At 37.4% G+C, this 72,089-nt stretch overlaps 1 protein-coding gene and 1 pseudogene across 1 annotated transcript; one reads left to right on the top strand and one right to left on the bottom strand.

Moving 5' to 3' along the window:
• Positions 1-34,322: 34,322 nt before the first annotated feature.
• Positions 34,323-35,279, bottom strand: LOC145089583 (uncharacterized). Its single transcript, XM_079028005.1, has one exon. The coding sequence runs from the start codon at positions 35,277-35,279 to the stop codon at positions 34,323-34,325; it is 957 nt and encodes a 318-aa protein (XP_078884131.1).
• Positions 35,280-50,163: 14,884 nt separating this feature from the next.
• Positions 50,164-50,281, top strand: LOC145091026 (5S ribosomal RNA; annotated as a pseudogene).
• Positions 50,282-72,089: the final 21,808 nt, after the last annotated feature.

The raw sequence follows: 72,089 nt of genomic DNA, 5'->3' as shown, positions 1-72,089 counted from the left end.
CAACACCACAACCCACATAATACCTCCCACACTTGGACATACAACTATCTCTCAAGCCATCAAAGACCTACTTTGGAGTCAAGCTATGGATGTCGAGTACAATGCCCTTTTACACAACCAAACATGGGAACTTGTTCCCCCTTCTTCACACAAACCTATTGGATGCAAATGGGTCTTACGAGTCAAAAGAAAAACCGATGGGTCTGTAGATAAGTACAAAGCCCGTCTAGTCGCAAAGGGATTTCATCAACAATCGGGCAAAGATTACTTTGAAACCTTTAGCCTGGTGACCAAACCAGTTACTATCCGCTTGATGCTATCACTTGCTCTTGCTCAAAATTGGCCACTTCGACAACTCGATGTAAATAATGCTTTTCTACAACCACTGGGGTATAAGAACCAACAACTTCCAAATCATATTTGCAAACTCCGAAAGTCATTATACGGTCTCAAACAAGCACCACGTGCGTGGTACATCGAGCTTCCAACTTCCTGCTAGCTTCTGGTTTCAAAAAATCTCAATCAGACACCTCATTATTTATCTATCATCATAATGGTACAACCATATATTTCTTGGTGTATGTGGATGACATTGTTTTAACAGGAAATTGCATAACGACCTTGAATCGCTTTATCGACACCCTCTCCAAAAGATTTTCAATTAAAGACATGGGAACTCTTCATCAGTTTCTGGGAATAGAAGTCATCTCCACACCCAAAGGCTTGTTTCTCTCGCAACATCACCGCATCACCGATATCCTCACAAAATTCCACATGGAAGGAGAAAAAGAGGTTGCCACTCCTCTAAGTTCAACTGAACCTCTTGTAGCAAATGATGGCTCTACACACGTTGATCCCACTAAATATCGAAAGGTGTTAGGATCTCTACCGTGACAACCCGAAAGATTTTGATCAAGCAAAGTCTAGATCATAACCCCATACAAGTGAAGTCACCATGTAACCTTGTTGCAATAAGCTCTTGAGAGCCATAAAAGCATTGTTTTATAAGTCAAAAGGATTTCACAAATTAAACATCTCCTTATGACTTATGGCCTAGAACCCCACTAAGGCTAAAAATCCCTTTGTAGGGGAGAGTAAAACCGAAATCACCCAAGACCATAAGCCTAAGGATCTAAATCATTAAGCTAGAGCAACCCTTGACCGAAAACCCACATTATTAAGCCATCTTAGAACCGAAAACCCTAAGGAAGGGTGTTTTCAGCCACCCTAAAACAAAAAACTCCCATGAAAATGCCATAAGGGCCGAAAACCTTATGGATTTCAGTTGGGAGTAGACAAAAAAAAAAGAAAAGAAATGCTAGAAGGTGGTGACACCTCATCTTTACCCCACAAACATCAATACAGTTAACCATCATGTATCTATGCATATGTCCTAATGACCACCATATTTCTATGCTAATTATCCACCATGTCTCTAAGCTAATTACCCACCAAATAACAACGAAAGCAACCAACCCCCTAATTTAAGGAGTTTTCGGCTGCAAACACCCTCACACACACTCAAAAGCTTTCCTAATCACTTTACTCGCAATAATTTCTCTCATCTTCCACTCAACATTTCGAGTGCCATCTTCAAGGAGGGTGTTTTGCTTCAAGAAAACCCTATTCATTTGGTAAGTAACTCATGTGTCTCTTGTATTTCTAAACATCCTTATACTACAAACTCCTTGCTTACACACCATTTTCATGTGCTAGAGTCCATGGAACACTAGCCATTTTCAGGTGTTCCTTAAGTTGTGCAAGGCTAAGCTCGAAATCTCCTTCACTTTTCCTCTATTCAACTCACGAAATCATCAAGGTGAGTTTATACCCCCATATTTTCAAGCTTTTTCCATGTTTTTAGGGGTGGGGGGAATACAACTAAAAACTTTGTTTATCCCACATATAATTACATGTTTTCATCTTTATGTTAAAGATAAAATATTTGCATAAGTTATGGTTCATACTAGTTTTTGGTATAAATATTTGTGATATACATAATGTTAAAACAAACACAACCTAGGTTATAAAATCATAACAAAAGTTATGATTATGAAACCACATGGTTTTTGGAAACTTTTACTAAAAGATAGTTTTTCTAGCAAAAGTGGTTACATTATAGTTACTTACTAATTTAGTGGGTTTTAACTAAAAAATATTATGTTTTGATTTCACATTTAAATACTAGACAAAAATACACTTTCATATTTTTATAAAGATTATATAAATAGTTTCAAAGAGATACTTATTACATTTTACAAGAAAAAGGGGTCATAGTTCACATAAATATGTTAATGCTCTTGTGATAACGTTCCTTCACCGTACCTACCTAGTGTACACCTTAAGTCCTGCATTATAACCAGATTCTCCATGAGGGAGAGCGAGACCGTTGTGTATAGATCTATATGGGATTGACAACCCCACACCTCAGGTGCTCGCTATAGTTACACCGACAAGTCTAGGGTGACAAAAGTCTACAAATTCCGACACCTGAAGAACGTTGTTCAGGCATTACAATCATGTCAAGCATGGTTGACACTTTTCATACAAAATGCTTATGAACTCACTAACTTTATAGTTGACAATTTTCAAAATCACTTTTATTCTCAGGAAACCAGTAGATAGGTATTCAACCCTTCTTGAGGGTCGGCGCCGTCATTTCATGTTTTCCACTTTTCAGTTATTTGTATTTAACTTTTGAATAAACAAAGTGTTGTAAGCAATGTAAACTTTTATTTTCAATGTATGAATGTTTGGGTAGCTATGTTTCATTACTATTCAATTGTTATGATACTGTACATAAATTCACTCCATCTGCTCCCAAACGTTTCCGCCGTTCTGGTTTGGGGGTGTGACATCTACAATATCTATCATTCACAAGACCAGATGTGTGCTTCGCGGTAAATAAATTATCGCAATATATGCATGCCCCTACAACAAAACACATGCAAGCTCTCAAACACGTGATGCAGTATCTAAAAGGAACTGTACACTATGGCTTATTTCTAAACTGTGGAACCAGTCTGGAACTTAATGAGTTTGCAGACTCTGATTGGGGAGGGGATGCCAATGATGGGGTCGTTTCACTTCAGCTTACCTATTATACCTTGGCTTAAACATAATATCCTGAAAGTCTACACGCCAAACGACGGTATCTCGATCCTCCACGGAAGCTGAATACAAAGCACTTGCAAATGCTGCTGCATAAGTTGCCTGGGTAGAAAACTTGTTACATGAATTACATGTTCAAATTCCTACCACACCACGCTTATATTGTGATAACACATGAGCAACCTATCTATGTGCAAACCTGGTATACCATTCGCGTATGAAACATGTGGCACTTGATTATCATTTTGTTCGGGAAAAAGTTGAAGTTGGTCTCATACGGGTCTATCACATTAGCACTAAAGATCAACCGGCTGACACACACACGAAGCCACTATCTCGAGGCCCATTCCAAAAATTTTGAACCAAGATCGGAGTCTCCAACGGAGCCTGGATCTTGCGGGGGCGTATTACGGATCATCCTCCATGATTACAAATCATGGACTCAATCATATCTTCAAAACTCAATCTTCTCCATAATTATGTTACCTAAATTAGTTGTCTGTGTGTAATATTCCCACGTTAGTAGCTCCTAGATTTCCTCTTGTAAATTGTTATATATTTAGCACATATTCCCTGTAATTAATTATTCAAAAATTCATACATTAATAATTCATCACCTATTACGAGCAATACTAGGAGGAGAAATCTTGATCTCGAATCATAGTGTTTTTCTTGTTTTCTGCACCCGATTATGTTCCCCCTTCGAGTAGAGTTTCTTTTCTGGATCGAACGATAGACACTTCAGTGGAGGATTTAGATGAGTATCAGGTTGAGAGGATGGAGTGGTTAAAGGTAGAGAGACGAGGATTCATGGGAAATTCTGCATGGATAGAGTTTCAGACTTTCAGTCTTTCGAATGAAAAAGAAATTAATCAAAAGGATGAAGGTTAGAGTACGTGTCAAGGAGTTTAGCCGGTGACATAATATAGAAACAATAAAGATGGGTCTATTCAATTTTTACTTTCCCCGTGAAAGGTCACAAAGTAATTCAGTTTCCAGAACTATATTTTATCTCATGATTTATTATTCTTATGTTTATTTTTTTTATAAGAGGCTTCTACTTTTGATTTTGTATTATTTTTGGATATTGAAAGGTTTTTTAAATTAATTTTTTATCAAGGTTAATTTGGTGATTTAATATTATGACCATGTTTGTTCTAGTTTTGTCAAACGTCAATTCCAATAATTTGTTTTATCCACTTTAGTCATCTTCAATCCAGTTTAGTCATTATATCAAACGCCACCTTAGAGATTTTAATATAGGTTCACTAAGGTTCTTCAATAATTCTTCCAATCGCTTAATTTGCGATAAAAATTGGATACTAACACACCCCTAGCTTCCCATCGTTTGAAGTGATTGCAATCTATGTCCAAAATATAGTTAAAGAAGTTAATTAAAAGTCATTACTTAATTTGCATAATTAACAAGATTAGCCCTTCAACGTTCTAATTTTGATTAACTCCATGATGGTTTCCTAGTTAACATATCTAGTCTCGAATCTTTTAATTCAATATTAGGTGTTTAAATTCTTACAAATCAAATCCATATTCTACTTAAATAAACCCACTTACATGTCACATGTCTTTCCTTAAGTCATAGTTTCAAAGTTTTTGACTTTTAACTACCACCTAACATTTAATTTAACTATTGAAATTAAGCAAATTTGAAATCTTAAATAATTTATTTTTATTTTACTTAATATTATTAGTTATCAATTTTATAGAATTTTTTTCTTAAGGTTAACTTCTATCCTATGTTGCGGGTGGTACAAGTCTTAGAATGGACATTCATCAAACAAAATATAGGAAATCAAAAGTGCCATTATTAACACCTTTTACCATTGTGGCATCGAGGCTTGTGAGAGTTGAGAATTTGCAGTTACTCTAGATTCATAAAACAATGTAATTCATTCTTCTTGTGAACCTAGATTCAAACAAAATTCAACATCAATTTCTTATCACTTCCATAAAAAAATTCAAAATATAAATCACAAATAAAACCAAGATGATGAATATGAGGTTGGAGTTGAGGTAGTATCATTGGCAGTCTAGAGGAAGAATCAATGTGGGGAAATGCAGATGGAATGGGGAAGAGGGGGGTAGGGGTCCCTTGACTTTTTATTTAACTACAAACGTTATAAAAAAGATTTAAAAAATGTTAATAAATGTAAAAATTAAATCAAAGGGGTAAATTAGGCTTTTCAAATTGACATGGACCAAATTAGCTAAAGGGACGAAAATTATAACTTGAAATGTAAGTGTACTCCAAAGAACACACCAAATTGTAAGGACCATTTTTGAAGATTTACTTTTTTAACTACAGTAAATATGAGTATCAATGACTATTGAAGAGAGATATTATCAGAAACCGATTAATAACAAAAAGTCTATGAAAAATGTCAGCGAAGTTTTAGTATTAGATTAACGACAAAACTCAACACTGTTTCTTTGGGTTTAGCGATGAATCAATGATAAAAAAATTTCCTGATCATAACACAATTTGTAACTAATCCAAGATTTTTTGGTATTGTTTCTACAAATCCTTCTATTAAATTAAATGATGACATATGTAACATTTAATACTTATTTAATGAAATTCAATGATATTTTAATATAGTAATACGACACAGTTATATTTTAAATGGGTAGAAGGATTGGTCGGAAGAAAAATTTAGAAAAATATTCCCAAAACTAATTTAAATAGGTAAAAGAATTGGTAGGAAAAAAAAAGTGAAGTTTAAAGTTTCTTTTACCCTTAATTCTAGCCTCAAATGCTCCATTTATTTTTTTTATCTTTTCCAAAAGTAATACTTTTTCTCCCAAGCTTTCTTCTTTATATATTCCTTCACCTCTTTCCATTTCTACATGAACATTCTCTATTGATGTCTAGCTCCCGGTCACCACGATGGGTGCCACACAACACAAGATGTGTTTTGCATATTTTAAATTATCATAACATCTAATCTAGTTCATGTGAAATTGATATGAAGATTTTTTTTTTCTGTTTTTGACTTGACCATATTTAAAGAACATTTGTAATGTAACATCCATATATGAATGAAATTAATAACTTAAAGACGATAATTTCATATATTAAGGGTGTGCTTTAAAGAGTTGTACATAGATCATGGAAGGAAGTACAAGGCAATGTTAGAACTCAAAAGTTATTCTAAATTATATTAGTAATGTTTTGGAATGAGTTTGGACCTTATTGAAGTGTGATTATGCAGTAGTATTTTTATTTGATTTCAAATACGGGGTATGATGTGTAAATGAGTGGAAAGGTAAGCATTATATGATGGAGAAGGACAAACCATGATGAAGAAATATGTTTGATTGATGGGTGAAGCTTCAATAATATGAGGTTGTTTGATTAAGCTTAAAAAAGAGTTTTCTAACTTATTACCAAGTTTTACAACGGTATTAAATAAAATGAATGTATGGATAGATTGTTTTTCTTAAAAACAGTGTATAGCTATGTGAAACCAGAGATAAATCATTTTTGATAAGTTACTAACCTCTAACTTATCAAAACTCCTTATAACTTATAGTTGTCCAACGTCTTTAGAAAACCATTTTGCCAAACACAAAAAATGACTTATCAACTTATAGTGTTTTGACACTGGATAAGTTAGTCCAAACACTTATTTTAAAAACTTTGTTTTTACACCGTTATATGTTAATAAACTATAAAAAGTTATAAGCATTTTTAAATAAGCTAAGCCAAACACCCTTATAGTGTATTTCACCGTACATGTAAATTATGTTGCATAAACTAGATGACTTAGTGAATGAAGTAAATGAATTGACAAAGGTAGCTATAATCTTCAAAACATTAGAAATAAAGGTTATAAGGTGTGCATATGAAGGTAATGTCTTGAAAATATAACGATATAGTACTTTACGTATTCATATGTATACATGATGTTTGTGAGTGTTGTATGTGAGAATGTTTGGTAGCAGTTGATTCGTTGCTAGGAAGTAAACTTCAATTAGAATCAAATAAAACTTAGTTTTTCAACCTATGTTAAGCATATGGTATAACCACTCATACTATATATATTAACAATTTAGATTATGAAGAGCCTTTTATATGTCACTTGTAGTAGGGGGTGTGTTTGTGATTATACTGTGACATCCCCAAAATCTCGGCCAGAAAAGACCGATTTCATTTATGCTTTTTTAAAATAATTTTCAGAGTAAATCCTTTTAATTTTAAAAGAGATGCGGAATTTGTTTCCAAAAACAAAACATGATAAAATAGATATTTATCAAAACATTTCATAAAGAAATATGATTTCATTTCATAATCAAAAGTCGGGATGTCATGTTCCGATACAGATCATAAAGCATAAACGATAGCATTACAAGTCTTTCAACAAATATATACATATACAGACTTGTAAACAAAACAACTTGATGTTCGCCCATCTTAAGCTCTTACGCCACTTCCTGTAAAATAAATCAACTGAGTGGGTCAGGCTTGGGAGCCTGGTGAGCATATAGGGTTTTCAACCCACAATAAATAATTTAATTAATTATTATCAACCAACAATAACCCAGTTACCCATTCCCGTTATTCTCACTTTATGTCCCTAAAATAACTAACACAAGGGGCCTAGTCAAAGACTATTTCATCGGGGCGACTACACATGCTTCGGGGGTTCCTCAGCAATATAAGTCAAATAAGGCAACCATGGGGGGGATGGAATACAGCGAATGAACACCCAAGTTCATTAACACCTACAGGTTATGAGCCTGCTAGCGTTCCACTGGACTGTCTAGAAAAGTCCGTGGTCGTCATCTAAATTCCGCTAGATGACTGGATCAAAACAACATCGAGGCCTCTCATCTGTTTATTACACACCAACTATCTACCCATATTCTACCCAACATATTAGTAGATAAAATATACATTTTTATACGTAGTTTCAAAACATGTATAGCATGCTCAATCAAAACATTTTTCACATAACAGATGAGGCACACACACATAACACGTATTTCATTGAGAAATAATCAGATCTATAAGATAGAAGAGAGTGGGTATACATTCACATATACAACAACAAAATATATACACATAGCACGTATTTTATATAAAATACTTCATAATATTGTGTTGGAATGAAAGTAACTAGACACTCACATCCCGTATTCTTAAATACGTTTAACGATTACTTGTATAATATCGCGTATTGAAAAGGGACTATACACTCACTTGATCAGAAGATGATCGGGCAGCACTACGGCTTGCAGAAGAGGTGTTTCTCCGTAGATCTGGAAGATCTTCACAAAACCGGGCTCCTCGCGGGCAGCGTCTTGGCTCGAGAATAACGCTCTTCGGGATTCTCGGGGCTTCGGATCTTGCTTCGGGGCTCGGGAATATTACCGGGGCTTCGGGGTATAAACAGCACGCAAAACGAGGCAAAACTTAGAGAGAGAGAAGAGTTTGAACAAGAGAAAATGGCTGAATTCGAGTTCTATTTATAGGCTGAGGGTCTGGGATTACGCGGGGCGTAATCTTAAATTACGCAGGGCGTACTCAGTACGCGGGGCGTACTCGGTTACGCGGGGCGTACTTTGACGTCACTGCATGCGTCGACTGGTGGCACTCGAGTATTGGTCAGACAAGTTGCATCCGACTGAGTACGCGGGGTGTACTCAATTACGCGGGGCGTAATTGACTCGTCGAACTTCTAAATTGCGTAACTTTCGCATACGAGCTCCGTTTTCGACGTTCTTTATATCCACGCGAAGGTCAGACCATACTCTACAACTTTCATTTAGACTCCGTCGGCTAATTTTGACTTTTATTTTTATTATTTATTTTTAGAAGGCCGGGACAGAAAAACTTCGTTATAAATTCATAACTTCTTCGTCTGACGTCCGTTCTCGCCTAAATTTTCATCGTTTCGCTACTAACAACGAGATCTTCGATTCTCATTTAGATTGTTTCGGCTAAAAGCTGCTCGATCTCAAATCGAGTATTTGGGCTGCATACTGCTAAGTCAAAACTTAGAAAAATCATAACTTCCTCATACGAAGTCAGATTTGGGCGTTCCTTTTATGCACGTTCTCGGTTTAACGAAATCTACGACTTTCGTTTAGATCGCTAAGGCTAAATATCGCTCTATCTTAAATTCATATTTTACGTCGCTCGGCGTCGTACCGGTTCTGTCTCGAAACTTCGACAGGTCATAACTTCTTCGTTATAACTCGGATTTTGGCATTCCTTATATCTCCGGAATCCTTGTTTCAACCACTACAACTTTATGCAAAGATATCGGGCGTATCTCACACTTTAATTTTGACGCTTATTTCATTCTTAATTCATTAAATTATAAAAATCAAGAAAATAAACACATAAATCACATAATTCACAAATAATACATTCTTATTATTTCAAGTTGAGTTACAAAGGTTAACCTAGACTATTACATTGCTAAAAATGGTAAGCCTAGAAACACGGGCGTTACAATTCTCTCCACCTTAGAATGATTCCGTCCCCGGAATCACACACCAGCAAACAAATGCGGATATCGACTCATCATGTCACTCTCCGTCTCCCAAGTGAGATTCGGCCCATTCGTGTGTTTCCATTGGACAAGCACTAACTCAACCATCTTACGTCGCAATTTCTTAGTCTTTCGGTCAACGATTGCCTCTGGTTCTTCAATCAACCTTTTGTTCTCATCAATTCTCAACTTCGAAAGTGGAATCATGTCGGGAACTTCTCCCGTGAACTTCCTCAAATAACACACATGGAAAGTGTTATGAATTCCATTCAGTTCTTCTGGTAGTTCGAGCTTGTAAGCTTGGTTCCCAATCCTCTGAAGAACTTTAAACGGTCCAATAAACCTTGGACTTAATTTTCCCCTTTTACCAAATCTTATAAGTCCCTTCCACGGCGAGACTTTAAGTAAAACCGAATCTCCAACTTCAAAAGTCATCGGTCTTTGCTTTTTGTCAGCATAACTCTTTTGACGGTCTTGAGCTGCTAACATTCTTTCCCTAATTATTTTCAACTTTTCAGCAGTCTGATGAACGATCTCCGGTCCCATAAACTGCTTTTCCCCAGCCTCAAGCCAACAAGACGGCGTACGACACTTCTGTCCATACAATGCTTGATAAGGTGCCATCTTTATGCTCGAGTGAAAACTATTATTATAGGAAAATTCTACCAAAGGCAAATGTTCATCCCAATTACCTAGGAATTCCAAGGTACACGCTCTCAGCATATCCTCAAGTGTTTGTATCGTTCTTTCACTCTGACCATCAGTCTGCGGATGGTAAGCTGTACTTAAACACAACTTGGTACCCAATTCCTCTTGTAGACTTTTCCAAAATCGTGAGGTGAAACGACTGTCACGATCCGACACAATCGTTAACGGAACACCGTGAAGCCTCACAATTTACTTCACGTAAGAATTCGCAAGCTTTTCCATAGACCATTTCTCGTTGGCTGCTATGAAATGCGCACTCTTAGTGAATCGATCAACGACCACCCAAATCATATCGTGACCATTCTTTGTTCTGGGCAGTTTAGTGACAAAATCCATGGCAATGTCTTCCCACTTACCCATAGGCACAGGTAAAGGTTCTAAACTCCCGTACGGTTTCTGATGTTGTGTCTTGACTCTCGCACAAGTCACACACTCGGCCACATACTTTGCAACATCAAGCTTCATCGTCGGCCACCAGTAGTAGGGTTTCAGGTCCCTATACATTTTAGTGCTACCGGGATGAATCGAATACATGGTCTTGTGAGCTTCTTCCATCAGAAGATCTCTAATTCCTCCTGACTTAGGTACCCAAATACGATCTTGGAATACCTTCAGTCCATGACCGTTCGTACCAAACACCAACGTTTTACCCAAACGTTCCTCCTTTCGGTCATTTTTCTCAGAAGCTTCCTCTTGAGCTTTCTTTATACTTTCCACAATAGTCGAGACAACTTCAATTCTCAACGCTCTTGGCCTCTTCCTTTCAAGATTGACCTTCCGACTGAGAGCATCAGCAACAACATTAGCTTTACCGGGGTGGTAAAGTATCTCGCAGTCGTAGTCCTTGAGTAATTCCAGCCAACGTCGTTGCCTCATATTCAATTCCTTCTGATTAAAGAGATATTGGAGACTCTTATGATCAGTGAAAAGTTTGCACTTCGTGCCATAGAGGTAATGCCTCCATATTTTCAGAGCGAAAACTACCGCTGCCAACTCCAAATCATGAGTAGGGTAATTCTTTTCATGCTCTTTCAGCTGTCGAGACGCATATGCTATCACCTTTTCTCTTTGGGTCAAAACACAACCCAATCCAACACCAGACGCATCGCTATAAACAGCGAAGTCTTCAACTCCATCGGGTAGAGAAAGTATCGGTGCCTCGCATAGTTTCTTCTTTAGCTTCTCGAATGCTTCTTTATGCTTCTCACTCCAAGCATAAGCAGCTCCTTTGTGGGTCAAAGCTGTCAATGGAGTAGCAATCGAAGAAAAACCTTGGATAAACCTTCGGTAATATCCGGCTAATCCCAAAAAGCTTCGAATCTCCGTGGGACTTTTCGGTTGTTCCCACTTCGTCACAGCTTCGATCTTCGCTGGATCAACCATTATCCCTTCTTGGTTGACCACGTGACCCAAGAATTGGACTTCACGAATCCAAAAATCACATTTGGAGAACTTAGCATACAACTTCTCCTTCTTCAAAACTTCTAACACTTCTCGCAAGTGTTTGCCATGCTCCTCCTGGCTTTTTGAGTAAATCAGAATGTCGTCGATGAACACTATCACGAATTTATCAAGGAACGGATTACAAACCCTATTCATTAAATCCATGAATGCTGCCGGAGCATTGGTTAGTCCAAACGACATAACCAAGAACTCGTAGTGTCCATATCTAGTTCTGAACGCAGTCTTCTCTATATCCTGCTCCCTTACTTTCAGCTGATGATATCCTGAGCTCAGGTCGATCTTTGAAAAATAACTTGAACCTTGTAGTTGATCGAATAGGTCATCAATCCTTGGCAACGGATATCTATTCTTTATTGTTGCCTTATTCAGCTCTCGGTAATCAATGCACATCCTCATGCTTCCATCTTTTTTCTTCACGAATAACACTGGAGCTCCCCAGGGCGATGAACTAGGTCTAATGAAACCTTTGTCCAACAACTCTTGAAGTTGCATCATCAACTCCTTCATCTCCGTCGGTGCTAATCGATAAGGTGCTTTTGCAATTGGCGTGGTTCCTGGTAACAAGTCTATTCTGAACTCCACTTGTCTATCAGGTGGTAATCCAGGAAGATCTTCGGGAAATACTTCCGGATAATCACACACCACTGGAATGCTCTGCATCACCTTCTTTTCTTTCTTAGCATCAATCACAAATGCTAAATATGATGTACATCCCTTGGTCAAACATTTTCTGGCTTTCATTAGAGAAATGATCCCAGAATTCACTCGCCGTTTGTCCCCATACACCATAAACGAATCTTTTCCAGGCGGGTTTACTTTCACTATCTTTTTCTTGCATAAAATTTCGGCATCATTGGCGCTAAGCCAATCCATTCCCAAGACGATGTCGAAACCGTTAAGTTCGATAGGCAATAATTCCTCGCAGAACTTATTCCCATTCAAGTCAATTAAAATGTTTTTCATTCGATGGCTAACAGGTACAAACTTGTCACTAGCAACTTCGACTAATAAAGCATTATCTAGTCTATTAATAGGCAAAGCTAGTTTTCTACCAAATTCATGCGATATAAAGGAGTAGTTGGCTCCAGAATCAAATAAAATTTGGGCAGGCAAATTGTTAACGAGAAAGGTACCTGAAGCAACATCAGCTTCATCCTTAGCAGCTTCTAGTGTCATCTGGAATGCTCTCGCCTTCGGCTTTGCTGGAATGTTGGGCTTAGCTGCCTCCTTCTTCTTCGGACAGTCTTTCAAAATATGCCCCTCTTCATTACAACCAAAACACATCCTTTTGTTGTTCGGACATTCATTGGCAAAATGTCCAACCTTTCCACACTTGTAGCAAGTTACATCCTCGCTACATTTCCCGAAATGCTTTTTCTTACACTTTTCACACCACTTCGCTTCCCCTCCTTTACCCCCACCAAACCTTTTCGAATCAGATTTCGAAAATTTTCTTTTCTTACCGGAACCAGATGTTCCCTCAAACTTCCTCTTCTCACCAACCTCAACCTTGTTGGTGGTTCTCCCCTTTATCATGTTCTCAACAGACTTGGCAGCCCAGATAGCTGCCTCTAAAGTATGTGCCTGACGTACTGGCACCTCATACTCCCATGGGAGTCCCTTCACATACCGGTCCACCTTCGTCAGCTCGTCTGGAACGATACGCAAGGCAAACTCCATCTTATCGGTGAAGTTATTGGTGTATTCATCAACTGACATACTGCCCTTAGTCAATGTCAGGAACTTGTTCTCCAATTCCAACAGATTTTGAGCTGAGCAGAACTTGCGCTTAAACTGCACCAAGAACTCTGCCCATGACAATTGCAGTGGCTCATTAGGGCTCAAAGTCTTCCCTAGAGTGTTCCACCAACGAACGGCTCCACCTCGGAATTGACGCACGGCATAGATGGTTTGCAACTTACCTCTGCAGCCACACGTCATGAAGGCTAGCTCCATTTCGGAGATCCAATCCATAACCCCAATCGGATCCTCCTTTCCATTGAAGGTCGATGGTTTGCAAGTCAAAAAGTCCTTGTACTTGCATCCCATTCCATCATTCCTTCCATCGCGGTTATCTTGCCTAACTATCGGTGGGTTGGCTTGACCAACTGATCCACTGAAGTTTCCACCTTCCGAGTGCCCTTCATTTAATTCAGGCTCTTCCACACGAATCGACAGTTCTTCACGGTTTTGTTGAAGCAACCGTCTAGTTTCCTCCATCTGACGATCCAACATCGTCTGAATCATCAATTGCACACCAGCCATGGTTATTGGCTCAGGTGCTGCTGCTACAATAGGTCTTTGTTCAATCACTGGTGGTTGATTCCTGTTTTCATCAGCATTTCCAACTCCACTTCTTGTTCTCACCATTTTTGATCTACACACCGAATAAGGTGAAATTCGATCCTTATTCACGATAGATATTGAAATCATCCTTATCACTCCGAAACGTTTACATGCTAGTTCTAATATCGTAGACGTACGCTTAGAATCCTACACACATAAAGTTTCTAGATCCGGTCGGCAACAGACCATAGATCCGAACAAATAATATCATATATGGCAACACACAACATTTAGCACATAAAGCATTTTAGGTAATATTCCTAAAATAAACTAGTGCCCGTGTCTAAAACATAACAGACACACATCTCAAAATTCCACTTAGCATTCTAAGTTTAAGTCTAGAAATCCTAAAAATTCCTAGTTCGCTTAAACTAATGCTCTGATACCAACCGTGACATCCCCAAAATCTCGGCCAGAAAAGACCGATTTCATTTATGCTTTTTAAAATAATTTTCAGAGTAAATCCTTTTAATTTTAAAAGAGATGCGGAATTTGTTCCCAAAAACAAAACATGATAAAATAGATATTTATCAAAACATTTCATAAAGAAATATGATTTCATTTCATAATCAAAAGTCGGGATGTCATGTTCCGATACAGATCATAAAGCATAAACGATAGCATTACAAGTCTTTCAACAAATATATACATATACAGACTTGTAAACAAAACAACTTGATGTTCGCCCATCTTAAGCTCTTGCGCCACTTCCTGTAAAATAAATCAACTGAGTGGGTCAGGCTTGGGAGCCTGGTGAGCATATAGGGTTTTCAACCCACAATAAATAATTTAATTAATTATTATCAACCAACAATAACCCAGTTACCCATTCCCGTTATTCTCACTTTATGTCCCTAAAATAACTAACACAAGGGGCCTAGTCAAAGACTATTTCATCGGGGCGACTACACATGCTTCGGGGGTTCCTCAGCAATATAAGTCAAATAAGGCAACCATGGGGGGGATGGAATACAGCGAATGAACACCCAAGTTCATTAACACCTACAGGTTATGAGCCTGCTAGCGTTCCACTAGACTGTCTAGAAAAGTCCGTGGTCGTCATCTAAATTCCGCTAGATGACTGGATCAAAACAACATCGAGGCCTCTCATCTGTTTATTACACACCAACTATCTACCCATATTCTACCCAACATATTAGTAGATAAAATATACATTTTTATACGTAGTTTCAAAACCTGTATAGCATGCTCAATCAAAACATTTTTCACATAACAGATGAGGCACACACACATAACACGTATTTCATTGAGAAATAATCAGATCTATAAGATAGAAGAGAGTGGGTATACATTCACATATACAACAACAAAATATATACACATAGCACGTATTTTATATAAAATACTTCATAATATTGTGTTGGAATGAAAGTAACTAGACACTCACATCCCGTATTCTTAAATACGTTTAACGATTACTTGTATAATATCGCGTATTGAAAAGGGACTATACACTCACTTGATCAGAAGATGATCGGGCAGCACTACGGCTTGCAGAAGAGGTGTTTCTCCGTAGATCTGGAAGATCTTCACAAAACCGGGCTCCTCGCGGGCAGCGTCTCGGCTCGAGAATAACGCTCTTCGGGATTCTCGGGGCTTCGGATCTTGCTTCGGGGCTCGGGAATATTACCGGGGCTTCGGGGTATAAACGGCACGCAAAACGAGGCAAAACTTAGAGAGAGAGAGAGAGAAGAGTTTGAACAAGAGAAAATGGCTGAATTCGAGTTCTATTTATAGGCTGAGGGTCTGGGATTACGCGGGGCGTAATCTTAAATTACGCAGGGCGTACTCAGTACGCGGGGCGTACTCGGTTACGCGGGGCGTACTTTGACGTCACTGCATGCGTCGACTGGTGGCACTCGAGTATTGGTCAGACAAGTTGCATCCGACTGAGTACGCGGGGCGTACTCAATTACGCGGGGCGTAATTGACTCGTCGAACTTCTAAATTGCATAACTTTCGCATACGAGCTCCGTTTTCGACGTTCTTTATATCCACGCGAAGGTCAGACCATACTCTACAACTTTTATTTAGACTCTGTCGGCTAATTTTGACTTTTATTTTTATTATTTATTTTTAGAAGGCCGGGACAGAAAAACTTCGTTATAAATTCATAACTTCTTCGTCTGACGTCCGTTCTCGCCTAAATTTTCATCGTTTCGCTACTAACAACGAGATCTTCGATTCTCATTTAGATTGTTTCGGCTAAAAGCTGCTCGATCTCAAATCGAGTATTTGGGCTGCATACTGCTAAGTCAAAACTTAGAAAAATCATAACTTCCTCATACGAAGTCAGATTTGGGCGTTCCTTTTATGCACGCTCTCGGTTTAACGAAATCTACGACTTTCGTTTAGATCGCTAAGGCTAAATATCGCTCTATCTTAAATTCATATTTTACGTCGCTCGGCGTCGTACCGGTTCTGTCTCGAAACTTCGACAGGTCATAACTTCTTCGTTATAACTCGGATTTTGGCATTCCTTACATCTCCGGAATCCTTGTTTCAACCACTACAACTTTATGCAAAGATATCGGGCGTATCTCACACTTTAATTTTGACGCTTATTTCATTCTTAATTCATTAAATTATAAAAATCAAGAAAATAAACACATAAATCACATAATTCACAAATAATACATTCTTATTATTTCAAGTTGAGTTACAAAGGTTAACCTAGACTATTACATTGCTAAAAATGGTAAGCCTAGAAACACGGGCGTTACATATACACATGAACATATTATGGTAAGGAGTTTAGTAAGTAGTTATAATTGTTTTCGTAAAATTGAGATTAATCAAGAGAATGACATCTAGATTATCAATGGTGAGGAAGTGTTGTGATTTTATTTCATCTAAGTCCAAGTGTGAATGATAATGATACAAGTTTTCTTGATGCACTTATTTTATTGGGTTAGTCCGTTTGTTTTTATTAGCCCAAGTTTAGTTGAGTCCAGTTCGAATAAGGCCCAAGCCATGAGTCGTTGATTTGGTAACCTGTTTTACCTGGTCATCCCCGCTCTTTTTCGTGAAATTAAAGAACGTTAGTCAATTCTGTTTAGCTCTCAGTTTTTCCCGTTTATTTTCCATTGTTAATTTGTACTGGCTATAAAAAGTCCCTTCACTCTCAATAATAATTATCAGAAACTGTGAGTCAATTCATACTTTTTATCACTTGTTTTAACAAGTGGTATCAGATCATAATTCCATTCACGAGAGGTTCTGAGAGGAGTAAGAAATCGCTGTTATGGGGGAGGAAACAGGACAGTTTCATGGCCCTAGTATACCCAAATTTGACAGAGACTACGACCATTGGAGTATGGTGATGGAGAATCTTCTCCGATGAAAAGAGTATTGGCGAGTGGTGGATGAAGGGTATCACACAGTCAAACCAGGAGAGGTATCAACAACGACACAGCAAAAAAATTATGAAGAACATAAGCTCAAAGATATGAAAGCTTGCAACTATCTATTCCAATCGATAGACAAATCGATTCTAAAGACGATCAAGCAAAAGGATACGACAAAGCAAATTTGGGACGCGATGAAATTGAAATACAGAGGAAATGCCAGAGTGAAGCGGGCTCAACTACAATGACTTCATAGGGATTTCGAGACGCTAGAGATGAAATCTGGAGAAACAGTCACCGATTATCTTGGGCGGGTCATGGTGATTGCAAATGATATGCAGAATGCAGGGGAAGACATGAGTGAAGTGAAAATGATAGAGAAGGTGCTAAGAACCATGACAAAAGAATTCAATTTTGTGGTCTGTACAATCGAAGAGTCAAAAGACATCAACAACATGACAGTAGATGAACTCCAGAGTTCCCTGTTGATTCACAAACAAAAAATTAGAAGAAAAGTGAATGACGAGCACGTGCTGAAGGTGGAACACGACCACAACTCTGGACGAGGAAGGGGTCGAGGCAGAGGAAACACTGCTAAAGGAAGAGGGCGTGGATGAGGAAGATCACAAAGCGAAAAAGAGGTTCAATTTGATAAGTATGAAATTGAATGCTATAGATGTCATCAGTTTGGACATTTTCAATATGAATGTCCGAATGATGCTCGATAAGTAAACTATGTCGAATTTGAAGATAATGAAGAACTATTATTGATGGAGGCGGTTGACATTGAAGCATATGAGAAAGAAATTGAGATGATGATGACCATAGTAAAAGAAGATAAACCCAATAAGAAAGGGCTCTGGTTTCTTGATTCAGCTTGTTCAAATCACATGACAGGTACTAAAGAATGGTTTATCCACGTTGATGAGACGTATCAACACAAGGTCAGACTGGGAAACGATCACAAGTTAGAGGTGAAGGGAAAAGGGAATATTTGAATTATTGTGGGCAATATAACACAGGGGATTACTAAAGTTTACTATGTGTCATCTCTAACATCAAATCTCATGAGCGTTGGGCAGCTCCAAGAGAAGTATCTAACTTTTGTCATTCAAGGAAACGTATGTATAGTTTTCCACCCAACAAGAGGTTTGATCATCTCATCAAATATGACAAATAACAGGATGTTTCCTGTCTATGTCATACCCCAGTCGCACCAAGCTGAATGTATGCAAGTGAGTGTTGACTCTAACACTCAACTTTGGCACAAAAGATTTGGGCATGTCAACCACAAAGCCATAAAAACCATGTTGTACAAACAAATGGTGACAGGGCTACCATCAATTGCAGAGAAGCATGGTGTATGTGAAACTTGTGCTATTGGAAAGCAACACAGAGATCCAATTCCAAAGAAGAGCAGCTGGCGGGCAACAGAGAAGTTGCAGCTAATACACACAGATTTGTGTGATCCTATCACTCCAGTCTCTACTAGTGGAAAAAGGTACATACTTGTGTTTATAGATGATTACACTAGAAAGTGTTGGGTTTATTTCCTGTCACAAAAGGGTGAAAGCTTTGAAGTGTTTAAGAGTTTTAAAAGATTGGTGGAAATCGAAACTAGCATGAAGATTAAATGTCAGAGAAGTGATAGGGGTGGAGAGTTCACTTCAAATGCATTTAATGATTATTGTGAAGAACAAGGAATTAAGTGACAACTTACAACATCATACACTCCACAGCAAAATAGGGTCACGGAGAGAAGAAACAGGACCTTGTTAAACATGGTCCGATGCTTGCTAGCTGAAAAGTCTGTACCCACAATCTTCTGGCCGGAAGCAACCAGATGGGAAAGCCATGTGATAAACAGATGTGCAAGTAGGAGTCTGGATGAAAAAGTACCAGAAGAGCTTTGGACATGGTTAAAGCCAAGTGTCGAGCATTTCAGAATATTTGGCTTTATAGGCCACGTTCATGTACCTGCTCAATTGCAAAATAAGCTGAATGCTAGGAGTCATAAGTGTGTGTTTTTGGGGGTCAGTCAAGAATCAAAAGCTTACAAATTATATGATCCAACAACACAAAGGGTTGTGATCAGTATATATGTTATTTTTGATGAAGATGCATCGTGGTACTGGTCTAAAGAGTACCAACAACAACAAGAATTAATAGTTGAAGATGATGAATAAATTATAAAAGGGCAACAAGAAGGTGAAGATAGAGATGACCCTCAAAATCCCTCAAAGACATCCCCAACTCAAAATTCTGAAGAACTTAGTCCATCGAATCAAACTCCCTCACAGACATTCCCAACTCAAAATTCTGAAGAACTTAGTCTATCGAATCAAAGTATGTCCCAACCTGAAGAAACAAGAGAAGAATTAAGAAGTCCCATTTCAGCAAGTTCCAGAAACTCATCTACTCAAAGTACACCAACTTCTCAAAATAGCTCATCTGTGCGAAATCGAAGACCACCTACATGGACAAAAGACTACTACATGAGTGAAGAAATGTTCAACGAAGATGAAGCTGGATTCGCCATGTATAGTGTTATGGATGATCCAACAACCTATGAAGAAGCTTGTAGAGAAGAAAATTGGGAGTAAGCTATAAATTCTAAGATGACGGCTATAGAAAAAAAACACACGTGGGACTTGATTGATCTACCTGCTGGTACCAAACCCATAGGGGTAAAATGGGTATACAAGACAAAGGTAAACGAGCTTGGCAAGGTGGATAAGTACAAAGCGAGACTGGTGGTAAAGGGGTATGATCAACGTGAAGGAGTAGATTACAATGAGGTTTTCGCACCAGTTTCTCGATGGGACACAATACATACTCTTTTATCAGTGGATGCACAAAAAAATTGGACAGTCTATCAGCTAGATGTCAAAAGCGCATTCTTGAATGATGAACTCAAGGAAGTAGTACATGTTACTCAACCAAAAGGTTACATAAGAAAAGGTGAAGAGACCAAGGTGTACAGGTTGAGGCGCGCACTATATGGATTAAAGCAAACCCCTCGAGCTTGGTTTAATTGAATTGAAGGGTATTTCATGCGTGAAGGTTTCAAGAAAAGTAGCCAAGATCATACTCTGTTTATTAAGAGGATGAAGGAAAAGATAATCTTTGTAAGTCTGTATGTGGATGATCTGATCTATGCTCGAAACGACACTGAAATATGTAGATTATTTAAACAATCCATGCAAAAGGAATTTGAGATGACAGATTTGGGAAAAATGAAGTTTTTCCTTGGTGTAGAAGTGAATCAAAGCCCAAAAGGAATTACCTTTTGTTAATATCAATATGCAAAGGAAGTTCTAAAACGGTTCAGTATGAGTGAAGCAAATGGTGTGAAAAACCCAATTGTCCCAGGTACCAAACTCGTGAAGCTTGAAGCAGGGTAGGATGTTGATACTACTGTGTACATTAGTCTCATAGGGAGTCTCATGTATCTAACGGTAACACATACTGATCTTATGTATATAGTTAGTTTGCTAGCTAGATTCATGGCAAAACCAAAGGAGGAGCATATTGCAGTGGAAAAAAGAGTTCTAAGGTATGGAAAAGGTACTTTGAATTATGGGCTACACTATGGGAAGGATCAGAGTCAAAAGTTAAGGGTGTACACTGAGAGTAACTATGCTCGATATTTAGAAGATCGAAGGAGCACTTCTGGATATATGTATGTCTGTTCAATGGAGCTGCAATATGTTGGAGTTCGCGAAAACAAGAGGTAGTCACTTTATCATCAACAGAAGCGAAATATTTCGTAGCTACAACTTGTGCTTGCCATTGTGTATGGCTGAGAGGACTCTTTGAGGAAATTGAAGAAAAGGTGGGAACAGTAGAAGTTATGCATGATAATTGCTCAACAATAAAATTGTCAAAGAATCCTGTAATGCATCGAAGAACAAAGCACATAGATGTTCGGTATCACTACATCAGAGAATTGGTAAACAAAGGCGTTATCAAGCTAAAGTTTTGTGGAACTAAGGAGCAATTGACAGACATGATGACGAAGTCTTTGACTTCGGTGACATTTGAGTTTATCAGAGAAGAGATCGGAGTAAGAGATGTTAAACAAGATGCTTGATGCTTTCTTGTTTAAGGGAAGAAATTTATTGGGTTAGTCCGTTTGTTTTTATTAGCCCAAGTTTAGTTGAGTCCAGTTCGAATAAGGCCCAAGCCACGAGTCGTTGATTTGGTAACCCGGTTTACCCGATCATCCCCTTTCTTCTTTGTGAAATTAGAGAACTTTAGTTAATTCTGTTTAGCTCTCAGTTTTTCCCGTTTATTTTCCGTTGTTAATTTGTACCGGCTATAAAAAGCCCCTTCACTCTCAATAATAATTATCAGAAATTGTGAGTTAATTCATACTTGTTATCACTTGTTTCAACATATTTAACTACAAGGGTACACTTACGTGTCTCAACTATGTGATGAAATAATCTACTTGAAACTATGGTTAAAATCGTAATTAGTTTAAGAAACGAAATTAAGTCATCTTGGAAATGTTATTTCATATTGAGACTTTAAGACCCATTGGCATTATATGTTCTGAAGAACCAAAGGAATTTAGGTTTTATATTTGTTATATGAAACATGTTGTGCATAAATAACTTGACAAAGACTAAGAAATATTGCCTAAAGGGGTTCAACATGATAATAAACACCTTCCTAATATGTTATTTCATGCATGAGATTGAAAATATCATAGAATCATCTATACAAACTTAAAAGCCGAAGAATTGAGGATTTGGGAGTTTGTGCTCGATTGTCGTAAGGGTAGTTTTCATGTTGTTTGTTAAATCATGTTAAAGAATCTGAAAGTGGGAAGGTTCTTGATGGTCATGTTAGAACCAAATACTCTTTGTTTTGGATTTTGTAAAAAAAATCTTGTTTATCACTATTAGTCACTGATTTTTAATGCCGCATCTATATATATGGTTGCAATAAACGAAAATTTATTAGAAATAATAGGTCATATCATGTACACCATGGTTCCAAAAAACCGTTGCTATAAGGGAGAAGGGAGTCATTCCCTCCCAATTCACTGAACCCACTGTCACATCACTTTTTCTCTTTTATTTTTCTTCATCTTTCCGAACCCACCACACACGGAAACCCTATCTTTTTGAACCCACTCAACCCACTCATTTAAAAAAAAATACAAAACAATCAAATGTAAAATCTTAATTAGCAATGGCGTTATCGACAATACCACTCCTGCTTTAACGACTGGGTTGATTGGTTTCACTAACCCACTTCATCATCTCTCTATACTTTCTCTTTCTTATTTTCTTTTGTACCATGTGTTTTAAAACTTGTACCTTAGTTGTTTTGTATTTTTTTTAATTGAGTGGGTTGAAAAAGATAGGATTTCCATATGTTGTGGGTTGGAGAAGATGAAGAAAAAGAAGAGACAAAAATTGATGTGGCAGTGGGTTCGATGGGTTGGGAGGGAACGACTTCCTCCTCCCTAATAGTGACATCATTTCGTTGCTCTAATTGTTAGAGATGAGAGAAAGTAAAATTGAGAGAGAGAGAGAGAGAGAGATTCATGATTTTCTGTTCGTATTTCTTCAACTGAATGAATACAGACTACAAGCTACAATACATATACAGAAGAAACAAATCTAACTGAATAATTAACAAAATTACAAAAATGCCCTTTCTAACAGAAAACGTTCTAACTAACTCTAACTAATCTTGTTAGTTAACACCCCCTTCAAGCTTGTGGCCATTAATCAGACCAAGCTTCGATGTTGCTTGTATATGTCGAGAATGTGGAACTTGTTTTGTAAGAATGTCTGCTAACTGTTCGGAAGTATCAACATGAGACAACCGAATTAACCCTTCTTGGACATTGTTTCGTACGAAGTGACAATCGATTTCAATATGTTTCGTATGCTCATGAAATACCGGATTTGAAGAAATGTATATTGCAGCCATGTTGTCACATTTAAGGGGTATAAGAGTAATTTCTTCAATTCGTAATTCATCAAGAAGACGACTTAGCCATGAAAGTTCAGCAGTAACCCTTCGCATTGAACGATACTCGGCTTCTGTAGATGATAAGGAAATGGTTGATTTTTTATTGGATTTCCATGAGATTGGAGATCCACCAAATAAAATGTAGTAACCACTGACTGATTTTCGAGTAATTGGACATGCCGCCCAATCCGAATCACAGAATGCTTCCAAGTGGAAATCCTTTGAATCATTGAAGTATAAAGCTTGTGAAAGAGTTCCTTTGATGTATCTAAGAACATGAATGATAGCAGAATAATGATCTTCAGAAGGTGTTTGATTAAATTGACTTAGGTGTTGTACAAAAAAAGCCAAATTAGGACGAGTATGCAATAAGAAATTCAATTTTCCAATGAGCTGTCTATAAATAGTTGCATCTGAAAGAGGATTGTCCATTTTATGAAGTAACTTTGGTTGAGAAGGAAGAGGACTTGAAACTGGAGAAACATCATCCAAATGATAATCTTTGAGTAACGGTTTGATGAATTTGGTTTGATGTATTACCAGGCCATGATCAATTTTATCGAATTCTATTCCAAGAAAGAAGTGTAAAAGACCTAAATCTTTAATTTTAAACTCATGATGTAAGAGCTCTTTTAAGCTTTGTATTTCTCCAATGTCATCACCAGTGACAAGAATATCATCAACGTAAACTGCAACAATAGTAATTGATGAATTTGATTTCTTTAAGAAAAGAGAATATTCGTTAGGAGAATGAGAATATCCTTTAGATCTCAATGCAATGGACAGTTTAGCATACCACTGCCTTGATGCTTGTCTTAACCCATAAAGAGACTTTTTTAGTTTACAAACAAGTGAAGAGGAAGAAGAAGCTTCATGTCCAGGTGGTAATCGAATATACACTTCTTCATGTAAATCGCCATGTAAGAAGGTGTTGTTTACATCAAACTGATGTATGTCCCATTTTCGTTTGACTGCAATAGCAACAAGACTTCTAATAGTGGTGAATTTGACCACAGGAGAAAAAGTCTCATGAAAATCTATTCCATGTCTTTGAGTAAATCCTTTGGCTACCAAACGAGCCTTCTATCTTTATATAGACCCATCTGATCGTTGCTTAATTTTGTAGACCTACCGACAAGCAATTGCCTTTTTTTCTTTAGGAAGTTTAACAATGTCTCATGTCCCATTTTCTTTTAAATCAGCTAATTCATGTTGCATAGCTTGTTCCCACTCAGGTACGCCCTTGGCTTGATGATAAAAAGCCGGTTCGGTTATATTATTTTTCACATGAAAAATACACGAATCATGAAGAACCAAATTACAAGCTGCATAACCTTCAGAATTATTAATGCAGAAATTTGTAATGGTATGAGGGCAATTCAGATCAGAAGATATTGCAACATTACACACATAATCATGTAGATGTGTGGGAGGTATATGATTCCTTGAAGATCTTCTGAGTTGTACGGGTGGGACAGGGGTATTTTGGGAATTTGATGAAAATGAAGGATTGAATGGTTGAATTGGGACAAAAAGGGAAGGAAAGTCATTTGAAACATGATCTTCTGTTGAAATATTTGGAATGTAGGAAGTGTTGGAGACAAAATTTTCAACCGATGTGAGAGCATGTAAGGGAAAAAGATGTTCAAAAAACTTAACATCTCGTGAAATATGTATTTTTTGAGTGACAATATTCAAAACTTTGTAAGCCTTTTGTCCGAATGGATATCCAAGGAATATGCATGGATGAGCTCTAGACATGAACTTATCACTAGCAATTGTTGTTGAAGAAACAAAACACAAGCATCCAAAGGCTTTTAGCATATGCATATCAGGTTTAGCACCATATAGAGCTTCAAATGGAGTTTTATTTTGAAGAACTTTAGAAGATGTCCTATTGATGATATGAACAGCAGTTTTAGCACCCTCTCCCCAGTATCGTACTCCTATTCCTGATTGACAAAATTGATGGGTTTTAGCCATAAGAACTTTCCTATGTGCGCATGCAAAACCCTAATGCTTGGATTTAGGCTTTCTAATTAAACATGCTTTGAATCCAAGACTTCTAATGACTAATTTAGGAATAAGAACAATACTAAATCAGATCTAGAATCATACCTTTGAATCTCTTGTTTGATCTTGTTGTCTTGGAGCTCTAGATTCACAATTGTCACTCCTCTAATGGCTTACAAACACCAAATAGCAAGGAGGATGATTTGGGAGAGAGGAGAGGGGAGGGAATTCGTCCAGGGGTTCTCTACTTTAGATCAAGTGCCGATTTCCCTTTGCCATAGGGTCTATTTATACTTGTAGACTCCTTAAGGGTTACAGCTTAAACCCTAATTGGATAATCTTCTCTTAAAGCAATCCAAATCCATTCCTTAGATAGACTTGGACGATTTGAAGCTATCCATAGCTTCTAGAATCCGTCCGCCATCAATCCAATATGGATTTACAGTCTAAAGTTTAACTATCAAACAATTGACAGTTTATACCCTCTTATTTAATTAATCTCTTTAAGTCACCAAATTAATTCTAATTAATTTATGACTTATAACAATATTATTATTCTTTACATTATTCTCATAATATATTAATAATATTTATTCTCTCTTAATAAATCATCCTATCAAGTTGCTATGGTGAAGGCAACCCAAAAGGACCATGCACAACCGGGTCAAATACTTGCCTAATATAGTTGCAGCCTTAGACACTATTCCAACAGTCTCCCACTTGGATAAGTCTAGTAACTATATGCACAAGTACAATTCGGTTTGCAATCGTAGCTGTCAAAGATGTTGTCAAACTCTGATCTAATCGATTTTGTCCTTTAGATAAGGGATCGTACAGTCCTCTGTTAGATATCATGCTGAGAATTCTTTGGAATGATTAGTCAAGCATTTAGGTTTCTCGATCTCTAATTTATTTGACATAGAACTTAATCGAACACATCAATTCAGTTCTGACCGGGCCCGGCACATAAGTCAAATCAAATCATCGAGCGGCCTAGATATCGCTTTTACCTTCTTAGATAAAAGTTACAGATAAACTTCGACTTATATGCATTTACTTATTCATTAACCAATTATACACAACAATATGTTTTATAACACCGAGTTACTGATGCGTTTTCGCATTATCAATGTACAATCAATTAACAAATAACAAACCATATATCTAGGTTTTAAGACTATATGATATTATCGTCCTGCGATCACCCTTTTATATCATATTCCATAAGGTGATTCCAGCAAGCGCGGGTTTGTTCCAATGCTCAAAACCAGTTCATAAGCACTCATGAACATCGCAACAATCTTTTTCCATGCCTAATACCATTTAGACAATCTACGCACCAATTCACGACAATCTTCATTCATATCTACTTCCAACATATGAACGATTGTGGACAATTTGAATAATTCGATTATTCTTAATAAACTCAATTATCTGGAAGTCAAAACATGCAAAATGAAACAATAGTTAAACAATTAACATAAGACAGTAACATTACTCATAAATAAAAATCCTTTATTTAATCATCAAATGTTAATTACATTTATCTATTACACGTTTCTTATACTATCTAATCTATGTTAGTATCATCCTTCAGCCCAATACTCCTAGCATGCTGCAAGTGCTTAACCCTACTTAGTCCCTTCGTAAGCGGATCTGCTGGGTTATCTTCTGATGATATCCTCTTCACTACGAGTTTTCCTTCTTCTACACGATGTCTAATAAAGTGATATTTTCCGTCGATATGTCCAGATCTACCATGATCTCTCGGTTCCTTGGTCAAGGCAATCGCTCCTACATTATCACAGAAAATCTCCATGGGCTCCTTTATGGCAGGTACAACTCCAAGATCACCGATGAAGTTCTTCAGCCATATTGCCTCCTTCGACGCTTCGCTCGCTGCAATGTACTCTGATTCGCACGTTGAATCAGCTACGGTTTCCTGCTTGGAACTTTTCCAAGTCACTGCTCCTCCATTCAGAGTAAAAACCCAGCTCAAATGCGAACGGTAGTTGTCACTATACCCTCGCACCTTCAAGTCATCACTCCCATCAAGGACTAAGAACCATTCATTCGTCCTCCGAAGGTACTTAAGGATATTCTTCACCGCAATCCAATGGGTTCTGCCAGGATTCCCTTGATATCTGCTAACCATGCTCAAAGCGAAGGCTACATCAGGGCGAGTACAAGTCATAGCGTACATGATTGAGCCAACTGCAGAAGCGTATGGTACTCGGCTCATTTCTGCTATTTCAGCTTCGGTACTCGGACTTTGAGTCTTACTCAACTTTGCATTACTTTGTATCGGTAATTCTCCCTTCTTTGAGTTTTCCATACTAAAACGTTTTAGTACCTTCTCTAAGTAAGTGTTCTGACTAAGTCCAATTGGTCTCTTACTTCTTTCTCTTACTATCCTTATTCCCAAAATGTAAGAAGCCTCTCCGAGGTCCTTCATAGCGAAGCACTTCCCGAGCCAGGACTTAACTTCCCGCAGAGTCGGGATGTCGTTTCCTATGAGTAATATGTCATCAACATATAGAACGAGGAAGCTTACTATACTCCCACTGGCTTTGACATATACACACGATTCATCTTCGCTTCGTACAAATCCAAACTCTTTGACTTTCTCATCGAAGCAAAGATTCCATCTGCGAGACGCTTGCTTAAGTCCATAAATGGACTTCTCAAGCTTACACACTCTATTCGAATGCTTCGGATCCACAAACCCCTCTGGCTGAGCCATGTAAACATCCTCAGCCAACTTTTCGTTAAGGAAAGCGGTCTTGACATCCATTTTCCAAATCTCATAATCATGAAACGCGGCAATTGCTAGCATCACTCTAATAGATTTTATCTTCGCAACTGGTGAGAAGGTCTCATCATAGTCAACCCCGGGAGTTTGAGTAAAGCCCTTCGCAACCAATCGCGCCTTATATGTGTGTACTTTTCCATCCACGTCGGTCTTCTTCTGCACCCAACGGTCTTACAACCGGGCACATTATCAACCAAATTCCAAACTTGGTTATCATACATGGATTGGATCTCGCTATCCATTGCCTATTTCCATTTTGCAGACTCTGGGCCTGCCATGCTTCCTTATAGCTATTAGGTTCATCAAGATTTATTAGTGTACCATCACTAATATACGTGTCCCCTTCGGTATTAATATGAAAACCATAAAACTGGGGTAGAACTCTAACTCTATCGGAACGTCTAAGAGGTAAGGACTCGTCAATCGGTTCAACCGGAGTTTCCTCCTCGGGTTGAGTGCCAGCGGTAGAGGTTCCTTCATCTATTGACTCTTGAATTTCTTCAAGCTCGATTTGCCTCCCACTGTCTTCTTGGCCTATGAGTTCTCGCTCTCGGAAAACTCCTCTCCTCGCAACAAAGACAACATTGTCCTTCGGTCTATAGAAGAGATATCCAAAGGATTTCTGTGGGTAGCCTATGAAAATACATCGCTCACTTCGAGGTTCGAGCTTGTCATGAGTATCTCGTCTTACGAAAGCCTCGCAACCCCAAACCTTGATATGTGCCAACGAGGGAGCTTTCCATGTCCACATCTCGTGAGGTGTTTTGGCAACCTTCTTTGTAGGGACTCGGTTAAGGATATGGGTGGCAGTCTCTAAGGCATACCCCCAAAAAGAGATTGATAGTGAAGCACGACTCATCATAGAGCGAACCATGTCCAACAAGGTTCGATTACGCCTTTCTGCCACACCATTCAACTGTGGTGTCCTAGGAGGCGTCAATTGCGAAACTATTCCACACTCCTTGAGATAATCGTGGAATTCAAGAATTAGGTACTCTCCTCCTCGATCGGATCGAAGCATCTTGATTTTCTTGCCCAATTGATTCTCCACTTCATTCTTGAACTCTTTGAACTTTTCAAAGGTTTCTGACTTTTGCTTGATTAAATAGATATACCCATATCTTCTATAATCATCAGTAAAGGTCACGTAGAAGCGGTTCCCATCCTTCGAGGTTGATCTAAATGGTCCACATACATCGGTATGTATTAGGTCCAATAGACCCTCACCCCTTTCACACATGCTTGTGAAGGGTGATTTAGTCATCTTTCCAAGCAAACAAGACTTGCACGTTTCATCATCCCTAAGGTTGAATGACTCCAACACTCCATCCTTTTGGAGTTGGGATATGCGTTTCTTGTTGACATGTCCAAGACGACAATGCCACAAGGATGCTTTATCCATACTAGTGGAAGAATCTATGTTCAAAACATCATTTCCTAAGTTATCAATAATCATAACAGTTTCATAAATTCCATTACATGGTATAGCTTCAAAGTAAAAGACACCATTTAGATAAGCCAAAATAGAACCATTCTCATTATTAAAAGAAAATCTAAAACCTTGTCTAAACAAACCATGAAATGAAATGATGTTTCTAGCCATTTCTGGCGAATAGCAACAATTGTTCAAATCTAAACATAAATTATTCCTAAGAACTAAAGAATACACTCCAATCTTGGTCACATGCGACGATCTTCTGTTCCCCATGATTAGATTGATCCTTCCTTGCTCCACATCCCTACTTCTTCTTAGTCCCTGCACATTAGAAAAAATGTGGTAACCACAACCGGTATCAAGAACCCAAGAAATAGCATGATTAGAATCGTTAGATTTAATTGTTTATATACCTACGAAAGATGGCTTGATCTTTCCTTCCTTGATGGCTTGCAGATACTCTGGGCAGCTTCTCTTCCAATGTCCTATCTTGTGGCAGTGGTGGCACTCTGCCTCCTTAGGGTTAGGGCAGGGCTTAGCGGGATCAACTTTGGTCCCACTAGAAGAGGCACCATCTCGGGCTTTAACCTTGCGATAGTTCTTAGACGAAGCCTTCCTCTTCTTTCCCTTTCCTTGACCAATAGCCAAGATAGGAGCAGCGGGTGGATTGGGAGTTGGTGCAACATACTTGTCTTTGAAGTTGCTCTCAGCGACCCTCAAGAGACCTTGGAGTTTGCTTAGGGTGACCTCCTCTTTGTTCATGTGGTAGGTCATCCTAAATTGATTGTACATCGGAGGCAAAGAGTGAAGCACCATGTCGATTGCCAAGTCTTCCCCAAAGTCAACATTTAACTTGCGAAGGCGGTCGACATACCTTTGCATCTTTTGCAGGTGCACGGTAAGAGATTCTCCATGACCCATATTAGCAGAAATCATGTTAGTGAAAATCTCATAACGCTCTTGTCTCGTGTTCTGGTGGTATCTCTCCAATAAGTCTTGATGCATCTCGTACGGGTACATGTCCTCATAGGACTTTTGGAATTCGGAGTTCATGGTGGCTATCATGATGCAATGTACCTTCATTGCATCGCGCTCATGGGTTTCAAAAGCGGTAATTTCAGCCGGAGTAGCGATCTCAGGGTTGATCTTCTCGAGCTTCTCATCGAGGACATACTCCTTATCCTCATAGCAAGCAATGGTGCGAATGTATCTTATCCATTCGCTAAAGTTCGTTCCATCGAAGGTGACCTTTTGGCAAAGGCTCATCAACGTGAAAGAACTAGCAGCAGCGTTGTTTGCGTTCGACATCTACAATTAGAAAGGACGGAGATAGATTAGAATATGAATCCCTAATTATCACCCAATAAGAAAAATTAGGGCTAGGATCCAACAACAATATTTACATGTTAGAAAAGGGATGCCGTAATCCAACATGCAAATAATATGAAGGTAAGTGAATGACGATTCACTAATTCTCCACCATAAAACCTAACTATTAGTCCTAAATGTATTGAGAATTCCTAGGTTCGGATGAGATTCATTGAAACTATTCAATGGCATGTTTAAATCTCGATATGCCCCTCTAGTTTGTGACTGGGATACCGAGGATCACAAAGCGGGTGTGAATTACCATGCAAATTCACATGGTGCCTTCATTGTAACGATCACCTATTCGATGTGCCGGTAAGCCACACACGCTCCATCGAACTATGATAAACAATGAATCACCCTTTGCCACCTTTGCTTAGAACCAATTAGTGTGCCGGTAAACCACACACACTCCACTAACTTCTTAGCAAGGGTACAAAGTGTAATTTCATGGGATTGCGTCAATTCACTTTTCCTAAAGTAACTAAGATTGGGAAATTTTAAAAAATGTGTAGTTACTTTATATTACTTATTATACTTTTAATGAGAGGATGAGGTTGCCCTATCCTACCCATTCGGCTAACGACCCTCCACCGATCAAGCAAGCGGTGGGTGTGAGTGTACACCCATTAAGCGCCATTTTATAGGCCGTAACCTTATACCCACCTTATAGATCGGCTTCGTGAACGAGGCCTACTAACGGTAAGACTAGCATTTTAGTTATACATACATATATATATATATATATATATATATATATATATATATATATATATATATATATATATTAATCTTGTAATATTATATTAGTATAGGGTTGTATTTTAAACATTTTAAAATCTATATACATTTAAAACATGGAGGATCAAATAACAAATAATTTTAATTAACAATTAATTTCCTAATTATCTATATTTGATTTATTCAAGATTTCTTACAAGATAATTACCAAATTAATCAAAATAATTTATTAATTATCATATAAGGAAATTAAATATTTTATTAGTTGATAAATATCTTTAATTAGATCAAGATAATAGTGATATATATCAAAAAATCGGATTAGGGTTGATCTAATATGATTAAGGTAAGTTTCCATAAGATAATCATGAAGAAATCCCGAATCTGGCCATTCCTGACGCTTGGACTCGCCGAGTTCACTAAGGGACTCGCCGAGTCATGCCAACTCGCCGAGTCCACTATGGAACTCGCCGAGTTCATGACTTAGAAACACAAAATCGAATTTTGCAGTTAAGTTTCAAACAAATAAGTAACAATTTAATGAAAACCAAGCTAGGCTCTGATACCACTGATGGGTTTTAGCCATAAGAACTTTACTATGTGCGCATGCAAAACCCTAATGCTTGGATCTAGGCTTTCTAATTAAACATGCTTTGAATCCAAGACTTCTAATGACTAATTTAGGAATAAGAACAATACTAAATCAGATCTAGAATCATACCTTTGAATCTCTTGTTTGATCTTGTTGTCTTGGAGCTCTAGATTCACAATTGTCACTCCTCTAATGGCTTACAAACACCAAATAGCAAGGAGGATGATTTGGGAGAGAGGAGAGGGGAGGGAATTCGTCCAAGGGTTCTCTACTTTAGATCAAGTGCTGATTTCCCTTTGCCATAGGGTCTATTTATACTTGTAGACTCCTTAAGGGTTACAGCTTAAACCCTAATTGGATAATCTTCTCTTAAAGCAATCCAAATCCATTCCTTAGATAGACTTGGACGATTTGAAGCTATCTATAGCTTCTAGAATCCGTCCACCATCTATCCAATATGGATTTATAGTCTAAAGTTTAACTATCAAACAATTGACAGTTTATACCCTCTTATTTAATTAATCTCTTTAAGTAACCAAATTAATTCTAATTAATTTATGACTTATAACAATATTATTATTCTTTATATTATTCTCATAATATATTAATAATATTTATTCTCTCTTAATAAATCATCCTATCAAGTTGCTATGGTGAAGGCAACCCAAAAGGACCATGCACAACCAGGTCAAATACTTGCCTAATATAGTTGCAGCCTTAGACACTATTCCAACAAGAATAATGCTCTAGCCACTTCTAAAATGTGCCTATGTTTCCTTTCAACAAGCCCATTTTGCTGAGGTGTATGTGGCATTGACTTTTGATGAATAATACCTTGTTCTTTAAAATAAGCAACTCCATCATGACTAGAGCCAAGTTCTTTAGCATTATCACTTCGAATACACTTGATGGTTTTATGAAACTGAGTTTTAACAATATTGACAAATGCTTGGATTATAGAGAAGGCATAACTCTTGTTGTTTAACAAATGAATCCAAGTATGTCTTGTGAAATCATCAACAATGGTGATGAAGTATTTATAACCATCATATGTGTTGTGTTTATGAGGACCCCACACATCAACATGAATAAGATCAAAGGAAGCCTTGGAAAATGAAGTACTATGAGGAAATGACAATCTTGTTTGTTTAGCTTGAGCACAAGTTAAACAAGATGCAATATCATCATTAGTGTATTTCAAAGGCAAATTCAAGAATTGCTTGAGTTTATCTATAACAACATGTCCCAAACGTTTATGCCACAACATAACATTTGAATCAGAATGATTATGAATTACATGAGAAACAGATGACAAAGGGGAACTGAAAACAGAAAAACTGTAAGATAGATGTTGTTTGAGTTCATGATACTCAAACACATAGAGATTGTTTATTCTTTTGCCAATGACTCCAAGAGCTAATCTATTCTTCAATGATGGGTCTTGCATGAGACATGTCTCATCAGTAAATAAGACAAAAGTTTTCAACTGTGAAGTTAACTTGGAGATTGATACAAGATTGTATTTGAAAGATGGAACATACAACACATTTTTGAGAATGATTGATGCATGAATTTGAATATCACCGTAATGTGTGATGAACAAGGAATGTCCATTAGGAAGCCCAATCGAATGTGGCTGTGTAAAAGGAGTTAGATTCAAGAAAAGTTGAGGATTAGAACACATATGTTCAGTTGCACCTGTTTCTATGATGAATGAAAAATGTGGTTTAAGCAATGTAGAAGACTTGTATACATTTGCAACAAAATGAGTGTAAGAGAAATCATTACCATCAAATGTCATTGCTTCTTGAAGAATAGAAGAATTTGCTTGGCTGGATGATGGCAGAGTATGTTAATTGAGAAGTTGCAAGAGTTGATGATACTGTTCTTGAGATATAGCAGGAGAAGAATCAGTAGTAGCAAGTTGAGCAGTAGATTTTGGCTCCTCTTTCTTTGTTTTTGTGAACTTGAAATTGGTTGGAAATATAATTAACCGGTAACATTGGGATTTGGAGTGTCCTGTTTTCTTACAATGAGTGCAGGTTAATGACTTCTTCGAAAAATTGGAAGAAGAATCATGTGAAACATTCATAGCAATCATCTCATGATTAACACTTGAAGGAATATTGATTTCTCTCTGTCGTTCTTCTTGAACAATCATAGAATAAACAATGGACAAGCTTGGAAGTGGTTTCATCATCAATATTTGACCACGAAGTATCTTAAAAGTATCATTCAATCCCATGAGGAGTTGAATCAATCGTTGATCATCAAGGTATTTAGCAATACCTGAAGCAGCAGCACATGAACAGTCAGGAATGCTTTGAACAATTCGAAGTTCATCCCAAATTTTGCTTAATTTCGTGAAATATGTGGAGAAATCGTCCGATCCTTGTGATGGAGAATACAATTGTTGTTGAATTTGATAGATGAGAGCTCCATCTGCTTGTTCATAACGATGATTGAGTTCTTTCCAAATATCAGCAGCGGTTGGAAGGAAAATTAAGCTTTCAGCAATATTGCGATGAAGTGAATTGAGTATCCAACTAATCACCATGGAATTTACTCTGGACCAATTCGCAAATAATGATGAACTAGCAGGAGGTTTTGGTGGTGTTCCATCAACAAAAGTTAATTTGTTCTTAGCAGAAAGAGCAATAGTCATGGAACGCTTCCAAGTAGAAAAACCGGTTCCATTAAACACGTTAGTAACAAGAGCATTGCTTGGATTGTCAGATGATCCAAGATAAAAAGGACTTGAAATGTCAATGATGTTGGATTGAATTGATGCGTTACCAGATTGAGACATCGCTGCAAAAAAAAACCCCAAATTGAATCGATGAAACAGAGTAACAATTGAAGAAAATAAGAATTGATTGAAGAATCAAGAACGAACGATTGATTGAAAAACGAATGAAGAAAAACGGATCAATAAGTCTGATACCATGTTAGAGATGAGAGAAAGTAAAATTGAGAGAGAGAGAGAGAGAGAGAGAGATTCATGATTTTTTGTTCGTATTTCTTCAACTGAATGAATATAGACTACAAGCTACCATACATATACAGAAGAAACAAATCTAACTGAATAATTAACAAAATTACAAAAATGCCCTTTCTAACATTAAACGTTGTAACTAACTCTAACTAATCTTGTTAGTTAACATTAATTAGTCAGATTTTGATATTTTTGCAGACAATTAGCGACAAAAAATGTCGCCAATTCTGTTTGCTTTAGTATTGACATTTTTTTCACCATTAAAGATTTCTATCCTGGATCTGTTGCTAAAGTTTTAGTCTAGTACTCTGAATCTATTAGGTTATTTTTTTTTGAACATGATGAGATATAATAGTCTTATTTTAATAACTAAAATAAGTATCTAACGCATTTTGATGATAGTGGAAGAGTATTAATGAATTATGTGAGTCAAACATTGAAAAGGGATACCAAAAAATTACCTCGCAATAAAACAAAATTTTGTAACATTTTGAAACACAATCAGTGTGTCATATATGGATGTTAAAATATTGTGAACTAAATTGCATTTAACTTACAAAAAATTGTTACATATCCTTTTGTAAATTAAGCAATCTTTCATTTTCCAACGTCGGTGCTCAGAAGATAATCTGAACACAATTTGTTTTCAATTAAGGAATCAGACCACAGCTTATGACGTAACATCTATGTATTAAGTAACAGTTCGGATTGAAAAGAATATACAGTTTGTGATTATTTTGACTGTTAATCACTTGTATAATGATTGATTCATCACAAAAGTCCAACAATAGCATTGATTGACATCATCTTGAATATACAAAAACTTACTAAAATACAAAAAACAGGTTGTGTTTTACATGTGCTCACATGCATGTTCATACACAATAACATTCATAACATCCTATATATGAAGATCATATGTTGTCTGTTTCAGTCCATGATAACTTTCACATATATATATATATATATATATATATATATATATATATATATATATATATATATATATATATATATATATATATATATAGACACACACGACAAACGAATTAAACGGAAGCTACTCGCAATATTTCAGTGAGCACTGAGGTTTTGAGCTCCTTTAGTTTGAGGGTGTTTACCGGAAGACTCCCTCACTTTTTTCCTGTCACGTTATCATTTTACTTACTTTTCTTTCACTCATCAAACGAAGGGTGTGTATAGGAAGCTTCCTTCACTTTTTTTTTAATAAAAATAAAAACCATTTATTAATTAAAAATCACATTAAAATAAGCAATATTAAAAATAAAAATACTAGAAAACAACAAATATTAAAAAAACACAACTTAGAAATCATAATTAATATCCGAATTTAAAAAAAACCAAAATACGTCACTCGGAATCGTCATCCTCGTCATCGACATCATCTTCATCGTCATTCTCATCAACGTCATTCTCGTCATCGTCATCCGAATCCTCGCTCTCGACAAACATATCCAAATCCTCACCTAGTTCGTCAAACAAATCATCGTGTCAACACTCCGTCGGCGGCTGAATGTGAGCCATATAAATGTGTTCCACCAAATTAGCACGAATGAGGTCATGAATGTCGCGATCGTATACTTCTCTTCTAATTGCCCTATACTTTTGCCTACCAACAGTTACTCCTTCGACATTTGGCAAAACTTCGTTTTCGTTATATCGCTCTTCCTTCGTCTCTAAGAATCATATTATGTAATATGATGCACGCATACATTACGTGTTGCAATATTTTCACTTCATATGATTGTGCCCCGAATGCTAGTACTTGCCAATTCATCTTAAGTACATCAAATGTTCGCTCCACGTCCTTGCTAGCCGACTCTTACGCCTCTTTAAACTTTTTTCTTTTTTTTTTCGTCGTTCGGACATTTAAACGATTTCACAAAAACAGATAAGGAAGGATATATATATATATATATATATATATATATATATATATATATATATATATATATATATATATATACAATCAATAAGATAATACCCGCACTTATATGCTACCTTGTTTGCTTGAAAAAATATATCGTTTGCCGTTCGAAGGTAGATATCGTTGAATACCGTGCGACTGGTCCAGAACATTGATGTCGTTGTTTGCACCAGCTACACCAAAAAATGCATGTCATATCCAAAGATCATGTTATGTAATTATTTCTAGGACAATTGTCAGCTCTTTGTGGTCGCCTCGTATATACTGACCACGTCATGCATTGGGGCACAATGTCCAATCCCAATGCATGCGATCTATACAACCTAGCATTCCTGGAAACTCATGCTTTCCTTCATGCACCCTGTATAACTGACAGACATCGTTAAAATTGATCCATGATTCAATTTTAATTTTTTATTTTATTTTACATCATTATGATTAATGATTCAATTTTAATAATCTAATTTTTCTTTTCCAATTTTTTTTCTCCCGGACATAGATCTATGCTCGATTTATGATTTGTATTTTTTAAAAATTTTTTTTAAGATGTTCTCACGAGTTCTCACTTTAAAATGAATTAAAAAAACTTAAAACCCCCTTTTTTACAATATTTTTTTAATTAAAACACAAACTAAATGTGCATTAATGAGCCATTTTGACGAACTTTTTGTCATGATAATAGTTTTCAATTATTTCCCCTAATTATTTTCTTTTCCTACATGGTCGTGTCAACAACCGCATCGAAATAATATATATATATATATATATATATATATATATATATATATATATATATATATATATATATTAATTCTACAATAATAATAATAATAATAATAATAATAATAATAATAAAAGTCGAAATTTGTTATTATATATATTTTTTCCGAAAAATTTGAATCTCTAATTTATTAAGTACGTAGTAATAATATTGAAACTGAAAGCAAGTTTCAATTTTTTGTTTATAACTTAGGTAAAGATTAAAACTCTAAATAAAAGATGTCGGCCGTCACCACAAGAAGACAAAGACTCTCCGGTCCTCAGTCCTCACCACAAATGCATGCATTATTCATGTTTTTAAAACTTAGGTAAATAATTGGGTCCAAAGCGGTATAAAGAATAGTAAATAATTTATGCGTATTTAATACTTCAAAATTAAAGAAATTAGGTGATTATTAATTTATTTTAATGATATAACGTTTGTAGTAAATATAATAATATATATTAAATTTTAATAGTCAGCAGCTCCTCTTGTTTTCTCTAAAAAAATCTTTACTGTTCAACAAAAAAAATAATAGTCGGTTAAAAAGAGACTTAATTTTACAATATAGACATCATTCTCAATTATTAAATTATTTTTATTGATCGAAATTTAATTGTTTTTCAAAAAAACTAATTATAAATTTACTTAGATTCAATTAGGTAAATAATTGGGTGGCTCCACTCCACGCAAAATATGAATGCATTTTGTTTTCAACTCCAACGGTTGCCTTTGGTTACTGTTTAATTAATGTATACGTACTTACTACAGTAAGTTTTTGAATGGAACTAAAAGACACATCAATTAATATGGAATAAATGCTTCTGACGACACAAGTTTGGTTTCGGAAATCGACATGAAAATATCAAATCTACCTGTTTAGGCCACTCAAGAGTGGCTTCGGTAACCACCTCGGCTAGCTCGACATACACTGAGCCGAGCTCTCGGCCGAGCCCTCGGCATGCCGAGCTCGGCTTGGCAACTCGGCTGATAGTTACCCATGAAAGAGTGTATATTGGCTTGGGTTTTATTTAGGGTTTAATGTGTTTATGTTTTGGATCGTAAGCTTGTAAACTTTTTTCTAATAGAAGACAACCAGATTTGCAATGTGTTTATGTGTTTATGTTTGGTCTAATAACAGATCCTACTTCAAAGTTAAAATATCTCTTCAAAATTGATTTTAAGAAATTACACAATACCCTCATGAGCTTATAAAATCTATTTGTATTAAATAAATTGATTTATTTTTAATTATTATTATTATTATTATTATTATTATTATTATTATTATTATTATTATTATTATAAAACCTACAAAACTTGCTCTTTGATTATTTTTTATATTAATTAATTTAACAAAAAATATTATGGTAAATGTGGCAACCCATGCTATATAAAAGACAAATTTTGGTTAAATTGTGGCAAAGCTGACGTGACATCTATATGTATTGTAGCAAGTGTGACATCATTTTCATCCGTCTTTTAACTTAGGTTGGGTTTATTTTGTTTTATTTATTTATTTATTTTTTTGCATGTAGCTAAATCTCAAAGTCTCATTTGTCCAAAATGTTAAGGGGAAATGACACAAATACCCTACAAATTTTCTAGGGTTTACTCGTTGAGTCCCTAAAGTTTTTTTCGGACTTTATGGGTCCCTAAACTAGGATATGACATGCTCTTTTAGTCCCTTTCAACCTGTAATAGCCGTTTCAGTGATATTTTAGACCAAAAAAACTCACATTGTGCCCCTATAATGCCAAAAAATAAGTTCAGGGATCAATTTGTATCAAAAAAACTCTCCTTATTTTCTTCTAAAGCCGATTCAAACTCAATTTGTTCCCTTACAAGAAATCAATCGCTGCTCTTCTTTCGGTCTTCACCCTCAATCATCACACACACACACACACACACACACACTCACCAAAGATCATAACCCTCTTCCCCTTCTAATCGATTCTCGATCACAACCCCCTTCCATTATTTTTTTATTTGATTTTAGCTCTTTAAGGAATTAACCCCCTCCTTCCTTCTTCTCTGTTCAAGATCGTACAAACTAGCTCTCCTTCTCCTTCCAAGTTGTAGGTTTGATGGATGCGATGTTGAGAATGATGATGTGGGTTTGATGAGGTTCACATAGGATAAGTACTCAAGATATAAGGTATATGTTTAAAAAACAAAAGATTGATACTTTCCTAAGTATCTTATCAAATAACCACTCGAAACTAATCGAGTGTGTAAATCAAATCTCAAAGATGGAAGAAGTGAATCAAATATTAAAGGAAAGTATGATAAGTTATGAATTAAAGATAGTTAAAGAAAGTATTCCCTAGAAACTGATAGTGTTAGAAAGTTTTGAAAGTCTATATATTCATAAACAAAGTTCCTATCTCAAAGAGTACTTTTAAAGTTGTAAAACCTATGAACTCACTAAAATTATGTTGACTGTTTTCAAAACCCATGTATTCCTAGGAAATCGAATGGAGAAAAGATCGTTACAAGGAAGGACAAGAAGCATGGGACTAGTTAGATTTTATCATGTAAGAGTCAATGTAATCGTGGGTTATTAATAAAAGAATTATGTTGTTCAATTTATGCTCTGTGATTTAGATAATCAATGTACCCTGTAAAGACTCAACGTTTCCGCCACCGGTCGAGGGTGTGACAGAGAATGGTATCAGAGCCGAAGGTTATAGCGAACCAGTAACCCCTTAGGAAATTACGACTATAGTCTAGGGCATATACTCCGATAAGGTTTATCCTCAAACTTGTAAATAAAAGTATTAATATTAATTACACAACTGATAGACTACTTACGGGAAAAGTGACTAGTTTGAATTGTCACTTGGGTTGCTGGATTTCAAAACGGCTATATGCTAAAATAGTCCTACCCTCCGTCGCTTCTCACCTAGTTGATCCTTATTTGATAGTCTAGAAGTACTAACAAACATAATAATCTCAAATCCAGAACATTTAGATATACTAATCAGAAGCATCTGATATAACGATCAATTGTACTAACTAAATCAAAGTGTGTATGTCAAACCACAACTAAATGTAGACTAATCACCTATGTTTAGTTATGGACGGACCAATACACCAACTAAATGTAGATTCGGTAATTGATAAACTAAGATAAACACATATAGATCATACAAATCAAAAATAAAAATATAACATACATAAATGTATTAAAAGATGTCAAATCTGTACAACCAATATCAAAATACAACAAATCACCAAATCAAATCTGCCCACCCTCACCATCGCCATCATCGACGAGTACTATCAAATCTGCCCACCATCACCATCGCCATCATCGCTCGCGTACTCGTCCTCCTTTCCCTCATCGCCGCCGTTGTCGTCATCACTAGTATCCCCTGTTGTGTGCCGGAAGGGCCAACATCATGGTCTGATCATGGAAAGGGTGGAAAATCCATCCCATGAAACCCCATAATTCTGGTAAGAGATGACATGATTCACTGCTAAGCTCGTAAGATGGTATGATGTTCCTCATGTAGAACATCCATGCGTCGAGACAAGTGGTGGAAGTCGACCTCAGGCTCAGGTTCCTGTCGAGTAGCCTCTAGTGAGCGCCTAGGTCTTTTTCGCCTCTCAAATGTAGGCTCAGGAATATGCTCTAGCTCCACTTGTCTAGGAGGCGGAACGATATCATCATAAGAGATCCTCATAATCTGATAAGCTCCCCATACCATATACCGTGTCTTCCTTATAGCAGTCACACCTAACTTGCTGATGGGAAACGAAGCCATCCCATTGGTGTCGATCCCATTAGAATGAGCCAAACGAGTAAGCCAATGACCTCTACATATCTGAATATTTTGATGGGTTTCGAAACAATATATAAGTTATTTTTTCATAAAAACCGGTCAGCGGAAGCGTTAAAAATAACAAATTTATTTTTTAGTTTATAACAAAATCAAACCATCAAGGATCCATTTATAGAGGTTAGAATGAAATAAAAACAACCGTAGAGTTTTTGGAATAAGAACATTTGAAGCTTTTGAACCCACTTGGTTTTGGGGTGTTGATGAAGATAGCAAAAAATCGAAGAGCATGATTTTCTCTGTGTATCCACCATCAAGAGTAAGGCACTTAGAATGCTAGTTCGTTCTTATATTCTTGAGTGTCTTAAGCCTTTAAGTTCTTAACTCAAATAAGAACTAAAGGAGACAAATCAAGGAAGCTTTAGATACCAAATTAAAGCACCAAACTTCAAAATGAAGGAAGCTCTTCATACTCACAATTTTAGATAGAAAGAAGGGATGAATGTAAGACAAAAGAACTAACTAGTTTTTCATGCAAAGAGTCCCCTTTTATATCCCATGCAAGGTAAGGGTTTTACATTAAAATAATCTAAAGTATTTGTAGCCTTTAGAAGCATTTGGAGACAAAGCATGGAGGTTGGCAAGTAGCCTCCATATTTCTTTATTAAATTTGGCCATACCACTCAAAAGAGGATGAATTCTTTAATTTTTATAAACTTTAATCTTATAAAATATAAACTTTATCTATAGGTAAAAGACAAAAGAATCCAACTAGTCTAAAAGGTTGTGCATGACTTATTAATTCATACCATATTAAATAATAACTAGTTATACTCTCGTATAGTTGTTATTTTCATAAAATAATAAATATCCCTAATTAAAATACACGAATTGATATTATTCATTAATAATCACATTAATAGTAAATATACAAAATATGTCAACTTGATAAAGGTTTGACCCTATAGGATTATATATTATTAGCAATGCTACTCAATAATGATTTTTGGGAATATAGATTCAATAATATCCCACTTGCATAAGATTCATTACAGACTGACATACAGTATCTGACATCTACCAATGGGCTATTGGCCCTAACATATGAAGGATGTTATCTCATTAACAACCAATTCCAGGAGTTCTAAGCTGCAATTGTTACTAGTGGTGTGGTATCAATTATTCCTTTGTCTCAAACATCATGTTGAACATGAGATATTGATCACGATCAATATCATTTAGAGTTCAATGTTGTTTAAGCCTTATATGTGTAACTCTTAACGAATAAGAGGGACAAATCCCATCTTGACTACATATGCCTATCAATGTAGTTCATGCCGTACCTAATGATATCCCTTATGACTACCTTTTATGGAACATCATTAAACCATGTCAAAGCACAACAATTCCTACACATCAAGTCCTAAAAATGTATCTAAGGTCTAAGAATACAAAGATACAACCTTGATCCAAACATCGCTCATGACTACAATCCATAAAGTGATTTTGACGTGGGTCAGGTCCAATACTTATTCTCCTAATCAAGTATCTACAAAGTTGGTAGCAACTCTTGCTATTCTCATTTTCATGAGAATCAACCAGCCCACCCATATTAGTCTTACCTCATAAATGCTCCCATAAATATAAATGACAGTTATTCAAGGATTTAAACATGCTAATATAGAACACACCAATTTATTGATGAAAGACTCATATCCAATATCTCAACTCATTACAATATTTGTTGCTTTTATTGTTCCAATATCTAAATACAAAATTTCAATCAAATACATTTACTTATATCAACAAGGACCTATAGCACCAACATGAATTTCATGCTTTAGTTAATGAAGGATCTTTGCTAAGTAGATTTGACAAACTTGATTTATATAAACTTTGTGAATATAAAAATTTTCAGTTTTATACATAACTCATATATAAAGAAAACTATTAAGAATGTATTAGATGCATAAATATGAATTAGATACCAATACTTGCGTAATGGGATTACTTATGGTCATAATCAACTATACATTAAGCATCTTTGTATGCGGTTCTCCAAACCACAATATACTCTCACTCTGATATGTAATTGTAATTAAAATCTACATGGAAACACTACCATGTAACTTTCTCCTTTATTCATAATGAGGACACGCCCGATTATGATTAGGAATCATCTCAATCTATTTGGAAGTTTAGCACATGTGCAACAACTTTAAACATAGTTTTCTTTCAAATACTCTACAGATTAGGAATATTTATATAGTTCTCGTAAGTACCTGAGGGTGTTCCTATAAGTCACATAATGACTTGTTCTCGGATTATACTAGTATCATTCGACATGCTCTAAGCATATGACTTATTTGGCCATTATGCATAATCATGACATATATGATTAATCTAATTGTAGCAACATATGGAATACAATCACATTATCTAGTTCAAAACATTTGCATTAGGATTTTGCTCAAAATCATGGCATGTGGTATTTGACATGATAACTTTCTCAGAGCCTTTATCTTAAGCTCTTTAAGATCCTTGACAATTAATTCAATTTTACTTAATCTTTTAAGCTGCCATGATCTATCTATATAGATCCTTGTTCCAAGGATTAGTATGTTGACTACATATAAGACTAGGAATCCTACTGCGCTTCCACTAGCTTTGTAGAAAACACAAGAGTCTTTTTGATTTATAATCTGTAACATCCTGAGATTAGTTATACCTCGTGACCCTTGGTCTTTTGAGTATTTGGCCATTTTAGTCCATTTATGAGAAAAGGTGGTGAATGAGTATGCGAGGCGTACGCGAGTGTACGCTCAACGTACTCATATGCATGCATTTGACGCGGAAGCCACCTAGTACGCTGGGCGTACCAGAGGGTACGATGGGCGTACTAGGCTTAGAGTGAAAACCCTAATTTAGGGTCAGACCCCCTATTTAAAGGATATGATGGACTCATTCTTGGTCACCATTCTCAGTCACCAACCCTCGTAAACCCTAGTTTTCGTTCTTAGAGCTTGTGAGTGTATTAGAGAGCCTTGGGAGCATTCTTGAGTTTCTTTGGCGTGAAGAAGGATTCTTGAAGAAGAAGGAGTGGGATTTCAGGCCTTGGATCCGGGCTTATCTTAGTGTGGAGCTTCATTTTGAGGTATAAAGCTCAGAACTTTCTCACTCTTTTAGCTTTTTCATCTTAGTAGAGTATTCTAGGGTTTTGTCCCAAAAGCTAGAGACTTTATGTGATATTGTACTCCAGTGACCATGATCCACCCCCTTTGAGTATATTCAGTGGTGTAGAGTCATAAAAATGCTATCTTGGATGTTGGGATCAAGCCATGCAAGAGATATGTGCTTTTTGTCATAAGAGGGTGAGTGTTTTATGTGTTTGGGACCTTTCAAGCCATGTAAAGGCATAAAGTCCCTGACTTTATGGGTTAAGAGCTATTTGAGAGTCCAGATCTGATATATGAGCCAAGGTCTTAACTGTTTAAGACCTAACAAGTGAGAAGGGTGAAACTGGAGCGTACGTCGGGCGTAATTCCAGTATGCACATCGTAGGGGTCGCGCATCCCCGATATCTGCATGGCAGCCGAGTACGCCCAACGTAAAGAGCTGGTAGGCGCGACGTACTTCCTTCCGTTGACTTCTGTTGAATTGTAGGGTTTGGGTTAAATTACGGACATTTAGGGCCATTGAGGGGTAAAATGATATTTTTCCCTTCTGTGAGATAGTGTAGCCTCTTGAGATCCGTGATTAATTAGGGATAATTGTTGGGTATGTTAGGCGGAGGCTAGACCGGTGGTTTGAGTTCGAGTTTTGCTGACTTCTTGCAAGGTGAGTCTTTTCACTATAATTGCCTTGAGTGGTACCTTGTGTGATTGAGTTGCTTATTGTGATTATTTGTGTATTTGATATTCTGCATTATGTCTTTGTGATTTATGCGGAGTATTATTATTTTGAGCTTGCTGAGTTGGGACCGGAGGGTCCCATTGAAGCACATTGACCGAAGGGTCTTATCGAGTTATAGCCTAGAGTGGCTAATGAGTTGTATGTGGTGTTTTGGGGAGCTCACTAAGCTTCGTGCTTACCGTGTTATGTGTTATGTGTTTCAGGTAGTTTCGATGATCGCAGGAAGGCCCAACGTGATTGTACACACACTCGCATTGGAGATATGTCTTGGAGGATCCTGGTTTATGTGATAATCAACTTTTGACAGTAAATTGTATTAATGTTCACACTTGAGATTTTCGGGAAATATGACATGTGATTTTTATGTTTAAAAGTGAAAAATCTGTTTTGAAAAATTTCGGTGTTACAAGTTGGTATCCGAGCCTTGGTTTGAGGGATTCAGATGTACCTCCAGGTGTGTTTGGACTCAAACTGAGGATTTGAGGAAAAAAATTTCAAAAGGAATGATTTTTCTAAAACAAGAAAGAGATTTAAGAGGAAACGAGTTGGAGCGGTGTTACAATCAGCCAGAGCCCGAACGGTGATTTCCTAAGATACCCTTACTTTGTAATATGAGATATTTCGAATGTTCTGTTAGGGTTGTGTGATAGATATTAGGCTAGGTATTTCATATTTTAGGGCTAGAGTTGCCTAATTTGTGATGGCTTAGCCTAGGAGTTGTTGTTGATTAGTGATATCTGCTATTTGCTCTGAGTATGTGTTGAGTTTTGAGTTGAGAGATAATCTAGGAGGGGATACCTAGATGATCTTGAGAGGAGTCTTCCATATATAGAGTATTTGTGAACTAGAATCCTAAGAGGAGGACTTCAGGTGACTATGGAACTGGTGTGGAAGGTAGTATTGGGCCCGTACTACTGGAAGCACCAGATCTGCAGGCAACTTAAGTACGAATCCATACAGTGCTAGGAGAAAGTGATCGAGTGTGAGTATACTCGAGCAAGTATCTGATGATTTTTTGTTGTGTTTTAGAGACATCATGGTAGCTACATGCCACACCCCAGAGAGCAGTGTAGTTAGCGATGACGAGATTCACATGATGATTCATGATAAGGTGGCCGCAGCTATATAGGAGGCTATTCCATAGATGTTTGGGTCTATTAAGACCACTCTTATCAAGACGTTTGATGAGCGATATGTTGCTGTTTCGGAGGCAGCTGCTGCTACAGTCACCCTGGCTGTCGCTGCTTCCAGGCCGCAGGGTGTGACTCGTTGCTTATCGGGAGTTCAGCAACACGAAGCCACTAGAGTTTGATGGGAATCAGGATCCGATTGCTTCGATGAGATGGATCTTTAACATCGAGGGATTTTTCTATACCTGTTCATGCCCAGAGCATTTGAGGGTGCGGTTCGCGCTGAACCAACATCGCTAGGGAGTGAAGGACTGGTGGAAATTTGTGACAACCAACTTTACTCCTGCAGAGCATACTGTAGTGACTTGGGAAAGATTTGTGATGATGTTCCGTTATGAGTATGTTCCCCTGGTGGAGAGGGAACGGTTAGCCCAGGAGTTTCTGTCTCTCAGACAGAAGACATAGTTGGTTACTGTGATTGCTCGGATGTTTCACGAGAGGGCGTTATTCTGCCCTGAGCATGTGTCAACTGAGAAGTCTCGCATGATCCATTATTTGAGCATTCTGAGGAGGGATATTCAACAATTCATGGCGAACTCATCTTATCGGACATTTGCGGAGCTTCAGGAAAATGCCAGGAGGAGGGAAATCGAGTTGGAGACCCAGGCTAGGGAGGATGTGGAGTCTCAGGGGAGAGACCAGCGGCTGGTGCAATCGCAGTCGGTAGCCAAGCGGGCTAAGCCCGCCAATTTAATATCAGGAAGCCAGATGGGCCGCACTTGTGGGAAGTGCGGCAAGAGTCATGAGGGATCTTGCAGGGCGGGGATTTTCTACAAGTTTGGCAAGGAGGGGCATATGGCAAGGATTTTCCCAAGGGATTTGCACTCTGCTTTCACTGCAATTAGACTGACCATCAGAAGGCCGAATGCTCTCAACTTGTTCAGGGATTAGCTTAGGGTTTCGCTCTTGCTGATTTGCATGCTGCGGATGTTCGACCAGTGAAGACCGAGGCTCCAAAGGCTCGTGGGAGAGCTTTTCAGCTGAAAGTGGAGGAGGTTCGCGTAGCACCTGATGTCGTGGCTGGTACGTATTTCTTTATTTTTTTTTGATTTGATGAGATTTATTGTGCTTATTCTGTGCTATATCCAGGTATATTTCTTGTGAGCTTTATACTGGCTTTAGTGTTATTGGATTGGGGTGCGATTCGATCATTCATGTCTTTAGCTTTTAGTCATCACATCAGTATCCGACGCGAGGAGTTGAGTCGACCTTTGAGGGTTTCTATAGCCGATGAGCATGCGATTTTTACAACTGATGTGTTCTGGGGATGTGTGCTGGAGATTTTTGGTGTCGAGTTTACGATTGACCCGGTACCGATTGTGATGGGTGATGTCTATGTCAATGTGGGCATGGATTGGTTGATCCGTTTTGGAGAAGTGATTTACTGCGAGCGTCAGTTAGTGACTATACGAGAACCCAGTTGGGGAGTGCTTACCGTGTATGGCAAGGGTACCAGATGCGGGTCAGACTTCTACTCTGCTGCCAGGGCAAGGCAGAGTTTACAGCGAGGATGTAGGGGTTTCTTGGTGTACGCGATGGATACGTGAATTGTGTCAGAGAGGCTGAGTTCTATTTCCGAGGTTCCGATAGTGTACGAGTTTCCTGATGTTTTTCTCGAGGAGTTACCGGGTGTGCCTCCTGAGAGACAAGTGGATTTTCGGATTGATTTGGTTCCGGGAGTGGCGCCAATCGCCAAGGCACCTTATTGCCTTGCGCCGCCAGAGATGCAGGAGTTATCCTTATAGCTTCAGGAGCTGCTGGGGAAGGGATTTATTCGACCAAGTAGCTCGCCGTGGGGAGCGCCGATCCTTTTTGTCAGGAAAAAGGATGGTTCACAACGGATGTGCATTGATTACCGGGAGTTGAACAAGCTAACAGTCTAGAACCTTTATCTACTTCCGAGGATCGATGATTTGTTCGATCAGTTGCAAGTGGCATCTTGGTTTTCCAAGATTGTTTTGAGATATGGGTATCACTAGATGAGAGTACGAGAGGAGGATAATCAGAAGACGACTTTCAGGACTCGTTATGACATTACGAGTTTGTGGTGATGCCTTTCGGGCTCACCAACGCACCGACAATGTTCATGGATCTCATGAACCGGGTGTGCAGGCCTATGTTGCACCGGTCGGTGATCATGTTCATCGACGATATCTTGGTATATTCGAGGTCCAGGGAGCAGCATGAGGAGCATCTGCGTGAGGTTCTTGGGGTATTGAGGTCGGAGAGGCTGTATGCTAAATTCTCCAAGTGTGATTTCTGGTTACGAGAAGTCCAGTTCCTGGGACACCTCGTTAATCAGAATGGGATTTTGGTCGATCTGGCCAAGATTGAGGAAGTCATGCAATGGGAGGTGCCGAGATCCCCATTTAAGATCAGGAGTTTTTTGGGATTGGCCGGGTACTATCGGAGATTTATCAAGGATTTCTCCAAGATTGCGGTTCCTCTCACCAGATTGACCTGGAAGGGCGTTACATTTGTTTGGGGGCCTGAGCAGAAGGCATCATTTGAGACTCTTCGCCAGAGATTGTGCGAAGCTCCTGTTTTGGCTCTTCCGGAGGGAGTGGAGGACTTAGTAGTTTTCTGTGATGCATCCATTTCGGGGATAGGCGCAATGTTGATGTAGAGAGGTCATCTGATAGCATATGCGTTGAGGCAGCTGAAGCCTCATGAGACGAGATACCCCACTCATGATTTGGAGTTAGGGGCAGTGGTGTTCACCCTCAAGATTTGATGCCGCTATCTTTATGGTGTCCGGTGTACCATATATACAGACCACAAGAGCCTAAATGTAACATCCCCCTCTGGCACGTATCACAATATTGTCCGCTTTGGGCCACTCGGCACGAGGACTTCCCAGGGGGTCACCCATCCTGGTACTAGTCCCGCCCGAGCACGCTTAACTGCAGAGTTCTTATGGGATCTGCTGCCCTCACAGCTTTAAAACGCGTTGTGATAGGGAAGGTATCCACACCCCTTATAAGGAATGCTTAGTTCTCCTTCCCAGCCGATGTGGTATCACATCTAACCCACTCTGATCCCACATCAGCTGGGAAGGAGAACTAAGCATTCCTTATAAGGGGTGTGGATACCTTCCCTATCACAACGCGTTTTAAAGCTGTGAGGGCAGCAGATCCCATAAGAACTCTGCAGTTAAGCGTGCTTGGGCGGGAGTAGTACCAGGATGGGTGACCCCCTGGGAAGTCCTCGTGCCGAGTGGCCCAAGGCGGACAATATTGTGATACGTGCCAGAGGGGGATGTTACAAATGGTATTAGAGCCAGGGCACGGGTCGATGTGCTCGACAGGGACGTCGAACCCTATAATGGGGGGGTGAAAGTGGGTTAGATCTGATCCCACATCGGCTGGGAAGGAGAACTAAGCATTCCTTATAAGGGGTGTGGATACCTTCCCTATCACAACACGTTTTAAAGCTGTGAGGGCAGCAGATCCCATAAGAACTCTGCAGTTAAGCGTGCTCGGGCGGGAGTAGTACCAGGATGGGTGACCCCCTGGGAAGTCCTTGTGCCGAGTGGCCCAAAGCGGACAATATTGTGATACGTGCCAGAGGGGGATGTTACATTTAAGTATCTGATGGATCAGCCCAATCCAAATATAAGGTAGAGGAGATGGTTGGATGTAGTGAAATACTACAACTGTGAGATATTATGCCACTCAGGGAAGGCTAATGTGGTAGCCAATGCCTTAAGCCGCAGAGCATAGAGTACTCCGATCCGAGATATGTATATGAGGATGATAATGATGACTCTAGTCTTAGATACCATCCGAGAGGCCCATGTGGAGGCTATGATGTCGGAGAATTGCAAGAGAGAGGGTGTGGTTGGACACGCGCCCGAGTTCATGACAGACAGTCGTGGGCTTATGACCTTCCATGGGCGGATTTGGGTTCCCTATACAGGTGGAGCTTGCAGTATTCTGATGGAGGAGGCACATAAATCGAGATTCTCGATCCACCCGGGGGCCATTAAGATGTATTTGGACTTGAAGAGAGACTATTGGTGGCCCTGTATGAAGAGGGACATGGCATGGGTTGTAGAGAGGTGTTTGACCTGTCGCCGGGTTAAGGCGGAGCACCAGCGAACGCATGGTCCATTGCAGCCTCTGGAGATTCTCCAGTGGGAGTGGGAACAAATTTCTATGGACTTTATCACCAAGTTGTCGAGAACTGCGTGTGGGGTTGACACGATTTGGGTGATAGTGGACCGGTTGACAATGATTGCTCACTTCCTTGCTATTAGTGAGAGTTCTTCTGTGGAGAGACTGGTCGAGATTTATGTGAGGGAGGTGGTAGCTCAGCATGAAGTGCCGACCTCATTAGTGTCAGACCAAGACGTGCACTTTACTTCTAGTTTTGGAAGAAATTTCATGAGTATTTGGGTACACGGTTGCACTTCAGCACCGCATACCATCCGCAGACAGATGGGCAGAGCGAGCAGACGATTCAGACACTTGAGGACATGCTGCGAGCATGTGTGATGGAATTCAGAGGAAGTTGGGACACTTATTTGCCCTTGGCTGAGTTGTTTTACAACAACAACCATCATTCGAGTATTGGTATGCCTCCCTTTGAGCTTCTTTATGGGAGGAGATGAAGGACTCGCATTTATTGGGGAGAGGTAGTGCTGAAGATGACTGAGCAGATTCAGCAGGTCAGACAGAGGTTACTGACAGCCTAGAGTCGCCAGAAGAGTTATACAGACATGCGGTGATCCGAGCTGGAGTTCCAGGTCGGGGATTTTGTACTCTTGAAGGTATCCCCATGGAAAGGGGTGATCCGATTCCGGAAGCGGGGCAAGTTGGGGCTCCGGTACATCGGTCCTTTCAGAGTAACCGCCAGAGTGGGTAGGGTAGCTTACTGGTTGGAGCTACCTGTAGAGGTAAGTTAGATTCATAACACCTTCCACATGTCCCAGTTGAGGAAGTGTGTAGGCGACGGGACGGCAGAGGTACCCTTAGAGGACATTCAGGTGGATGCGAGCCTGAATTACATCAAGAGGCCGATCGTGATTTTGGATAGGAAGGTGAAGGTTATGAGGAATAAAGAGGTGCCCCTGGTTCGAGTGTAGTGGCAACATCGTAGAGGGTCCGAGTCGACTTGGGGGCCGGAGTCAGAAATGCGAGAGCAATATCTCGATTTATTTTCGGAGCATGACTTCGAGGGCGAAGTCTGATCCTAGTGGGGGAGAATTGTAACATCCTGAGATTAGGTATACCTCGTGACCCTTGGTCTTTTGAGTATTTGGACATTTTAGTCTCTTTATGAGAAAAAGGTGGTGAATGAGTACGCGGGGCGTACGCGAGTGTACACTCAGCGTACTCATATGCATGCATTTGACGCGGAAGCCACCTAGTACGCTGGGCGTACTAAGATCAGATTGAAAACCCTAATTTAGGCTGAGACCCCTATTTATAAGATATGATGGGCTCATTGCTGGCCACCATTCTCAGTCACCAACCCTCCAAAACCCTAGTTTACATTCTTAGAGCTTGTGAGTGTATTGGAGATCCTTGGGAGCATTCTTTAGTTTCTTTGGAGTGAAGAAGGAGTCTTGAAGAAGAAGGAGTGAAATTTCATGCCTTGGATATCGCATTATCTTAGTGTCGACCTTCAATTTGAGGTAAAAAGCTCAGAACTTTCTCACTCTTTTGGCTTTTTCATCTTAGTAGAGTATTCTAGGGTTTTGTCCCAAAAGTTGGAGACTTTATGTGATATTGTACTCCAGTGACCATGATCCAACCCTTTTGAGTATATTCAGTGGTGTAGAGTCATAAAAATCCTATCTTGGAAGTTGGGATCAAGCCATGCATGAGATATGTGCTTTTTGTCATAAGAGGAGGACTATTTTGTGTGTTTAGGACCTTTCCAGCCATGTAAAGGCTTAAAGTCCCTGACTTTATTAGTTAACAACTATTTGAGACTCTAGATTTGAGATATAAGCCAAGGTCTTAACTGTTTAAGACCAAACAAGTGAGAAGGGTGAAACTGGAGCGTACGCCAGGAGTAATTCCAATACACACAACCTAGGGGTCGCGTATCCCCGATATCTGCATGGCAGCCGAGTACGCCCAACGTAAGGAGCTGGTACACGAGGCGTACTTCCTGCCGTTGACTTTTGTTGACTTTTATGGTTTGGGTCAAATTATGGACATTTAGGGCCATTGATGGGTAAAATGTTTTGGATTAGTGTCTAAGCCCGTAACTATATTTGGTAAGTATTTGACCCGGTTGTGCCTGGTCATTTTGGGTTGCCTTCATCAAAGCAACTAGATAGGATGATTTATGAAGAAAGAGGTTAATTATGGTTTATTAATATATTATATGAATAATATATTAATAGAGAAATCATAGAGTTTAATTAATATTGGACAAGAATTAATTAACAAATTATTTCTGTGGCTAAAAGAGATTAACTAGACTTGGGGGACTAATATTGTAATTATAAGATAATTGCATTGTAAGCTATGGATTCCTAGAGGGAAGAGGGCTGGACGAAATCTATGGGAAGCCCATATGATTTTTATCCAAGGGCCTTCTAGAATGGTTCCATGGGTTGCTTAAGGCCTAAGAAGAGAATTAGGGTTTCTCCTGAAACCCTAGCAGCCCACACAAGTATAAATAGACCCCTAGGGATCCCAAAAACGTGGCTAAGCTTTCTTGAAGAGATCTTGGATGGTTTTGGTGCTTCTCCCCTCTTTCCAATATCATCCTCTTGCTTGTGGGTTTTGTAAACCATTTGAGGAGTGACATTTGTGACTCTAAGCTCCAAGGAAACGAGATTCAAGCCATTCTATAAGAGGTATTCATCTAGATCTGTTCTTACATGTTAATTTCGATATACATATGCTAGATATAGGGTTTATGGATTTGGATGATTATTGCATGTTCATCAGAAAAACTAGATCCAAAGCTTTAGGGTTTGCATATACACCATAGGAATGATGTAGTGCTCAAAACCCATCAGTGGTATCAGAGCCTAGGCTGTTTGTTTGATGTATTTGACGTTTTAATTGTTCATTGCTTGCAAGAAAATCGAAATTCACCTTCTGACTGGCATACTTGCCGAGTCCATGAATGGACTCGACGAGTAGGTCCTACTCGACGAGTTCCATTGTGGGCTCGACGAGTCCAGGGCTCTGGTGCCGGGTTTTCCGATTTTTCTGCCAGATTTTGCTGAGGATAATTGCCAAAATTCGTTTTCTTGCCAAAATCCGATTTTTTAAGTTTGGAATGGTTATCCTTATCAAAATTAATGGATTTGGTTAAATATGGATAATATAGGATTATTATTATTCAAATATTTGACCTAGTAATTTAGAAAAGTTTTCAAATTACACCCTTAAGTTTTATAGTTTAAATTTGAACTTAATAGTTTTAGTTTTTGAAATTTAAATAGTTAAACCTAATTGTTTTGAAAGGTTTCAAAACTTGCCCTCAAGTTTTGGAATTTAAATTTTTTATTAAAAAGTTTAACTTTGAAATATTAAATTCTAAAACCTAAGTATTGAAAAGTTCAAATTACACCCTTATAGTTTTATTAAATTAATTAAGTGTATAATTAAAAGAGAGTTAATAAATCCAAACTGATATGGTTTACGTTTAATTAAATTAAAAGTGTAATTTATTAAATTAGACCACATAGTATTTTAAAAGTGTAAAATACACCCTTATACTATATATAAAATTAAAAGGTCTAATATTATATATGTATAACTTAAATGCTAGTCTTACCGTTAGTAGGTCTCATTCACGAAGCCGATCTATGAGAGGGGGGGGGGGGTGTAAGGTTGTGGCCTATAAAATGGTTGTTTAATAGGTGTGCACTCTCACCCACCGCTTCCATGGTTCGTGGAGGGTCGTTAGCCGAATGGGTAGGATAGGGGAAACCCTTTCCATTAAAAGTATAATGAATTATAAAGTAAGTAAATGTTTTACAAAATTCCCAAATCTTAGTTACTTTAGGCAAAAGTGAATTTGATGCAATTCCATGAAATTACACTTTGTAACCTTGCTAAGACGTTAGTGGAGCGTGTGTGGTTAACCGGAACACTAAATGGGTTCTAAGAAAATGTAGCGAAGGGTGATTCGATGTTTTTCATAGTTTGGTGGAGTGTGTGTGGTTAACCGGCACATCGAATAGGTGACTGTAACATTGGGGGAACCATGTATGTTTGCATGGTTATTCACACCTTGTTTTGTGATCCTCGGTATCCCAGTCACAAATCGAGGGACATATCGAGATTTAAACATAGTTCAATGAATCTCAAAGGATCTAGGAGTTTTCAATACATTTAAGACTTAATCTCTTTTTCGTTTTTCATGGTGGAAAATTAGTGAATCGTCATTCACTTACCTTCAAATGTTCTGCAATTTGGATTACGACATCCCTCTTCCAAGTTGTAGAATATTGTGTTGGGTCCTAGCCTTACTATCTCATTTGGGTGTTTTATTAAGGACTCAATTAATCAAATAACTTGAATTTTCTCCCATTATGTAGATCTCAAAGTATGAAAATTATGGTCTTCTCAAATCCCTTGGAACAAGCTTTCCACATGAAGATGATATTCCGCGATTCGATCGAGGAACAAGAGATCATGCTTCACTTCCTCCACCTCCTCTTATTGTTCCCCCTAACCCACATGTTTAAGGCTTGAAAAGTTCAAGCTCACTCAAACCCTTTTGGCAAGTAAACATGAAGAAGGAAAGTCAGTGTGTGCACACGTCTTAGAGATGAAGTCACACATTGATAGGTTAAGAATGTTAGGAGTCGTCTGTGAGAAGCTAGTTGTTGACTGGGTTCTTCAATCACTTCTTGACTCATATAGTAAGTTCGTAAGAGAGTACTATATGATAGACTGCGATGTGACCCTCATCGATCTCACCTATTTTCTTGTTGCTACTGAATCAGCAATGATTTGGCGCACTGGAGAAGCAAAGTTGATTGGTGGATCCGCCTTCCAAATCTCCATGGACATAGGCAATGGAAACAAATGGCATGCCATGGTCAAAAAGTTTGATTATAAGAGAAAGGCAAAGTCTGAGGTAGTTCCGTATGCTATTCCAAAAGAGTCAATTTTCTTTTATTGCCAAGAGAAGGGCCATTGGAGACGAAGCTGCCCTGTCTACCTGAGAGATCTAAGAGATGGGAGAGTCAAGACGTATGGCTCTACTTAAGGTAAAATCCATTAACCAACTCTATAAGTTCCTATTTTTTGATTCTTGATACATTATGTGATAAGATTACATTTTTGATGTTTTGTAGAATCGAAGAAAAGAGAGGAAGCTTAAAGGAAGAAGTGAGCTGAGTCTGATCGCGAAGAAATGGATTTCGATCGCATGGATTCGAATATCGGATTTTTTGAGCTGCTACTTTAGAGTTAGGATAAATTGCTAAGAAATGTAATAACATAGTTTTTCATTTGAGTTGCGTTGTAAGGACAAATTTTTCTGCAATAAAATAAATTTTGATTTTGTCTTATTTATTTATCCTTGCAATGACATGTATGAAAAAGTGATGTTTGTATATTTCTATCATTAGCAATGTTGAAATGGATGTGATTCTTAGTTATGTTATTTATGGCAGTGTCATAATTTTCTAAGTAAGGAAAGATTCCCATCGCCCAAGTTTTAATTGGATAGAAACTTGGAATCATACAACTTGTATTGTGTGATGTATGGAAATCTTGGTACTTAAGTAATTAAAACTAATTCCTTTTTCACATAAGTATATGAGTCAAGTGAAGGACTAAAGGAACTGGTACACAATGTTGTACACTAGTCAAGTCCACCATAAATAATAATAACATTATTCTTCATGATTTACTGAAGGTCTAGTAAATGTGGTTATACATACAAGATTAAGTGTTATTCTGAATCATTGAAAAAGGTTTCAATGAATGGCAGAACGAATAAGAAGAATCAATAAGGCAAAAGGATAAAAGTATCTCTAATCTGAAAAAGATGGGAGAGTACTTTTGTATCATGTTTTATGATCGTCTTAATGATTAAGAAGCATATCACAATTGATCCTCTAAGGACATCTTAGTGCACTAGTATGGCTAAGAAGAGGAATCGGAAATTGTTGAAATGGTTAAATCAAAAGGATGAGTCATACTTCGTACCAAAATCAAGTCTTAGAGTTATACTCCAAGATTGTGACTTGAGTGACACATCTTAAGAAGGTCTAACACACTCATCAAATGTGAAGTAGAAAATTGTTTTCCTTACTCTTGGGTGTTTGAAATTGGTAAATTGTGATGTCTTCGATAAGACAAAGACCAACTAATACCAATTGTGTGTAGTGTTTTGTCTTGATATAGACACGCACTAACTCTTGAATATTTGTTTGTCAAGAAATGTTTTTTGATAAAAGAATTTTATATGTCAAGGGGTCAGTGGGAGTCTAAATGATCTTGAAAAGTTTCAAGAACTAGTCAGGAGTAAACCTATTAATCACTAGCACACGACTTGAGGATTGTAACCTATCGTGTTGACGTATTCTTGTTTCTGTGCCAATCCAGTTGAGTTGATTATGCATGTGAGTTCTACGAGTTCTCAATATACTGCATAAGGCAAGCACCTTGTTCAATAAAAGTACATTGACTGGCATAGGTGAGCTCCTAAATAACTTGGAAGAAATGGTGGGACCCTTGATGGCAAGAAATTAAGAATGAACAAGTTCTATCCATAAGAGTTTGGATTTGTCACAAACATTATCTTGTGATTATGGTTGTGACAAATTCACATGGATAGGATCACATGCACCATAAAATCTAAGTGTCATAAGGTTTCTCTCCTTTATGAAAATGATTATGAGGAAACGCTTTCACTAAGAGAGATTTTAAGGAGATAGCGATTATGTAAATTGCATTCTCAAATTCGATTATGATTACAACATCCCTCTTCATAGTTCGAATTGTGAGATTTGGCGATTAGTCTGAACATTTGGGACTTAGTAATATAAGTTCTGAATTAGTATAGACACATATGTGAGCTGTCTAAGGAAAGGTGTATGATTTTGAGAAGCTTAGATAAAGGCTTATCGAAGCACATCATATTGGAAATATGAACTTTGGAAGTCAATAAGTATTGTCTTCTAGAAGTCCAACTGTTTTATGATACGTGTCAAAGCTAGTGGGAGTATAAATGTTATGCTGGAATGGATATAGTTATCATGTTAGTGGGAGCATGATTATTATTTTTGAAGTGATGCAAGTTGGCAATATTAATTATAGAAAAACAAAGGTTTCAATTTACAAAGTTGAAGGGGTTGAAAAGTTGTTTTTGCTATAACTAAGGGAGAGAATGTTATACTTTGTTTCCAATCGAAAAGCTTAGATCGAGAAATTTTAATTGAATTTAGTCAAGGATATATTTATTATTTGCATTCTCCAAGTTCGATTATGATTACGACATCCCTCTTCATAGTTTGAATTTTGAGAACACGACAAATAGAAATATTATGGCAAGAAATTGGTAAAGCATCACGTTTTTCATTATGAATCGTATCCCATACGCTTCGGGTATAGGATCGATTGCATATGCTGTAATATTTGACTATTCTAAAATTTTCCAAATGCATAGGGAATTTAGAGGGGAAAAGGGAATAGAACCGGATTTGACTAAAATAATTAAACAACTGTCAAGGACAATCTAAGGTTCGCCAATAATTGGTTGCTTGTGGAGAATTGGAAGTATACTCATGGATGGACCATATTGGCATTATTATGAATAGATAAGACACTATTTAGAATGAGTTATCATATGGAAAATATGTAAAATTTTCCTTATTGGGAGTTGGACGTTAAGAATCTATGTCTAGATTGGAAACTTCTATGCAAGAAAGATGTTCAAATGAATGTACTTTGAATGTGAGACTTCATGACTATGGACTTGTCTTGTGACAATCTCCAATAGATAAATTTGTAATTTCATTGGCAAAGTCTTGGTGACTTTGGCACTGTGATATTACGAAAGGACCGTTGCATAAAATGTTAGAATCTAACATATACTAGTAGTGGCGAGAATTTTGTATTCTTACACTAATGGATTAGGAATTGTGAAATGAGCATCATTGGAAATGTGTGCATTTGATCTATTTCACAAAGTAAAGACCATAGATAAACATAGTGTGCATGCTTGGTGCATGGGACAACTGTTGTTATAATTCAAGTAAGAAGTTGATTAACCGAAAGAACAAATATTGAGTAATCAATATGGTGATTAAATAAAAGGTGTTTTATTTATACTCAAAAGTTTCGGACCATATAGAATTAGTATTATTCTTGTGTTTCACTTAGCATGTTTTGACTTCCCGAATAATAAGATTATTAAAACCCTCCACAGTCGCTCATGAGTACTGCTATAAGATTAGAGTATTGGATTAAACCCACGCTCACTTGGATCGCTTCATGGATTTTGTCACGAGTGATTGGTGAGACGATAATATCTTATATTCTTGAAACTGAGATGTGTGAGTTGTATTCTGCAAGTCGGTTGCACATTGATAATATGTAAACGCACCAGTAACTTGGTGTTATAAAACATATTGTTGTGTGTGATTTGATGAGTAGGTACAAGCGAGCATTCGAGTCAATGTTTATCCGTTCCTTTTACCCAAAGCGGGATAGAAGCGATATTTGTGGGCCCCTCGATGATTTAGTGATTACACCCTAAGTGCTTGGCCAAGCCGAGACTAAGTTGATGTGGTCAATTATAGTCTGTTGTCAGTCGTCATAAATCGGAAATCAGGAAACAACACGTGAATAGAGAGTATGATTAAAATCCATGTCTTAGTTCATACGATATCTAGAATGAAGGAATATATGATACCATATCTAAAGTACAGGTTACTGATAAGATCAGAGTTCGACAACGTCTTTGAGAGCTACGATTGCTAATCGGATAATACTTGCATTTATAGTTACTAGACTTATCCAAGTGGGAGACTGTTGGATTAGTGTCTAAGCCCATAACCATATTTGGTAAGTATTTGACCCGGTTGTGCATGGTCATTTTGGGTTGCCTTCATCAAAGCAACTAGATAGGATGATTTATGAAGAAAGAGGTTAATTATGGTTTATTAATATATTATATGAATAATATATTAATAGAGAAATCATAGAGTTTAATTAATATTGGACAAGAATTAATTAAGAAATTAATTTTGTGGCTAAAAGAGATTAATTAGACTTGGGGGACTAATATTGTAAATATAAGATAATTGCATTGTGGGCTATGGATTCCTAGAGGGAAGGGGGTTGGACGAAATCTATGGGAAGCTCATATGATTTTTATCCATGGGCCTTCTAGAAAGGTTCCATGGGTTGCTTAAGGCCTAAGTAGAGAATTAGGGTTTCTCCTGAAACCCTAGCAGCCCACACAAGTATAAATAGACCCCTAGGGATCCCAAAAACGTGGCTAAGCTTTCTTGAAGAGATCTTGGATGGTTTTGGTGCTTCTCCCCTCTTTCCAATATCACCCTCTTGCTTGTGGTGTTTGTAAACCATTAGAGGAGTGACATTTGTGACTCTAAGCTCCAAGGAAACGAGATTCAAGCCATACTATAAGAGGTATTCATCTAGATCTGTTCTTACATGTTAATTTCCATATACATATGCTACATCTAGGGTTTATGGCTTTGGATGATTATTGCATGTTCATTAGACAAACTAGATCCAAAGCTTTAGGGTTTGCATGTACACCATAGGAATGATGTAGTGCTCAAAACCCATCAAAATGGTCTTTTGCCCTTCTGTGAGATAGTGTAGCCTCTTGAGAGTCGTGATTAATTAGGGATAATTGTTGTGTATGTTAGGCGGAGGCTAGACCGGTGGTTTGAGTTCGAGTTTTGCTGACTTCTTTCAAGGTGAGTCTTCTCACTATACTTTCCTTGAGTGGTACCTTGTGTGATTGAGTTGCTTATTGTGATTATTTGTGTATTTGATATTCTGCATTATGTCTTTGTGATTTATGTTGAGTATTGTTATTATGAGCTTCCTGAGTTGGGACCAGAGGGTCCCACTGAAACACATTGACTGGAGGGTCTTATTGAGTTATAGCCTAGAGTGGCTAATGAGTTGTATGTGGTGTTTTGGGGAGCTTACTAAGCTTCGTGTTTACCATGTTATGTGTTATGTGTTTTAGGTAGTTCCGATGATCGCGGGAAGGCCCCAACGTGATTGTACACATACTCGCATTGGAGATATGTCTTGGAGGATCCTGGTTTATGTGATAATCAACTTTTGACAATAAATTGTATTAATGTTGACACTTGAGATTTTTGGGAAATATTGTTGGGTTTTGAGCAATCTAACACTTCCTAAGTGTGCATGCAACCCTAATAAACCTTGGATCTATGTTTGTCTAATACATGCAAAATAATAATTTTTCCAAGGTTCATAACCTATCTAACATGGCATGGGGTACTTTTAAACATAAAAGAATTAGATGAGATTACATACCTTTTGATGATGAGTTTGATTCCTAAGGAGTTTCAGGGCCAAGCACCAATAGTGTGAATGCCTCAAATGGAATCACAAATCACCACAAACTCTTGGAAAACTTTGAGAGAGTGTATACACACATAGAAATCGGTCACACACAAAACTCACACAACTAGTGCCACTAGTTACTCTAGTGGCTATTTCATGCAACATAAGCATGCTTATATAGTGTACATGATTAGGGTGAAACCCTAATAACCCATGTCTTTTCCTTTCCAAGGATCCATGGGTTAAAAGCTCCATGGATCATCCATGGACTTCCATATAAGCCTAGCCCATTAACAAATGAGTGTTAGCCCACACCATATAAAACAATAGCCCACAATTTAATTAGTCTTCCTTTTAATCTCTAAATTAATTCATAATTAATTTAAGACTAAGACTAATTAAATAACATGACTTCATATTAATATATTATAACTTATAATATATTAATAAACATATGTGTATAACTCTCATAAAATTATCCATAAATAGTTTGGATGAAATGCAACCCAAATGGACCATGCCGGGTCGGGTCAAGTATATACCAAATAAGTTATGGACTTAGACACCTTATCCAACAGACTCCCACTTGGATAAGTCTAATAACTATATTTGCATATGTTACTTCAGGAACCAACCAGCAATCGTAGCTCTCGAAAACTCTGTTGAACTATGAAGCGCCATTTTAGATAAGTGATCATATAATCCTCTGTTCTCATGATATCAGCTGGACAAATACATGGAACAACGTCGTACTTATTGTCCAGCAGTTTGTTTCCTGATTTTCGATTTGTTTGACAAAGAACTTAATCGAACACATCAATTTTAGTTCTGACCGGCCGGTACATAGGTCACAACAAAATCATCGAGGGGCCCAGATATCGCTTCTATTTCTAGAAGGAACAAATAAATTTCGACTCATATGCTTGTTCTACTACTTGTTGAATTGTACACAAAGGCACGTTTTATAACATCAAGTTACTGATGCGTTTACGTGCAATCAATGCACAACCAACTCATAGGTAACAACTCATATCTCTAGGTTTGAAGATTTATATGATATTACCGTCTCACGATCACTCGAGATAAATTCCATGAAGTGATACAAGTGAGCGTGGGTTTATTCCAATACTCATAACTTATTAGCACTCATGAATGTTGTAGCAACCATTGCTATGACTAAACCCATTTATCCATCTACAAACTCGATTCATGACAGTCTTGATTCATACCTACTTCCAACATATGAACGACTATGGAGTGTTTAAATAACTTAGTCATTCGGAAAGAATAACCTAGCTATTTTGGAAGTCAAAACATGCAAAGTGAAACACAATAATAATCGAATCCAATATGGTCTCAGAACCCTTTTGAATATAAATAGAACCACCTTTTATTTATCACCATATTGATTACACATTATTCATTGTATAATGTTTCAAACAATCAACTTAAGACTTGAATAAAAACAACAGTCGTCCCATGCTCCTAGCATGTACACTTTGTTTTTCTAAAACAATAGTTATGCCATACTCCAAGTATGCACACTATGTTTGTCTATGATCCTTACATTGTGATGTAGATCAATTGAACATGATTCCAATGATACTCATTTCACAATCCTAAATCCTTATTGTAAATGTGAGAATCCCCGATTCCTATCATTTACCAAAAAAGTGTTAGATTTTAAACTTTTATGCAATGTTCCTCTTGTAATGATTATGCACAAAGTCACCAAAACCTTGTCACCAGTCATTACAGAGTATCCCAAAGAAGGTCAACTTCTATGGAACGGAAGTCTCATATTCAAAGTACATTGCTTTGAACATCCTTCTTGCATTAAGGTTTTCTAATCTTACATAGATTGAATAACTTCCATCTATGAAGACATTTCCATAGTCCCATTTTGACTATCGCTTCCGAACAAGAGTTGCTTCTTTTCAGAATATGTCAATATGGTCCTTTCCGATAACTTACATCATACTTCCAACTTTCTCTGAGCAACCAATCTTTGGCGAACCTCAGATTGTCCTCGACAATTGCTTAATCACTTTAGTCATATCCAGTTCTAGACTTTTCCCTTCTCAATGCCTTAAGCATTTGGAAAATTTAGAAAAGATGAATATTATAACACATGTAATCGATCCTATATCCGAAGCATATGGGACATGATTCATGATGTTTGACATAAATACATGATACTAGACAAGTCTTTTGCTACAATATTTTTTATTTGCCATGTTTTCAAAATTTAACTATGAAGAGGGATGCCGTAATCATAATCGAATTTTGAAAACGCAATATATATAGAATTTCTTCAAGTTGAACCATTCCAACATAAAATTCATATATATGTATATATTCTTGACTAAAGATGATTAAAATCTCAATCTAAGCTTTAGAATTGAAACGAAGTGTAATTTCCTCTCCCTTAATTATAGCAAAACAACTTTTCAACCCCTGCAACTTCACGAATTGAAACTTTGTTTTCTATTATTAACATTGCTAGCTTGCAATAATAGTAATCACAATTATCATGCTCCCACTAACATGATGATTGTTAGCATAACACTTATGCTCCCACTAGCTCTGACATATTTCCAGAAATCTGCTGGACTTCTGAAATTTAGATTCATACACCCTTTCTTAGATAGCTCACATGTGTGTCTAAACAATTTTCAGGACTATGAAAAGGGATGCCGTAATCATAGTCTCAATTGCTTAGGCATTTGCCATTTCTCACAAGTCCATGTTAGTGTGCCAGTTAACCACACGCGCTCCACTAACGACTTTTGAAAATGCAAATAACACAATTGATATCTACGTAAAATCTACTTAGTGAAAGCGTTTCCTCGCCATCATTCTCATGAATCGGAGAGAAACCTTATGACACTTAGATTTTATGGTGTATGAGTTCCTATCCTTGTTAATTTGTCAAAACCATAATCACAAGATAAGGTTAGTGACAAATTCAGCCTTACATGGATTAAACTTGTTCAGTCTTAGTTTCTTGTCACCTTGGTAGCACAAGGCCCACCAATGCTTCCAAGTTGAACTCTGATAACTCACATGCAAATTCAACTTATTTGAAGTAGGTACAGAAATAAGAATTATGTCAACACGATAGGTTGCAAACCTTAAGTCGTGTCCTAGTGATAAATTACAGGTTTTACTCTTGATTAAATCTTGAAACTTTTTCAGGATCTTTAAGGCTCCCACTGTCCCCTTGACATAAAAGTTTCCCCAGTCAAGAACCATTCCTTGACAAAACAAATATTCAATGGATAGTGCGGATTCTTATCAAGACTAACACTTCACACAATTGGTCTTAGTTGGTCTTTGTCTCATCCAAGACATCACAACTTACCAATCTCAAATGTACAAGAGTAGGAAACATTTTACTCTTACATTTGACTAGTGTTAATAAAGCTTCCTTTATGTCACTCAAGGTCACAATCTTGGAGTATGACTCTAAGAATTGTTTTAGCACGAAGTATGATTCATCTTCTTGATTTTAACCAATCCAACAATTCATGACCTCTCTTCTTAGCCATAACAATGCACTAAGACGTCCTTAGAGTATGAATTTGTGATATGGTTTCATAATCATTAAGATGATCATGAAATACGATACTAAAGTACTCTCCCATCCTTTCAGATTTGAGAAACTTTTATCTTTCTGCCTAATTTGATTCTTCTCATTTGTTCTGTCATACATTGTAACCTTTCCAATGTTACAGAATTATACTTAACCTCATAAGTATAATCATATTTACTAATCTTTAGTAAATCATGACAAATCAATCTTTGTGGTGGACCTTGACTAGCGCACACCCAGTGTACCTAATTCCTTAGTCCTTCAATTGACTCACATATACATGTGATCAAAGAATTAGTCTTAATTTTCAAAGATGAAAATTCTCATTCATCATACAATACAACTTGTATGATTCCAAGTTTCTGTCCAATTGAAACTTGGGTGATGAAAAACTTTCTTCATTTGGTAAATTCAGACACTACCACAAATGAAAGAATCAAATCCACTTTCCAATATTGCTATTACTGGAAACATATAAGCAACAATTTTCCACAGATGCCATTGTAAGGATATTTTTAAAATAAATAAAATTAAAACCTTTTTTTTTCTTTTATTTTAAAACTTTGCGGAAAAACTTATCCTTACAATCCACATGAAAACCTTGTTGTTATCTATTCATAAGCAATATATTATAACTCTTAAGCAACAGCTCAAAATTCTGATTGCCGAACCATACGATCGAAACCCACCTTTGCAATCAGAATCAACATATACTTACTTTAAGCTTCCTATCTTTTCTTTGATTCTTAAAAACATCAGCATGTGACCCATTCACATTGTGTAATAAGAATCTCCAAATAGGAACTTAATAAAGTTAGATAGTGGACTTTACCCGAAGTAGAGTCAAACCTCTTGACTTGATCAACCTTATGACCTTTCAGGCGAATAGGGCAGCTTCGCAACCAATGTCCTTTCCTTTGGCAACAAAACACATGGACCCTTTGGTAATGACACATGAGACTATCTCAGACTTAGCCTTTCTCTTTACCATTTGGTCAACCGAGTTGACTATGGCCGATCCCTTTCCATTGGGAAGAGAAATCCTTTTCTAGATATCCAATGCTACCATTGTCAAAGTCCATTTAAGACTTGGGGAGTTGTTCTTTTAATCAAATTTGCTTTACTGGTGTTCCAAATCATTGCTGATTCCCCAACACCAAGCAAATAGATAACATCATTAAGGGTCATGTCATAGTATGTCTCATAGTAGTCCCAAAGAGACTCACTATATTACTAAGAAAGTGATTGAACATCCAACTTTCACGAGACTTTGACACCCAACTCTCCCGGCTTGTCAATATGTGACTTTATCTCCAAGATGTGAGCACACATAGACTATGCTTGCCAATAGGGATTGAGTGACTTTAAACTTTTCAAGAACTTGTGGGTGAGGGAGAATAATTGGAAGAGGTGGAGGAAGTGAAGCATGATGTTGAGGGACACCATCTTCAAGAGATTTGGGAAGATCATAGTTGTCTGAACCAGACATCTAAAATGGGAGAAAATCAAGTTAGTTGATTCAAAGTCCTTAATATAACACCCAATATGAAATATTAAGGCTAGGACCCAACACAATATTTTATAATTTGGAAGAGGGATGCCGTAATCCAAGCTATAAAATATTTGAAGGTAGGCGAATGACGATTCACCAATTTCCACCATGAAAAACGAAATAATTTATTAGGTTTTAATTAGATTTGAAATTCCTAGATCTTTTGAGATTCATTGAACTTTTCAATGGCATGTTTCAATCTCGAGTGTGCCCTCTCAAATTTTGTGACTGGGATGCCGAGGATCACAAAACAAGGCGTGAATAACCATACCAATTCACTTGGTACCCTTAATATTATCACCCAATCAATGTGCCGGTTAACCACACATGCTCCATTGATCTATGACAAACATTAAGTCACCCTTCGTGATCCTTACTAGTCCAAGTTAGTGTGCCGGTTAACCACACACGCTCCACCAACGACTTGGTAAGGTACAAAGTGTGAATTCCATGGGCTAGCACCAAATTCACATTTTTCCTAAAGTAACTAAGATTGGGAATTAAATAAAAAAAATATTTAGTTACTTTATAATAATCATTATACTTTTAATGAGAATTTAAAGTCATTGTCCTATCCGTTCGGCTAACGACCCTCCACCGATCAAGCAAGCGGTGGGTGAGAGTGGACACCCATTAAGTTGCCATTTTATAGGCAACAACCTTATACCCACCTTATAGACCGGCTTCGTGAATGAGGCCTACTAACGGTAAAACGACTTGTTCTTATACATATATATAATAATTAACCATTAATCTTATAATAGTATAAGGGTAGAATTTTAACTTTTAAAACTTCTAGGGTATGGAATTAACGTTTGTGTGAGACTTTACAAATTCCAAAACTTGAGGGCAAGTTTTGAACAATTCGTAAACTTTTGGATATTCATAACTTATGAGTTTTAATTAAGTGTTTAAAACTTTTAATGAAGAGTCTCTTCGAAATCCATAACTTGAGGACAAGTTATGGAGTCCATAAAACATTTATGGGAAAAACTCTTCAAGAAAATGTAACCTACAACTTATTAAAAAACATTTAAAAGAAAAAACTTTTGGAATTCCATTACTTGAGGACAAATTATGAATTCCATTAAAACACATTAAGATCAAGAATTAACTAACAAACAATTTGCAAATAATTCCTCTGATCTAACAAACCTGATATGAACATGAACATCCACATCAACAAGTTCAAGAATCATATGAACACATATAAACTTGAAATTTTGATTATAACTTTGAAATTGGTCCACCATCATCATTACCACATCAAAAACAGGTTTTATGAGTCCAAAACAGTTTAAGGTAATGATTCTAGACCAATTCCAGCACCAAAACTCAAAGATATGCTGTCTGGGGGTCCAACTCGTCGATTGCATGAACCAACTCGCCGAGTTGGATGAGTTTTGCCTTGGACTCGTCGAGTCCCTTCATGGACTCGACGAGTCAGCTGTGCAGACAGAATAAAATCTTCGATTTTCAGCAATTTGCATCAAGTATTCAAGAAAACAAGCCTAGGCTCTGATACCACTGTTGGGTTTTGAGCAATCTAACACTTCCTAAGTGTGAATGCAACCCTAATAAACCTTGGATCTATGTTTGTCTAATACATGCAAAATAATAATTTTTCCAAGGTTCATAACCTATCTAACATGGCATGGGGTACTTTTAAACATAAAAGAATTAGATGAGATTACATACCTTTTGATGATGAGTTTGATTCCTAAGGAGTTTCAGGGCCAAGCACCAATAGTGTGAATGCCTCAAATGGAATCACAAATCACCACAAACTCTTGGAAAACTTTGAGAGAGTGTATACACACATAGAAATCGGTCACACACAAAACTCACACAACTAGTGCCACTAGTTACTCTAGTGGCTATTTCATGCAACATAAGCATGCTTATATAGTGTACATGATTAGGGTGAAACCCTAATAACCCATGTCTTTTCCTTTCCAATGATCCATGGGTTAAAAGCTCCATGGATCATCCATGGACTTCCATATAAGCCTAGCGCATTAACAAATGAGTGTTAGCCCACACCATATAAAACAATAGCCCACAATTTAATTAGTCTTCCTTTTAATCTCTAAATTAATTCATAATTAATTTAAGACTAAGACTAATTAAATAACATGACTTCGTATTAATATATTATAACTTATAATATATTAATAAACATATGTGTATAACTCTCATAAAATTATCCATAAATAGTTTGGATGAAATGCAACCCAAATGGACCATGCCGGGTCGGGTCAAGTATATACCAAATAAGTTATGGACTTAGACACCTTATCCAACAAATATGACATGTGATTTTCATGTTTAAAAATGAAAATTTTGTTTTGAAAATTTTTGGTGTTACATAATTAAACTACGCTATGAAATTATCTTACAAGAAAAAAGATTCTTACTTTGAGATGTTAGCTTAAATCTTGGAAAGATTTTCATTCATGTATGTTTTCTCCTCTGAAAACTTACTTACTTTATATATTCATAATATATCGAGGAAGATTAATCAAGCCCATACTTGATAATCACACATGAATGTATCTCTATGTGTTTCATTAGTTTTATATCAACTATTGAGCATATTCGACAACAGTTGAAAAACTTTCTAGTTCCAAACTATCATGCATTTGGTTTGTGGTTCTTTAGCTCTTAAAGTTCCATATAGATCCCACTTAGAAAAAGATATTTCTAAGCATTTGTCCTCTGGAATGACAATTAGTGGTATGGTACAAACTCCATCTTAAAAAATCATTTAGGATTGTCTACATAAAGTTAGTTAGTAGATGCTAGAGCGGTTAAGCTGATTGTCTAACATAAGCTCTATAACTCCATGCCTTTTAGACAAGGACAAACCATTACATTCTTAGTCTAATGAAAGCATTTAATCTACTTGTTTGGTTGGAAATATATATTTGTTGCAGTGACCATAATTCCAAATTTTTTATTAAGTAAATAGTTCTTTTAAAAACATCATATAATAGACTGAAAGGTCTTGTAACAGCCCGGAATTTCAGGTATTGCTTTAATATTATTTTGGGGCATTTTAGGGAGGGACTCGGCGAGTTGGAGCCAGACTCGCCGAGTAGGGCCCCAGACTTGGTCGCGGGTTCGCGACTGGACTCGGCGAGTCCAGATATGGACTCGGCGAGTCTACGCTGTTCAGCAGAAACCCTAGCCGTTTGGTTTTGGATCGTATATAACGTCCCATATGCCGTCATTGTCCGTCTTTTGGCCGATTGAGAAGAACCCTAAGCGTCTGTGGACTTCTAGAGCAGGAGTGAAGGTTATTGGGACCTTGAAGAATTTGTTAGGCAAGAAGAAGAAGAGTTTTGGCCAAAGGAATATCAAGGGGATCGAGTTCTGAGGTTTGGGGACACAGAGAGGGTGTTATTCAGGTAATATTTCGGATCATTTCTACTATATTGATGTGTGCACGAATTTAGGGTTTATGAAACCCATTTGGTGATTAGATGGATTATTATATTGTTATCCAAACGTTTGTAACCCAGTAATAGGATGTTTAGAGGTCCAGAAGGTCCCATGATTGTGCATTTCGGGACCATACGTATTTCAGGAAGCAGTTTGATCGACTGCATGGCATGGACTCGCCGAGTCCAATGAACAGACTCGGCGAGTGGCTTGAAGATTGACTGGGACTCGTCGAGTTGTTCTTCAGACTCGGCGAGTGGAGTCGGGGTGGCCCCGCGATTCTTCCACGTGGATCTCGTCGAGTCAAGGGGGATACTCGACGAGTAGAAAGGGAACAACAGGGAAAGTTGGGGAGGACGTCTAGACTCGTCGAGTCGCCCTTGCACTCGACGAGTCCGGTCAAGTTGACCGTTGACCAGAGTTGACCTACATGTAATTTCTTAGGGTCAGTGTCTTGGATGATAAGGGTATTAATAAGGGTATATGGTATTATAGGGAGTCTGCGGATCGGCGGATCGAGTGCGAGTGGTTTCAAGAGTTGATAGTTTTCATTACCACGAGGTGAGTCTTCTCACTATACTACACCCGGAAGGGTTTGACTGTGAGACCGGAAGGTCGAATATGATATGTGTTATTTATGCTATAAATAGAAAGGTAGTTGCTATGCATGATATGTATGTTTATACGGGCCGGAAGGCGATATGCTATGTGGTAGAAAGGTCAGGTATGATGTATGATATATGTGCTATGTGTGCTAGATTAAATGTATTATGTGTCGTAAATGTTATGGGCCGGAAGGCAATATGTTATGGGCCGGAAGGCAATATGTTACGGGCCGGAAGGCAATATGTTACGGGCCGGAAGGCAATATGTTATGGGCCGGAAGGCGATTATGTTACGATCCGGAAGGCAATGTATTGTGGACCGGAAGGTCAGGGCCTGGAAAGGCGTATATGTGTAAGTCGTATACTGGGGAACTCACTAAGCATTTATGCTTACAAGTTGTTATGTATGTGTTTCAGGTACTAGCGAGGACCGTGGGAAGGCGCCGGCATGATGCATACACACTGCTACTATTTGAGATCTTGGGGATTTTTATATATGTATTTGATGTGAAACATGGAATAAATGTTATTGGTTGAGTAAAATCACTTTATTTTAAATGAAAAATTTATTTGAAAATTTGCGTTGTTACAGGTCTATTTTTATCCTCTTAAAAAACTTGTACTATTGACATTCAGCTAGTGGCCAAGTGACCCTATACCACTTGAGAATTTGAAGGTTACCTCGAACATCATAAGATAGTTCCAAGTGACCAGGTGATCCTGTGCCATAAGAACCATACTAATGACAAGTGACTATTTTTGATGTAATGAGTTGTGAATCGATTCCACAACTCCTAAGATATTCCAAGAAGACTTGGTTTTCAAAACTCATTATATTTATCACAACAAAAGGTTAATGATGATCTCATTAAGATGTATTTCAATCTTCACCATGAAACAATTTGAGAAAATCAAAAGTTTCAACAATAACTAATAAAAGTCATCAGTGAAATTGATTAAGCATCTATCACCAAATCTATTCACGTATTGAAAAGATTACATACATCACACATGTATAATTCTTTGACAAGCCTTTTGTTCTTTAACTACTAATAGATAAAGACACATGCGAATCATCTTCCCATATAAATATGATTCACATATATCAAATGAATTAAGCTTATTTGCCTTAAAAATTCCATCCTTTTGAAGTTGGTATGCGTATAGTATTTATATAATGATGATGATTATGACATAGATAAGTTTCAATCAAATATCATTTGATTATTTAGGTGTTGATTAGAACTATCAGTTTAATGAAAGCTTATACATTTACTTCATATTTAACATTCTGAAAAAAAAATTCTTTAACTCAGAATACAT

Source organism: Lactuca serriola, chromosome 2 (genome assembly GCF_051521515.1).
Source record: "Lactuca serriola cultivar US96UC23 chromosome 2, Lser_US96UC23_V15, whole genome shotgun sequence".
Lineage (NCBI taxonomy): Eukaryota > Viridiplantae > Streptophyta > Magnoliopsida > Asterales > Asteraceae > Lactuca > Lactuca serriola.
This window is presented reverse-complemented; position numbering and strand designations above follow the sequence as displayed.

What these genes read in the sequence shown, in the direction of transcription:
- LOC145089583 (XM_079028005.1), bottom strand. Translation starts at nt 35,279, where the DNA reads ATGTCTCAATCTGGTAACGCATCAATTCAATCCAACATCATTGACATT.